Source organism: Phocoena phocoena, chromosome 19 (genome assembly GCF_963924675.1).
Source record: "Phocoena phocoena chromosome 19, mPhoPho1.1, whole genome shotgun sequence".
Lineage (NCBI taxonomy): Eukaryota > Metazoa > Chordata > Mammalia > Artiodactyla > Phocoenidae > Phocoena > Phocoena phocoena.
Window position 1 is genome coordinate 24,746,488 of NC_089237.1, and position 60,948 is coordinate 24,807,435.

At 51.5% G+C, this 60,948-nt stretch overlaps 2 protein-coding genes across 3 annotated transcripts; one reads left to right on the forward strand and one right to left on the reverse strand.

Annotated features, from left to right (window-relative positions):
* Positions 1-33,921: 33,921 nt before the first annotated feature.
* On the forward strand, positions 33,922-38,183 carry WFIKKN2 (WAP, follistatin/kazal, immunoglobulin, kunitz and netrin domain containing 2). The gene is made up of 2 exons (XM_065897584.1): positions 33,922-34,083; positions 36,663-38,183. Exons 1-2 carry the CDS (start codon positions 33,925-33,927, stop codon positions 38,181-38,183), a joined length of 1,680 nt encoding a protein of 559 aa, XP_065753656.1. The 5' UTR covers positions 33,922-33,924.
* A 17,424-nt stretch (positions 38,184-55,607) lies between these two features.
* On the reverse strand, positions 55,608-59,712 carry TOB1 (transducer of ERBB2, 1). 2 transcript variants are annotated; one of them, XM_065896870.1, is made up of 2 exons: positions 59,599-59,712; positions 55,608-57,547 (listed from the first exon to the last, which is right to left on the reverse strand). In XM_065896870.1, the coding sequence occupies exon 2, from the start codon at positions 57,402-57,404 to the stop codon at positions 56,367-56,369; it is 1,038 nt and encodes a 345-aa protein (XP_065752942.1). In that variant the 5' UTR covers positions 57,405-57,547; positions 59,599-59,712; the 3' UTR covers positions 55,608-56,366. The 2 variants fall into 2 exon arrangements, with proteins under 2 accessions (XP_065752942.1, XP_065752941.1); XM_065896869.1 differs by having other exon boundaries at positions 59,400-59,712.
* Positions 59,713-60,948: the final 1,236 nt, after the last annotated feature.

Below are 60,948 nucleotides of genomic sequence, written 5' to 3' on the forward strand. Positions count from 1 at the left end.
TGTGGGGAAACAGGTTCGGGGCAGGGCAGCTGCAGGCACAGAGGCTCTGGGGCAGGAGGTGCCGGGTAAGCCTGTGGAGCAGCGAGGGGCCCCGGGCCCTGCAACCGGGAGGAAGGCGCTGAGCCTGTGGCGATGACCGGGGTGCCATGGGGCTGTGTGGTCTAATGAGCACCTGGATTCTGCTCCAGGTGTGAAGGGAGCTGTAAGAGGGTGGCGAGCAGAGGGCTGAATTATATTTCCAAAAGGCTGCCCTGCAAGGGAGGTGGGGATCCCCGGGAGGGTGGGGGGGGGCTGTAGCAGTCATCAAGGAGAGAGCTGGTGATAGCGATGGGGCCATGGAGGGGGTCAGGGTCAGATACGCCTTGAAGGTGGTCCCAGCAGGATCTGCTGATGCACTGGAGGAAAGGGAGGTGGGAGTCAAGGAAGGCTGATGCTTTGATCTGAACAAGTGGGAAATGGAGGTGCTGTTTGCTCAGATGGGAAGTTCCAGGTGGGAACTCAGCTTTAGACGTCAAATGTCCTCTGGGAGGAGACGGTCTTTGGAACTTGGACAGAGCGACCGAGGAAGGTGTGGGGTCTAGGGGTCCCCCACCTTCTATTGTGTGGGGGAAGCAAGAGGCCTTAGAGGGTCACTAGCCACTTCATTCATTCGGCAAAAACTTACTGAGCACCAAGGATAAGCCAGACACTTTTCTGGACGCTGGGGAAACAGCAGAGAAGAGAGACAATGTCACCACTCTGATCTGGTACCTTGCTTTCTAGTGGGGGAGACAGGCCATGAATAAGCAAACACGTGTAAAAGATAAGATTGTTTCAGAGAAGGATGCGTGTTACGAGGAAACAGAGCACAGTGGTGGAGGGGGACTGCTGGGGCAGTCACACCTGGGCAGGGTGGTCACCCAGGCAGCCACCCAGCACCAAACTCACACTCCTGAGGAGGACCGCAGCCCCACTTGGCTTCTCTTTGTCCCCCAAAGAGGCTGCCGTGTCATGGAGAGGGGAGAGAAGAGGAGCGATCTTCGGGGGTCTTTGGGAGGGGCTTTGTCCTGGAGGAGGAGGCCCTGTGGAAATGTCCTCATTCCCAAGCTCCGGGTATTAGGAATCTCTGACGGACAGACAGGTAGAAATGGAGAGGCACAGGGACAGAGAACCCGCGAGAGGTGCATGATTGTGTCCCTACAGAACAAAACTACTCAGCCCACAGCAAGATTCTTCTCTGAGAGTTTGGAAAGGGGGCTGCACCCTCTGTACTGGTTTGAGAGTTTCTGCTATGCAAAGAATTTTCTTTGTGCTTCCTGGAGCTTTATCCTGCAAAGTATGGGGAGTGGAGGATGGAGTCTCTGAAGCCTCACAAGCCACAGTTCCCCTCTCAGCCCTGCCATTGCGGAGAAGGCGGACCTCAGGGGACCTGCCTGTGTCCTTTGGGGACAGCAAGAATTTCACACAGGGGAGAAATTTAGGCCGATTAGATTTTGAAGAAGCGGACTCAGACAATTGTCTGCAAGGTTCAGGGGTGGTTGGGGTCCTTGCAACAAGTTAGGAGGCGAATACAAGAGCCGTGGCAGGGTGCAGAGAAGAGGGGGGTACGATTTGGGAGACGTAAGTTCAAATGCACGTGGAGAGTGTGGGTATGGGACTGAGGGACTGGGAAGGTCATGGCCTATCCTGAGGTTTCTAGTTTAAGCACTTGAGTGAATGATGAACTATTTACTGAGTTATGAACCACAGAAGGAGAAACAGATTTGGGGGGGAAAAAAGGATCAAGTTCTGTTTGAGAAGTCTGGCACGTTGCTAGAAATATGAATCTGAAGTTTAGGAAAGAAGGTGGACGGAGAAGAAGAAATGCTGAGTCTGAGGTTACCAGGGCCTGGAGGGTGTTTGTGGCAGAGGAAGGCTGGATGATAACTCTGCCTCTTTCCCTTGCTTTCTGGGGCCACACTGAGAACACACTTTCAGCCTCCCTTACAGTTGTGTGGCCGTGTCCATGTGGCTGGGTTCTGGCCAGTGGAGTGAAGGCTGATGCCACTCGCAGACCTGGCCCATCCCATCCATTCTGGTCGCCAGTCCCCTGCCATAGGGGTCAGCAGCCTTTTCCTGTAAAGGGCCAGACAGTAACTATTTTAGGCCTTGTGAGCCACACAGCCTCCTCTGTGATGGTCCAGAAGGGCCTCCTCTGTCCTTGTAGCATGAAAACAGCTGTGGCAACATGTAGATGATGGTCTGACTGTGTTCCAATAAAACTGCGTGTACAAAAACAGGCCAACCTCTGCTCTGCTCTCTTCTAATTTGCTGCCTGGGTTCTGGTGTCTGGGTCTCCCTCAGAAGCCGTGTATTGAGAATGGCACACCTTTAATCTGTCTATGTCACTGAATGACTGCAAGGAACAGAGGTCCCTGGTCATTTGCTCCCTAGCTTGCCTTTTAACACGAGTGGAAAATAAATTTATAGTGTGTTTAGCAAATGAAACTTGGTGGGGGCGGTTATCTCTTGTATGAATTAGTGTTACTTTAGGACAGAAATTGGTCCCAGGAGTGGGGTTAAAACCCGTAGTTAAAAACCGTAGTGAAAATCTGAAATGTACGGCCCTGGTTTGTGTCGGTGGGGGAGGTGGCGAGGAGACCGCCGCGGGTCCGGGAAGGTGGAGACCCGTGCTTTGCGGCGGCAAAACCTTTGGTAGGACGGTTGCTAGAGATGAGCAAGCCCCTGTCCTCATTCTCGGGGAAGCAGGCAGGTTGTAGAGCAGATTGTCACAGAGAGCCTTGGTTGTCACAGACAGTATTTAGCAGGGTATTAGAGGAATAAGATGAGCCCAGGCAAAAACTGGCTGGTTTGCAAGCAAGACTAAAGTGAAACAGAAAGATTCCAGAAATCTGGGGCCTTGGTTGGGAAAGTTGACTGCTTCTAGACGCAGACAGAAAGAAGTCATATTCAACAGCCCTTTGAGCAGCGAGGGCCCATTAAGCCTCAGCCCTGAGCCAGGTCAGAGTAAGGAGGGGGTCCTTCCTCCCGGCCTGAGAGCCTCCGGTGTCCTTTAGTACATTCAGGGGGATGGCCTGAGGGCAGGAAGCCAAAAACCAGTCTGGAGAACCATGTTCAAAATGAGTTTCGCATGTGGTCACTGGCACCTGAGACTGACTGGAAGCAGGGAGATGAGGAGACTTGCAGGTTTTTTTTTTTTTTTTGCGGTACGCGGGCCTCTCACTGTTGTGGCCCCTCCCGTTGCGGAGCACAGGCTCAGCGGCCATGGCTCACGGGCCCAGCCGCTCCGTGGCATGTGGGATCTTCCTGGACCGGGGCACGAACCCGCGTCCCCTGCATCGGCAGGTGGACTCTCAACCACTGCGCCACCAGGGAAGCCCGACTTTCAGATTTTGAGGGATCCGTCCTGTCAAATAAGCCAGAAGCCTGAACTAAAAAAAAAAAAATCTCTGATCCTTTGGACCTTAAAACCACCTTCAGGCCTCAGAACTTTTACCAGTGGGAGCTGCAGGCTGAAGGAGAGAAGCAGTGACCAAGGAAGGCACTTCCTTAAAACCCACACCAAACAGGCTGCTGGAGCAGAGTGGCAGGAAGAGGCCTTGGAGGGGGAACAGGGACTGCAGAGGACACTGGACAGGGCAGAGTCTCCTGGCAGCCGCTTTCCCAGCGCCTGTCTGGCTGGATTTCACAGTTGCTGTGATCACGGTCTGCTCTTCACCTTCCATTCTTCTCCTGACTGCGGTGTGTGTTGTGGATATCCTGCCACTGGATGGTGTGTGTGTGTGTGTGTGTGTTGGGGCAGGGGGAGGGAAGGACACAGATAACTTGTTCTTTTAGTTTGTTGGTTTCCAGATCACAAGGAACCACACTGGACCTGGAGAGAGAACTGTGCATCTCCTGGCGGTACCAGGGTGTGGCCAAGGTCCCAGGAAGAAGTGAGGGCACAGGAGTGAGAGCGTGTTCTATGTGGGAGAGAAAGAGAGAAATGGCGCTTCAGTGACCAGAGGGGCAGCCTGGGCAGGGACTAGTCTGTGGCTCGCCCCTCCTAACCCCCCTGCTTCCAGGTGCACCCCTAGACCACATCTCCCTCCTTCTTTGTGGTTAGCTGTGGCCATGGGCGGTGCTATGGACTGGATGTTTGGGTCCCCCCCCCAAATTCATATGTGGAGATCCTACCCCCAGTGTGATGGTTTCAGGAGGTGGGGTCTTTGGGAGGTGATTGGGTCATGAGAGTAGAGTCCTCATGGATAGAATTAGGACCCTTATAAAAGAGGCCACAGAGGTCTCCTGCCCCTTCCCCCATGTGAGGACACAGCAGGACGAGCTGGCTGTGAACCAGGAAGTGGGCTCTCACCAGACACCCAATCTGCCGGAGACTTGATCTCGGACTTCCCAGCCTCCAGACCTGTGAGAAGCCCGAGTAGACTAAGACAGATGGTGTTTTGGCCAAAGGAAGGTGGGTGGGAGTGACATCTGCAGCTGTCACTTCCCAAGAAAATAAAAACCAAAGAAACCTTCCTTCCACACTGTTCTCCATGTCCTCTTAGGCCCCTGGCTGGATGTAGATGCCCAAGGTCACCATGGAAACCACGTGGTAAATAAGGGGGGGGGCTGATCCCTTGGTGACTTTGTGGAACCCAGTGCCAGCTGGATCTTATATGCAGAAACACCTCTCTATTGCATTAAGCCACCGAAACCTTGGGTATGCGTGTCAGTGTGGCTGGTGTCACCTTCACTAACGCCGAGTGGAAGCTGTGGGGTCAGAGGAGCCAGTGCAAGGGGAGGGGTGGCAGGAGGGCGTATTTTGGGGGACACTGCTGCTTGCTGCTCGAAAGGCAGGTGAAGGGGGAGGATGAGGGTAGTAGGGCTTCCGGATGAAAAAGACTGTGGTAGGTGGAGAAGGAACCTGTTAAGACCCTGTTTTGCAAACAACCCCAGGGTCAGGCGCAGGGTACAAGCATGGCCCAGCGTGAGTCCTGGTATGGGAGATGGGTCACCACAATGCTACACGGTAAATGCAGCTCAGAGCGAGATGCAAGGCAGTGGGAGCCCAGGAAGGATGCTCAGCCCAAAGTGGGGAGAATGGGGGGCTCTGGGTGAGGGACTTCTTGGGCTCATGGGGCCCTCTGAGGACCAGACAAAAGCTAAGGCCCTTCTCCTAGAGCGATGCGGACAGCAGGCATATACCATGTGGCCCCAGCCTCAGCACTTCCTTAGACCTCCAGAGGTGGCCCAGGAGCCTGGGGGAAGAACCCCTGCCAACCTCGATTAACTGCCTCCCATGGCCCTGCAGGGATCTGTACTTTGAAAGGAGGCAACAGAGATGCTGGGTGGAACTGGCTCAGAGTCACACAGCTGGAAGAGGTGGCAGCTGAATTGAGGGCAGGCTGGTCTGATCTCCTCCTGTTCTCTTTGCACGACACCCAGGGCCTCTTCAGCTGTCCGGAGGCATTGCCACAGCAGAAGATGCCTGGAGCGACCCCAGGAGAGAAACCTGAGGCCTGGAAACGGACCAGGCCTTGCTCAGGAGGGGCACAGACGCTGGAGCTCAGGCCCGGCTGCATCCAAAGCCCACATGGAGGGGGGGTGGGCGACCCCGAGGAGACAGCAGATCACTGGTGTGGGTGGCTGGAGTGGAGCCAGCCCTGGCATCTGGGGGTGGCAGGACCAGGTGCGAGAAGATGCTACACCTGGTGTGCCCACTGCCAGCTCTCTCCTCTCCCTGAGTGAGGAGGGGTTGGGGGCCTGGGCTCTGCTGGCCTCTCTTCAGCCCAGCAAATCCATCACTCAGCCTTTGCTTCTCCTGGCCTCACAAGAAGAACTACTGGGGACGGGAAGGAATGTGACACAGTTCCAAAGATCACTGTAGGGAATCGGACATTTTCAGCGCTCCTGAAGGACGTGGGTGAGAAGCTTTCTTTGGTCACTGGTTGTTGGGTGGTGAGTGGTTGACGGGCAACAGTGCTTGTTCAACCTGGGATCGGAACTGCGACTTTGGGTGGCTGGGTCATTTGTGGAGAGAGTGTCAGTGGCTGGGGTCGGTAGGGTCAAGGGTCCAGGAAGAGAATGAAGGATGCCATCCAGGAGGGGTCCACTGCTCTCAGAGCGGCAGTAGGGCCATGAGGCAGCAAGTCCAGGTGGGGGGTCATCTGGAAATCTTTGCCATGGTAGCCGGAGGGCTCTCAGTCTTGGGTCAGGATCAAGGGTCCCAAGTGCTAGACCGGGTCCTACGTGAAGGGTGGGGAACAGAATCTGGGAGGGTAATTTTGTGCTCACCCCTGATGAGTGAGCACTGAGCAGGCAGCCTTCCCCAGCTGGTGGAATTGGGGAGCCACCCCCATGGAGGCTGCAAGGTGGCTCTGGAACTGCAGAGCACAGACGCCACGCACAGGTGGCCTCACGTCCACGACCACCACGAGGATGCTAACTGCTCTCTAAATGGCTGTCCTCTTCGTCCGGGCACAGAGCCAGACTACACTCCCAGCTTCCCTTGCAGTTAGACGAGGCCCTGTGACTGAGTTCTAGCCCATGAAATGTGATCACTTCTCTAGGCCTGCCATAACTATAAAAAACGTTCTCATCGCATGGTCCTTTATGACCTCTCCCCTTCCGTTACGGTGACCTTGGAAGCCAGGTGTTGAAGTTGACAGAGCCCAGGGATTTGAAGAATTTTCCCCTGGAGAGCTCTATCCCCAGCCACCAGAACTGGACCCGCCTGGGACTCCTCATTTGAATGAGAAATAAACTCAACTGTGTTTATGCCATTACCATCCGGGCTTGTTTACTGCAGCGTTAACTTACCCTGATAATAAGATAACCGTAAACTTTCAGGCCACAGGCTCCCTTAGCTTCCATCTCCAGCTATTCTGACACCTGTTCAGAAGTCTGGGCTCCCAGCCTGTATCAGACGTGGAACTTGAACTTCTTGGAGAACAGTGCCCATCTCACTCGTCACAAGCCAAGTCACTTGCCTTGGATGATTGGGCTGTTGGTGGTCTGAAGTACCACCCTGGGGAGCCAGGCTCCTGGAAAGTGGTTTGTCCACCCTTGAAGGTGGTCTTAATTGCTTCTGTCTGGGATGTTGACCTCAGCTAGGACCAGATTTCACCAAAGAGGCGGTATACCTGTGTTTGGATCCTATGGTAAACCTGTGGCCCCACCGGTGCAAAGAAGGCAGCACGCTAGGTGAAGCTGGCTCAGAGAAGCCCGAGGAGACAGGCTGAAGGGGTTTCTCGGCTTCTGGAGGCCCGGTTCTGCCCCTTGAGGCTGGACATTTCTCCTTGTTGAGGGGCTGGCTGTAGTGGTGAGAAAACAGTGATGGAGTTTCTCTGGTCTCTGGTGAACACTAGGAATGTTGGGTATCTTTGACAGAAAGTCTACTCAAACTAGTTAAAACGAAACCACGAGCCTCTGTTGGAAGGGCACTGAGGAAAGCCCTAGAGAGTGGCATCAACCGGGGTGTCTCTGAGACCTCAGAAGCTGAGTCAGGGTGTCCACCCTCCAGCAGCTGCATCCACGTCTTCCAGCCCCATCACATGAGAGGGGGAAGCCTCAGCAGAGAAGCCCCAGGAAGTGTTCTAACGGGTCTGTCTTGGCAAGCATGTAGCCAGGAGGATAGGGTTTGGCCTGAGTCACGGATGGGCAGCTTGGGGCAGGATCTCGGTGGAAGAAATAAAGCTTAGCTTCATTAAAATTCAGAAACCAACATGTGCAGAGAAGAATAGCAGACAATTACTTTCCTGCTCAACTTTCTTAGTATAGTTGACCCTTGAACAATGGGGCGGGGGGGTGGGGTGGGTAGGGGCGCCAGACCTCAGAGGAGTTAAAACTCTTTTAGTCGGCCCTTCACATCCACGGTTCCGCATCTGTGGATCCAACCAACTGCAGATCATGTAGTACTGTAGCATTTACTATTAAAAAATCAGGGTGTAAGTGGACCAGCACAGTTCAAACCCGTGTGGTTCAAGAGTCAGCTGTATGTGAAACAAAGGAACCTAGTCTAGTGGAAAACTACAGTAGGAAAAGAATCTAGTGGGTTCACTGTTTATGTCTGAAGTGATCAACAATAGGCATAATTCATGAACCGTCATTGCATCCTGTACTATTTATGCTTTATGATTTCACTCGATTATCTAACATGGATTTTACAACTTTGATATTTATAATGATGATGGTGATGTGATAATGACAAATGTGTTTTATTGCTGCTAAGTTCCAGGCACAATTCTTTTTATTTTTTTAAATTTATTTTTATTTTTTAAATTACCATTTCTTATTTATTTATTTATTTTTGGCTGAGTTGGGTCTTCATTGCCGTGCACGGGCTTTCTCTAGTTGTGGCGAGAGGGGGCTACTCTTCGTTGCAGTGCACGGGCTTCTCATTGTGGTGGCTTCTTTTGTTGCGGAGCATGGGCTCTAGGCGCACCGACTTCAGGAGTTGTGGCACGTAGGCTCAGTAGCTGTGGCTCGTGGGCTCTAGAGCACAGGCTCAGTAGTTGTGGCACATGAGTTTATTTGTTCCATGGCATGTGGGATCTTCCCAGACCAGGGATCGAACCCAAGTCTCCTGCATTGGCAGGCGGATTCTTAACCACTGTGCCACCAGGGAAGTCCCCCAGGCACAATTCTTAAGTGATTTGTAGTGTTTTTTTTTATTTTAATTAACTAATTTATTTATTTCTTTTTAGCTGCGTTGAGTCTTCGTTGCTGTGCACGGGCTTTCTCTAGTTGTGGCAAGCAGGGGCTACTCTTTGTTGTGGTGCACAGGTTTTCCTTGCAGTGGCTTCTCTTTGTTGAGGAGCTCAGGCTCTAGGTACACGGGCTTCAGCAGTTGGAGCACGTGGACTCAGTAGTTGTGGCTCGCAGGGTCTGAAGCGCAGGCTCAGCAGTTGTGGCGCACGGGCTTAGTTGCTCCGCGGCATGTGGGATCTTCCTAGACCAGGGCTCAAACCCGTGTCCCCTGCATTGGTGGGGGGATTCTTAACCACTGCGCCACCAGGGAAGTCTGATTTGTAGTTTTTAAATCCTCGAAATATGCCTATGGAGAAAGTATTATTATCCCATTTTACAGATGAGGAAACTGAGGTACAGAGATATTAAGGGTTGTAGTTTATATGGAAAAGACAGACTGTGTAGAAAAGAAATGATGAGAACTGCTCATCTTTTTATATGCAGTGGTCAGACCATACTCAGAGAAAATCTCTTCTGACAGAGGCCAGAGAAGAGTCTACTTTAATTGTACTTGGGACCTTTGCCTAATGAGTCAGATAACAGGGCTCTGTGGAATGCATGAGTTCATTAATATTCTTCAGCTTTTCCCATTAGCACAAAGTAAGCACACTATTCTAATAATCAACAATACTTCTCGGGCTTCCCTGGTGGCGCAGTGGTTGAGAGTCCGCCTGCCGATGCAGGGGGCACGGGTTCGTGCCCCGGTCCGGGAGGATCCCACATGCCGCGGAGCGGCTGGGCCCGTGAGCCATGGCCGCTGAGCCTGCGCGTCCGGAGCCTGTGCTCCGCAACGGGAGAGGCCACAACAGGGAGAGGTCCGCGTACCGCAAAAAAAACCAAAAAACAAAAAAACAATACTTCTTTTGGGGCAAGAAAATAGCTTGGTCCGTTGTTCCCTTTTAAAGAAGAACAAACAAAAGAGATTTCTATAATCGTCATCTCCAAAGGGCAGGCTTAACACTTCCTGATTTCACAATTTCTTATGAGCAGGAGGTGAAGAGGGTTGCTGATCAGACAAAGACAAATGCACCTGGCAGGGAATACAGCTTGGGAGTTTCAATACCCAGTTGAACGCGGGAGAAACCCCAGCCAAACACAGCAGAGCCCCGGAGGCCTGCATTGGGGAAACACGGGATTGAGGATGGGCTGGCTCAGAGGTGATGTTGCCTGGGCCCCATTGGGCAGCACCCAGGGATGTTCCCCAGGTGGATGGAGGTCCCTTGCTGGATCCCATTTGCTACCCATTAAATGACACGGGGAGTGGCAGGGGCATCTCACAGCTAAGGGTCAATTACCAGGTGCCAAGCCATCCAAGGAGTAACTGGAAAACCTTGCATTCTTGACAAGGCTCTGCATGCCCCTGATGTCCCATTTTATGAAGATCTGAGGTCCACGCAGCTCATCCCAGAAGTTCCACGTTCACCGACACACCTAGGACCCCACGGAGTCACTACCCTGAGGTGGTGGTAGTCTGGGCCAAGTGGAGCCCCTCGTTTTCTCCACTTCAGAGAGCACTAGGCCTTGTGGTGGCAGAGGGCTGATGATGCCACAGTCGGACTCTTTGCGTTGAAAGCAACAGAAATCCGATATGAAGTAACTTGGGCAGAAAGAGGAATTTACGGGAATCAACCCACAAACTGCAGGAAAGACCTGCTGTCCAGCACAGCGACGCCGGGCCTCCCCTTTCTCAGCTCTGCTGCTTTCTCCCCACGTTGTCCCCTCTCTCCCCGCTGCAGACCCGGTTCCTCTGCTCGTGGAAAATGCCAGGAGCTGTGGAGCCTGTATCAGGTAGGACGCTAAGATGGCGTGGCAGCAGCACTGGGGCCATTGGGCTGGAAGAAGGGGAGCCGCAGTCCTGAGAGAAGGCAACCGGCAGTGGACGTGCACCAACTAAGGACCCTGGTTTGCCAGGGCCACACTCTCTCCCTTGTTGGATTAAGGCCCTGCTTGTTTTGGCACCGAAGCTCACGGACCTACCTACAGGCAGCCCTACTGCCCCAATCAGGGCTGAGGGATGCAGGGTCTGGAGGGGCTCTGGGGCTCCAGCCAGGAACAGCCCAAAGTAGAAAACAACCCGGATGTCCATCGGCTGAAGAATGGATAAACAAAATGTAGTACACACAAACAATAGAATATTGTCCAGCCATAAAAAGGGATGAGTACCAACACGGGCTACGACATGGATGAATCTTGAAGACATTATGGTAAGTGAATGAAACCAGACACAAAAGGCCAACATTGTATGATTCCTTCTATAGAAAGTACCCAGAATAGACAAATCCATTGAGACACAAAGCAGATCAGTGGTTGCCAGGCACTGGGGGAGGGAGGAGCAGGGAGCGACTGGAACTAGGTAATGATGATGGTTGTACAACACCGTGAATGTACTCGATGCCTCTGATTTATACATTTTAATTTTTTATTGTATTTTATTCTTTTTTTATAAATTTATTTATTTCTCATTTATGTTTTGGCTGCATTGGGTCTTTGTTGCTGCACGGGACCCTCTCTAGTTGCGGCCAGCTGGGGCTACTCTTCATTGCGGTGCGCGGGCTTCTCATTGCGGTGGCTTCTCTTGCTGTGGAGCACGGGCTCTAGGCGCGCGGGCTTCAGTAGTTGTGGCACACGGGCTCAGTAGTTGTGGCGCACGGGCTTAGTTGCTCTGCGGCATGTGGGATCTTCCCGGACCAGGGCTCAAACCCGTTTCCCCCGCACTGACAGGCGGATTCTTAACCACTGCGCCACCAGGGAAGCCCTGTACGTTTTTAAATGGCTAAAATGCTAAGTTTTATGTTATGTGTAATTCGGTACAGTAAGAATAGTAAGAATAGATAGGCCTCCTTCAGACAAATCCCTGAAGCATCAAGCCTCAGGTGACGATGTGAGTAGGACTCCAAAACGATTCCCTGCCTGGGGAGGTCGAGGCCCACAATACACCAGCGCTGGGACCTGTCTCAGGTGAGCATGGGGTGGGGTTGCTGGAGTGCCATTTGGCTTGGCCCTTGTATCTCCAGAAGACCTCACATGGAGAGCCTGGCCGTTCCCTCTAGGCCAGGTTGTTTGTGCAGAAGCAAAGAGGCACGTGCAGGACTGGAAGGTTCTCACACAGCCTTAAATTGATGCCATGTCCCTGGACCACAGCACTTGTGTGAGTTAACTGTGTTCACAGGTCCTAGAATTATCTGTGCATAGCACTTTTCAGTGTAGGATATTTTTTTCTTTTTTCCCCCTCAATATATTATTATAATAATTTTCAAACATACAGAAATGTTGAGTGAATATCCATCTAGTGTAGGATATTTTTTGTTGTTGTTTGCTGTTGTTTTTTTTTTTTGCGGTACGCGGGCCTCTCACAGTTGTGGCCTCTCCCGTTGTGGAGCACAGACTCCGGACGCGCAGACTCAGTGGCCATGGCTCGCGGGCCCAGCCGCTCCACGGCATGTGGGATCTTCCCGGACTGGGGCACGAACCCGTGTCCCCTGCATCGGCAGGCGGACTCTCAACCACTGCGCCACCAGGGAAGCCCTAGTGTAGGATATTTTTAAAAGATTTAAGTCTACATGTTATCAGTGTTTGGTGGGCTGAATAACGGTCCCCAAAGAAATCAGGTCCTAATCCCTGGAATCTGTAAATATCGCCTTAGATGGCACAAGATGTGTTTATGCTAAGGATTTGGAGGTGAGGAGATTATCCTGGATTATCTGCGTGGGCCCTAAATGCCACCACAGGTATTTCTATAAGAGGGAAACTTCAGGAGATGTTCCCACAGAAGAAGAAAAGAGATCACAGCGATGCCGCCAGGGAGCTAGAAGCCAAGAGAACCTGGTAGAGGCGAGGGATGGATTCTCCCAGTAAAAACTGATTTCACACCTCTGGCCTCCAGAGTGTGTGAGAGAATAAATCTCTGTTGTTTTGTGGTAATTTGTTACAGCAGCCGCAGGAAACCAGCACACAGTGACACAGGGTTATCATTAAACTGTAATCAGTAGAACATTCTGTCTTACTCAAAATGCAAAATTAATTTTTTACTGCAAAGGTCCTGATATTTTATATCACTCAAAACTACATCAGTCTGTTTACTTTTGGGGGCAGAGAAATAAAATATTTCATTGCTTGTGTGTGTGCATCAAAAGCACTGATTTAATGAATGCAACATTTAAAATATGTCACAGTCTTAGAAACCCTACTGTGGTATTTCTTTCGTTTCAATTTTAAAAAAATTGAAGTATAACTGGTTTACAGTGTTGGGCCAATCTCTGCTGTACAGTTAAGTGACTCAGTTATACACATTACTGTGGTATTTCTTAAGTTAAAAAAAATAACAAAAACCATACTGGGAGCCTCAGAGAAGGGACATGGTCTTGGCCCCTCTCCCATCCATTTGACACTGGTGTCCTGTGCCCCACAGGGCCTGGCCGGGCTCCTCCTGTCACGTCTACAGCACCTGCCTAGTGAGTACCATCCCCGGCCTCTTTCCAACCACAGAAGTCACCCACCCTCTTGTCCTCTCTGTCTCGCTGCCCTGGCCCACCACATACCCTTGCCTACCATACACTCTCACCCACCACACACCCTCACCTACCACACGTCTGCCTGTCCAGCTCCAGCTCTGTCAGACCCCCGGGTGGGGCTGGGGGCCTAGAAAGGTGCAGGGGAAACTCTTACACACTAAGGGTGAGAACCTCTGCCTTGGGTGTTAGAGATGCCTAAACTCTGTGGCCTCCAGCGGATTCTCACACCCAGAGAGGCTGTCCAGGGGCACGACAGCCTGTGGACCGGCCAGAAGGGGTCATTCCTGGCTGGGGGCACCCACTGCTGTCTCCCCTTTCCTCAGCCAAGTGACCTTGGTAGTTTCCAAGAGGGGTCAAAAATCCACATGTGAGGGTGAGGTAAGCATGGCCGGAGTGACACACTCCTGGGCTCGTGCCTCTGCAGTAGCCAGAAGCACCTGGAGCCAGAGCTACAGTCTGAATTGTGAGGGAAGAGGGAGGATCAGAGGTTCCAGTGAAACACGGCCGAGGGTCAGTTTCTAGTAGGAATTTAGAAACCTGAAATGTGAGTCAAGGCTGGTAGTTGGGATGGAAAACGACAACGCCAGGCTCTCCAGAGCGCTGTCTATAAGCCGTGTTTGCTGTGAGGCTTCCCAGTTCCCCAGGCGTGGTGGGTGGGATGGAGGATGCTGCATTTCTGAGGAACACCCCAGGTGGCTCTTGTGTACATGAGCTGTGAGTGTCTATTTTTGTATACGTGCATGTGTGTATGTACATGGGTATTGGGTATTGAAGCACACACATGTACATGTGTTTGTGCTTAAGTGTGTGTGTGTGTGTGTGTGTGTGTGTGTTTTCCTAGGTGGACTCGCAGGGAGCTGGTGACTGACTGGAAGGTGGAGGGAGGGAGAGTGTGGTCAGGGATAGCTGACGATTTTCTCCTGGGGACTCGGTGCCAGCGATTCTAGGAGAGTGACTGACACGCACTCCCATGATGCTGCACAGCTAAGAGGAGCACACTGAGGTGGTCACACAACTCCAGGTGACCAGGAGGGCAGTTTGGGGCTTGCCTCCAAACCCTTCCAAAGAAGGGACCGCGGCGGCCCAGCGAAGGAGTGCGAGCGCAGTGCCGCATCCAGTCCTGGCCTTTGGGCCCCTCTTTGACCTCGGCGGTCGTGGTCCTGGGTTACTCACAGACCCTCCCCTCTATCCCCGGCTGGTCACACTAGGTGCAGAGCAGACTCTCAGCCTCCCGGCATCCCTTTCTTACAATCCCGAGTCCACGTCTGTGGAGCCCTAGCCCTGCACTTCTGAAGCTCTGGGATCGCCCCTCCTCACCCATCAGGGTGGGCTCAGCCTCCAGGCCCTGTCGTGTGTGGCTTCCAGTGACCTGGGGGCGGGGAGTCTCTGTGCACCACTTCCAGCCACAGGAGGGCTGTGTGGACCACCCTGGCTTTGGGCAGGAGGAGAACAACTTTCCAGTTGAGTGAGGATTAAAAAGGCCTCCCCAGTGTGCTGGTAGCCATCAACTCCAAGTTAATCCCCTTCCCACCCCCACAGCAGCAGCCGAGCTTAACCGTTTCACGCCCGTGTATACACCTGGTGACTCTTGTGCGGAGCGTCACTGTGGCTACCCCCCGCGCCCCACCTTGGAGTCAAAGGACAGAGGGGCGACTGTGACGCCAGAAACCAGCGTGGAGTGGGCTCCTTTAAACCGGTAGCTGCTGCAAGGATGCCAAGAGGCCACGGGTGGGGGGCGTCGAGCAAAAAGGAGCAGAAACCACCAACGGCACTTGGGTCAGGGAAGGCCTTGCACGGGAGGGTATGCAGAGAGGGGAGCCTGGCGGGAGGGCGGGTCCGGGACTGGTAAGTTCGCTGGACGCCCACCCCAGGGACACAGGTTGGTGGCTTGTCTCCTCTGTCCACCCCTTTGCCTGGCTCTCCTGGACTCCCAAGACAGACTCTGTAGGTCCAGGCATCAGACCATCAGACTCAGAGGCAGAATGATGCAACTTCTTTATCTCTGCTTCCTTTTACAAATGAAACCCCCCCCTCAAGCCAACTTGCCATGTTTCACTGGCTGGAATTGCTTCGCCCGTCCAGCGAGCCTAACCAGTCTCTTGGCAAGAGACCCGAGCCGCCAGGATTGTTTTGGAGCAATTAAAATTCATGCCCCCGGGGCTTGACGGGCCCAGCCTTCCTGAAGATCACGGCTGCTTCCTGGAAGAGCAGAGGGTGAACCAAACTGGGCTTCAGCCAGCAGGAGGACGTGGGGGATGGAGGCGTCGGTCAGGCAACGGCATCTACCATGGAGAGAAAAAGGAGGCCCGGGTTTTAGGAACAGCATAGCAGCTCCAAAGAAGGCTGGCACTTGAAATTGAGGCAGAATCTCTCATTCACTCAGCGTTGCTTTGACCACACACCAGCTGACTGTGGGCTAATGCGACAGGGCCATGTTGCCAGTCCTGTCCTGGGTGATTCTACTGACCGTGGACCACTTACGCCCTCGCAGAGTGCTGCCTCTGGACATGGTTATGAGTGAGCTTCGTGGAAGCACGGCCATGACCTTTGTAAGACAGGAGGCCAAGGTGTGTTGTGGACCCTGAGGTGGCTGGAGTTTGTGGTAAATTAGAGTGTGGTAGTGAGGACGCTGAGGGAGGGTGGAAGGGAGGCAGCCAAGGGAGGGGTGCGTCTCAGGGCTGTGGGTTCCAGGGATTGGAGGAGCAGCTGGAAAGTTTGAAGACCCTTGAGCATCTCTGCCACCCACCTCAAAGGAGCCCCAGGTGCCTCCAGAGCAGGAGTGGAGGGAGAGGACCGAGTCTCCCGGTGAGAAGAGAAGAACTTAAGCACAGTTCTAGAGACCCCTGGAGAAAGCACCTTGAAGCTGGGTACCTGAGTGTGGTTCACAGAATAACACCCCTCCTCCCCACTCACCCCCTGAGATGTTCGTGTCCTGATTCCTGATCCTGTAACTTTATATGGAAAAGAGGACTTTGCAGATGAGCTCAAGTTAAGGATCTTCAGATGGGGACAGTGTCCCGGATTAACGGGTGGGCCCCACGTAACCACAAGCATCCTTATTAGAGGGAGGCAGAGGTGAGACAGGAGAGAAGATGTCGCGCTGCTGGCTTTGAGGATAGAGGAGGGGGACGTGAGCCAAGGAATGCAGGCGGCCTCTAGACCCTGGAAGGAAAGGAGCAGGTTCTCACTGCATTAGTTTCCTGTGGCTGCTGGAACAAATAACCTCAAATCTGGTAGCTTAAACAAGAGAGATTTATTCTCTTACAGTTCTGGAGGCCAGAAGTCGTGTTGAATTCAAGCCCCCTCTCTGGAGGCTCAAGGGGAGAATCTGTTCCCTCCTGTTTCCAGCTTCTGGTGGCTGTTGACTTTCTCTGATTTATGGCTGCATCATCCCAATGTCTGCCTTCTCCACTCTCTCCGTCTTCTCATCTGCGTCTCTCTTATAAGGATACACATGACTGCATGACGGCCCACCCAGAAAATCCAAGAGAAGCTCCTCCTCTCAAGATCCTTAACTTAATAACTTTTGCCGTATGAGGTACTACTCGCAGGTTCCAGGGATTAGGTGGATGGTCTCATAAGCCAGATTCGGAACAAGGAGGACACAGAGGACTGAATAGGCAACAGCTATCTTAGGAGTAACTAGGCGGTCACTTGGACAGAGAGGATGAAGAAGAGAGGACTCGGGTTTTCCTCCTCACCACGGACCACGCAGCTCTGTCTGCCATGGCTCTGGTCCATCTCCTTGGAAACATCTTTCCCCTTCAACCTCCTTGGTCTCTAAAATCCAGTCAGTTGTGTTCATCTTCTGGTTTCTCAGAGGCTCCTCTGCCCTCTACCCTCAGCCTGTCAGGCCCTCTGCCTGGAACACTCTTTCCTCACCCGTCGACCCACCTCTCGGCCTGCTCGCACTGTGGTCCGTGGGCTGCCCAGTTCTGGCTCCCTCTCCACCCTGCGTTTCCTCTGCTCTCTCCTCCCTGCTGGGTCCAGCCTCACTGCTCCGCAAGTGCCACAGGGCACTTAGCACAGCATCTGGCCCCAGCAGGTGCTTCATAGACACCTGTGGAATGGTTAAATGAGACCCGTGGTGTAAGCGACAGGGAGGCCCTTGGTGGCCTGTGAAGAGCCTTGAGTGGGAGAGGTGAGGAAGCGGAGACTGGGGGTGTAGAGACACTTTGGGGGTGTCCCTACTCCTTCCAAAGGTGCAGCCACCACTTTTCTTTCTCTAGGACTTTGTCCCCCATTCTTGCCATAGAGCTCCTGAAACCGTTGTAATTTCCTGACTGATAGAAGCAGATTTTGTTATAATATTTGGTCCTAGTCCCCAGTTCCTTGGACTCTCCAGTGATGAGCGTCTTCTGTTGGCTAAGGAGATGATGGGATGGAGGGGTCGGGGTGGGGGTGGGGGGTTGGGGGAGTGGGAATAGCTTTAGGATAGCATCAGGGGAGGGATGACTTCCAGCTTGCTTCAGGATAGGGGCTGGGGGCCAGGAAGTCCAAGGCATGACTAGAAGGTGGGGCTTTCAGCCCCAGCCCAACCTCCTAGGAGGGGAGAGGGAGTGATCTGAACAATCACGCCTGCATAAAGAAATCTCCATAAAAACTATGGCGGGGGGCGGGGGAGGGGGGTGGTGTGTCTGAGAGCCTCCAGTTCATCAAAGCGCTGGGAGGGATATGCAAGCCCCTCACACCTTGCTCTATGCATCTTTTCTGTTTGTTCCTGAGTTGCATCCTTTACCATAAACTGGCAATAGTAAGTAAACTGTTTCCCTGTGTTCTGTGAGCTATTCTAGCAAATTATCGAACCTGAGGAGAGGGTTGTGGGAACCCCTTAAGTTTGTAGCTGGTTGATCAAAAGTCCTGGTGGTCCGAGACCTGTGACTGGCGTCTGAAGTGGGGGCAATCTTGTGGGACTGAGCCTGTCTGTGTGGTGCTAACCCCAGGTACTTAGCGTCAGAACTGAGTTAAGTTGTAGGACACTCAGCTGGTGTTGGAAAATCCGTTGGGGTGGGGTGGGGCGGGACTCACCTCTGAGTCAGAAGTGTCCTGTGGGTAGACACAGATCATAGTCAAGGGTGACAGGGAAGCACAGTGGTGCTTCTTGCTTCTGAGGGCTCTGGCGGCTGGTCTGGTTGGGAGAACCAGATTGCTCCCTGGGCTCAACTCCCATGCCTTTGAGCCCCACATATGCCATCACTCAAATCACCCAGATCACTCACTCTCCCCCAGGGGGCTTGTGAGGGGGGCTGCCAGATTGGTAAGCGCCGTCTGCAGCATCGCTTCTGTGCCCACTTGGGGCTTCCCCACCCCAGCAAAGGGCGCTGGGACAAGTCTTGCCCCAGAAGGTTGTCTCCTACCTGGGTTACTTGTGAATCTCCTTGCTTCAGTGTTTTGTTTTTGTTTTTGTTTGCGGTACGCGGGCCTCTCACTGCCGTGGCCTCTCCCGTTGCGGAGCACAGGCTCCGGACGCACAGGCTCGGCGGCCATGGCTCACGGGCCCAGCCGCTCCGCGGCATGTGGGATCTTCCCGGAACGGGGCACGAACCCGTGTCCCCTGCATCGGCAGGCGGACTCTCAACCACTGCGCCACCAGGGAAGCCCTGCTTCAGTGTTTTTTTCCCTCAGTTTTCTTTCCAGATATTTGAGTGACGGAAACTTTGCCTTTGGGGAGTGCCAGACTGTCCCCCAGTTCTGGTCTGCAGCCAGTGGTAGTGTGTGAAAAGACAGGTTCCTTATCCCAGTGAGATCAGGACAGGTTTCACCAGCCCTCCAAGTGACTCTCATGTGTGCCAGGCTTGGCATTCTCTCCAAGACCCTCCTTCAAGTTTATGCCCGGAGGAGGAGCCTATAGTATCTGCAGCCAGTACAAGTCTGCCTTCCAGTGATAGCTTCTAGGCTGAGAGCTCATGTCTCCTCCTTGTGAATCTATTCAGGAAAACCAACCAGAGTGGCGGCTTATTCCGTAAAATTTTATCCATTCATTCAGTAAAACGATTACCCTAGGCTAGGCACCATGGTAGGCATGGATGATGCAGTGGTGACTAACGCATGGTCCCTCCCCTCAAAGGCCTTGGAGTCTGGTTGGAGAGACATCTAGTGACATTCCAGTGTGATGAGTGACACTGGCAGGAGGGGCAGGACTGTTTTCCAGGGCATCAGGAAGCAGAAAGCAGTGACTTTTTTTTTCCTTGTGAGAGACAGAGAAGCAGAGGATGGAACCAACGCATCACGATTCAGTCACAGGCGCTTTAGCATTCTAGAATTTTTTCGTTCGTGATTCAAGAGATAAAAATAATAAACCTGCTTCTGGATGTGCTACTAAGGTCTTCCGTAGGCCAGAAGGGAAACGTCTTCCCTCGTTAGTTCATTATGGAAATGTGAATGCAGATTATATATAGACAAAAGGAAGAACCGTATGACTTTAGCATGACAATAAGCGTGTTAGACTCCGGCACGGCTTCTGCAAAAGCTGAGAGGAATCAATTTCCCCTATGCGATGATGACTGGCTAGTCGCCTTTTTTGGGGAAGCAAAGGTATTTCTGGATGTCTCAGAGCCTGCAGATAGGGCTTTGAAGGCTACTGGTACCCAGATGGACACAGCGACCTCTTTCACGCCCAGGGCAATGACTTGAAACCCTGGCTGCCCTTTCAGAATCACTTGGGAGCTTTTAAAGCTACCACATCTGGCCCCACTCCAGTGACTCTGCTTTAATTAGGGGCACTCAGGTGCTGGTAGCTTTTAAAAGCTCCCCAGGTGACTCTAATGTCCAGCCAGTGCTGGAAAGCCCTGGCTATAGGGGGAGGGGCCAAGGAGGCAGCCTGGACACATCCCGCTGAACAAAGTCTGGGGAGGAGCTACCAGGGAAGTGGGTGGAAAGCAGGAGGGGTCCTAGCATAGGAGCAGTGGTCAACAGGCCACATGCTGCAGAGACAGAAAGAAGCGGGTCTGCGTGTGCCATGTAGGGCTGTGCCCGCCGCTGGTGGCTTCAGCTGCAGGTGTGTTGGCAGAGTCGTGAGTGGGAAGCTGGATCAGAGTGTGCAGAAGAGTGAGAGGTGAGTCAGGACTCAGAAGGTGAGAAAATGGACACAGAGAATGTAGACTGACTTTGGAGATGAGTGTTGTCTATGGAGGGGGGTATGTGTGTTGCAGGAAGGGGGAATCCCTCCCAGGGCCCGAGAGTGGGCTCTTGTCTAATACTCAGAAGTGAATTGTCCGAGGAGACACAGGAGCTGACAAAGCAAGAGACTTTATTGGGAAGAGGTGCCGGGGCGGAGAGCAGCAGGGTAGGGGAACCCAAGAGAGGCTCTGCCACGTGGCTCACAGCCTCAGGTTTTATGGTGGTGAGGTTAGTTTCCAGGTTGTCTCTGGCCAGTCATCTTGCTTGGCCCATACCTGGTCTGATTCAGGGTCCTCCCTGGTGGCGCGTGCATCTCTCAGCCAAGATGGATTCCGGCGTGAGGATTTCTGGGAGGTTGGCAGGACATATCATCTCCTCCCTCCTCTTTTGGCCCCTCCCGCATTCTCCTGGTGGGCAGCACCACATTCTTTATTGGAACCTCCTGTTGCAAAACAACTCAGGCAAGCGGTTACCATCGTGCCGGCCCAGGCGGGCAGTTTTGGTCAATGGTTCCCTAACATGTGTGGGTGGAGGGAATGATTTCGTTATTTGTTGAGGATGGGAGAGCCTTGAGTGTGTCCAGATGCTAATAGAAATGACCCAGTTAAGAGGAGGTGGTGGATGTTTGGAAGAGAGAAGACATAATTGATGGTAGGAAGTTCCTGAGAAGGTGGAAGGGGAGAGAAGGGGGCAACCCGACACACCGGTGTGGTTGTAATAGGATGGAAGACAGAGAGGATGGGGGTGAGAGGAGGGGGCTCATCTCACTGGGTGCTTCCAAGAACATGTATTCACCAGTAGTTTACCACGTGGATGGGGCTACTTTCAAAAGCCTTGACATGCACCCTCTGTCCACGCCATCTCTCCCATGAAAGCCGTCTGCTTCTTTCCCTTTCTTCTCTCTTCTCCTCATGGCAGCCAGACCTGGAGCCACTGTCCCAGTGATGGGTGAGCTGGTAGAGCCCCGGCTGTCTTCTCTTCCTGGTGCACCTTCTCCACGTGTGACTGGGTGTTTGGTCAGTCAGCCAGCTTTGACCCCAAAGCCTGAACCCTGGGGAGGGAAGCTGGGAGGTGAAGCCCCGAGGCCCTTGACCCGAGCCCCCTTCTCAGTCAGGGCCTGTCTTACTGGAGAGTCTCTGCAGCGGCTCAGACACTAAGCGCTTAAGACTGAGGTTGTTGAATGTGCCGGTCCCGTTGGCACTTGTCTTTTGTGTGTGCCCATTCCCTCTTTGGGAAACCTTCAGGGGAGTGGATTAGTCACAGGGTTCAGGCATCGAGCCCTCATCCCAACACACTAATGCTCTCTGCCCTCAGTGGCAGGGTCTTTGCCTCTCCTGATCCTTGCTACCTGAGGCTACACTGGGCAGCAGGCAGGCTTAAGGTCACTGCCTGTGGGTTGAAACCTGAAGGTGTGGAGGGCTGGCCCCCCTGAATAGGTGTCTCCTGCCCCCTCTCCATCTTCCTGCTCACTCCCACTTCCCTGTGCTGTCCTGGAGTCGGAAACAGCACCTTCTGCCCTCAGCCATGATGCTTGCCGGCCGGGCTCAACGTTGGAGAGGCACCCGCCCCTGGACCCCTCGCTGGCAGGAAGTCCTTCTCACAGTTCCTGACGGGTGGGCCTGGCCCATTTTCTGCCCCTGCTCTGTGTCCAGCTGTGTCCCCAACCATTCTGCCATGAAGTGGGTAGTAGCTTCCCCCCACCTACCTCTTTCATGCTCCTAGGAGATTTCCAAATATGTAGTATGTTTTCCATCTGCTGCAAGCAGTGCCTTGCCAACGGCTCTCCTGCGGTCTACTCTTCACTTAGCACAGACTGGATTTGTTTCGTATGTTTGTTTTCTCAAATTCCCCACCCAACACCTGCCCCAAACAGAATCCAAAGTGCAAAGGAAACATGTTTTAAATGGAAGGTAAAATCGGGGCCTCCTTCCTGGTTGTGGTATTGGCATGGGCCACAGATTCTCCCCTCTGAGTCAAGTCCCTCTCGGACTTGTGTCGCCTCGCTCCTCTCCAGCCACCCTGGCTGTCTTCCAGCTCCTCACATGTTCTGCATAGCCTTTGCATGTGCTGGTCCCTCCTTGCCCGGCTACGTGAGATTCATCCTTCAGGGCTCAGCCTCAGCATCACTTCCTCTGGAAGTCCTTCCCCGACCCCTGCCTACATTGGAAACAGGGTTCCTGCCCCTACTTTTCTCCCCTGGAATCTGCCAGGCCAGGTGTTCAGAGCCTCCTCCAGCTGACTTCTCACCCTTCACAGGTGGAGTCCATGGACCAGTGAGGGAGAGCGGCCGGGCCCTGTCACCCACTGTCAGCCACCTGCGTATTTCCTTTAAGCGCCCTCCATCATCTGTCACTGATATTCATCTGTGTAGTTGTCTCGTTTCTGTAACTTACACCAAAATTTAATACAGCACAGGACACGCAACACTCCTTAAAAATGTTTGCTGAGGGCTTCCCTGGTGGTGCAGTGGTTGGGAATCTGCCTACCAGTGCAGGGAACACGGGTTCGAGCCCTGGTCTGGGAAGATCCCACATGCCACGGAGCAACTAAGCCCGTGCACCACCACGACTGAGCCTGCTCTCTAGAGCCCGTGAGCCACAACTACTGAGCTCACGCGCCGCAACTACCGAAGCCTGCGCGCCTGGAGCCCGTGCTCTGCAACGAGAAGCCACCGCAACGAGAAGCCCTCACACCGCGGTGAAGAGTAGCCCCCACTCGAAGCAACTAGAGAAAGCCCGCGCGCAGCAACGAAGACCCAACACGGCCAAAAATAATAAACAAATAAAATAAATACATAAATAAATAAATAAAACTTAAAAAAATAAAATAAAATTGGGCTTGGTTCAGCTCAGCCCCTTCTGTAGCACCTGCCTCCTGTTGTTCAATGCCACCAGCCCTCTCGCCCTGTGGAGTAGAGCAAGGCTTCTGCTATTGGGTTCAGTTCTCAATTGCTCTAGTGGCCCAAAGCCTGTTGGGTGTCTTTACTCTGAGACCATCCTGACCGTCAGTTTCTGTAAAAGAGTAAAACAACAAAGAGAACACACTCCAGGGAAGCAAGTAACGGAGTAGTTTAGGAGGAACTAAAAGGATCAGGTCGTGGCAGCCGTGCTAATGAGGCATTGACCTCTGGCCTTCTGGATCTGGTAGAATGAGTTCACAGGTTTGTACAGAGTTGACTAAAACAAGTCCCACTGTTCACTGGGCACGAAAGTCTTCAGTGAGGTCCGGTAGGTGTCTGGCATCTGAGTCACTCAAAACCTGTGGCCCTTTACCAGCCTCAGCTGACTGAAGAGAGCTGTGATGAAGCTCAACAGTTGTTTATATTCTCCCAGGCAAGTTTCCTGTGTGGAAAATCTCTCTTCTTCACTTTCTGGGCCAGCACCTATTCCTCCTCCCCGTCTCCCTTCCCCCTCTGTTCCTTCCTACATAACTTTTAGTAACTGAAAGAAGGCAGAGGGCAGCCCCTGGCCTGTCAGTCAAAGCTTCCATGGAGCCGGTTCTCTGCCAGCCAGCGGTTACTTCCAGGAGCCAGGCACAGCCTGCGTGTCCTCAGTTCTTCGTTACCCTCTCCAGCCTTGGCCCGCAAGCAGAGTCTGCCTTCCTCCATCCTGTGTGACAGTCACCCGGGGCCCACATGGGAAGTATGGGCTTCTCACCCTCCTGCCCGTCGCCTCTTTTCCACATCTGACACTCGCCACCTTTCAGAGTCCCCGTGGCATAGTCCAGCCTTAAAATTAAGTCCAAACCCCTCACCACGGTTTATAAGCCCGTTAGGGTCTAACCCCTGCCTTCCTTTGCAGCCTGGGCCATCAGCTACTTCTCTCTCTTTCTGGGCTCCAGCCACACCAGAATTGCCATTGACCTGCCTAAGGCTCTCCTCACTTCAGTTAGACCCTGTTTCTTCTGACTGACCCACTCCTCCCCTCCTTGGATGCTCCCCGGCCTCCTGGACTCCTTCCTAGCAGGAATCAGCTGTAATTGGATTCTTGACTATATAGTGAGCTGTTCCACACCTTTCTCTCTCCCTAGACTATGGCTCCTGAGGTCAAAGACGATTCCTGGTTTGTATCTCCACTGCCTCATACAATGCCTGGTACACAGCAGGCATAAAATCAATTTGAACTGAAGAATGATTATTGAATGACAACTCCCTTTCCCTGGGACTGGCCCAGCACCCCCCAACATCATCTCAATATTTGGTATGTTGTGAATTGTACAACAATTCACCCTCCCACCTAAACCACCTTCCCACCACTTGCATCAGTGTCTGGGTTCAGTCTTGGTCCAGACTTGGGGCAGTCGACTTGAACTCATCTTCAAAGTTCTGGCATCACCTGACACCAGCCTCCCTTCCTTCCTTAGGACAGGGCTCAGTTTGTGAGATGTTCACTGTCAAGGTAGGTGAGTTAAATATCCCTTCCCCAGCTCACCCCTTTGCCCAGCTTCTCCCTGGGGATTGCAGTCATCAGCAAGCCCTACATGACAAAACTAATCACACTCACCACTGTGCAGAGCACCCTGCCAGCTTCTAGAGGCTTGTGGGGCCGTCCAGCTGTATCATAGCTCACTGATATCCCACAGAACTGCAGGAGTCTCAGAATCCTCACCCATCTTTACCTAACATCACATTGTCCCGCATGTCAATTGACTCCAAGTCTAGAAGCAGGAACTAGTTTACAGTACAGACAAGACCAAGAGCTGCAAAAATGAGACACCTCGGGACTTCCCTGGTGGCGCAGTGGTTGAGAATCCGCCTGCCAATGCAGGGGACGTGGGTTCGAGCCCTGGTCCAGGAAGATCCCACATGCTGCAGAGCAGCTAAGCCCGCGAGCCACAACTACTGAACCCACGAGACACAGCTATTGGAGCCTGCACACCTAGAGCCCGAGCTCTGCAACAAGAGAAGCCACTGCAATGAGAAGCCTGTGCACCACAACAAAGACCCAACGCAGCCAAAAGAAAAGATGAGACATTTAACCAGCCATTGGGTCCTAGGAATGGTCCCTGTGGCAGATGTTGTGGATTGCCGCCCCCAGAAGCCAATCACAACTCCTTTCTCCCTTGTTGCAAAGCTAGAACCATCACCTTTCCAGACTCCCTTGTAGCTAGAGTCATGTGACACGGTCCTGGCCAAAGTGCTGTGTCCTGAGGCTCCTAGGAAGTCTTCCCTCCCTGCATAAACAGACACAGTTCCAAGGGTTTTGGCCCTTCCCCCTAATCTGGGTCCAGAATGAGGAAGTATCTAGGGGAGCAGCCATCATCGGATATTAAGGCCAAAAGTCACGTGCTGAGGGTGACAGAAAAGATAAGAACCAGGACCTTGAGGACTCAGCCAAGCTGCCTGGAACTTCTTGTCCTGTGAGAAAATTAAACTCCTAATAATTTAAGCCACAGCTGCTCAGGGTTTGTTAAATGCTGCCAAAAGCAGTCCTAGTTGACAGTTACTTTGACCGCGTGTCTGTAACCCTCAGGACCACTGGACTCCTCCTGCCAAAAAGCCTTGCCTGTGCCCCGCCTTACCCAGCATCCATGCAGTGACTCCCTTCCACAGCCATCTCCTCTGGACCGTTGCCTCATTTCACCCGCACCCATGCCAACTGTGACGTTTCCCATGCGGCTAGAGCCACACCAGGGCTGCCAACCCCTCCTGGGCCTTTGTCACCCTCACTGCTGCTGGTGCCTGAGGCTCTGTCGCCAGCTGACTCTGGGTCCCTGGCAAGGTAAATGTTGTCTTCACGGTTCACTGTGTGGTCTAGGTTTGGGCTCCCCAAGGTATAGATGGTCCACCTCTCACCTCTGGCCTGCCCCCGTTGGCAGTTGTTTTGGTCTTGTCCTGAAGTAGAGTTTCTTGAACAATTTAAGCAGAGGGAACGGCCTCAACTAAGATATAGACAGCATGGAAAAAACAGGAACAACCCTTCTAGTTTGCCCAAGACTAAGGAGTTTCCTGGGATGCAGAAGTTTCAGTGCTAAAACCAGGCCAGCCCCAGGCAAACCAGGAGGGCTGGTCACCCTGGTGGGATACTTGGAGACCATCAGTAATTCTGTACAGCTGGAACGTGCAGGGTGAGCAATGAGGCTGGAGAGCTGGCAGGGGCAGATCTCTGAGGGCTCCCCGAGCCATTGAATCCTGACCAGGAGGGGCCGTGGAAGAGTTTGAGGCAGGTGTATAAGTTTCCTAGGGCTGCCATAACAAATTATCACAAACTTGGTGGCTTAAAACAACAGAAATTTATTCTCTCAGTTCTGGAGGCCAGAAACCCTAAATCAAGGTGTCAGTGGAGCTGCATTCCCTCCAAAGGCTCCAGGGGAGAATCCCTTTTGCGTCTATTCTAGCTTCTGATGGCTCAGGCATCCCTGGGCTCATGGCTGCATCACTCCAGTCTCTGCTTCCGTCTTTAATGGCCTTCCCCTCTTCTGTGTCTCAGCCTTCCTCTGCTTTTCTAAGAACACCTGTCACTGGATTCAGGACCCTCTTGGATAATCCAGGATGGTCTCATTTCAAGATCCTTAGCTTAATCCTACTTGCAAAGACCTTTTTCCTAAATAAGATCACATTCATAGGTTCCAGGCATTAGGACTTGGACCTATCTTTTGGGGGGCACACCATTGAACCCACTACATCAGGGAAGCAACATTTTCAAGTTTGGAATTTTAAAAGATCACTCTGGAAGCAGAGAAAACATGGTTGAATAGGGGCTCTTCAGCTGTTAAATAAACATCGTGGAGGCCTGGGGAGAAGCCAAGGGGTGCATACGTGAAGAGCAGTGTGAGAGCTGTGGTGGGTCCCACTGGGCACCTTCCTTCTATCCCTAAGGCTGTCCACGTGTTGCCCAAGCTTTCTCCAACCCCTCCGTCCAGGTCTGCCCCTCGCAGACTTCAGGCTCGTTTTTGCCCAGAGTTGGCTGATGGGCCCAGGGATGGGTGTATCCTCCCTTGCCTGACTAAAGCTGGTCTCTGGAGTCCTGGTTTCCTGTCCTAGGACTAACTAGTCTCTCTCAGGTGTGACAGACACCAGGAATGCTCATCCCTGCCCTGCAAGCACACTGTCGGCTTGATGGGACCATCCATTCATTCCTCCAATGTACATTGGTTCAGTGTGTGCTCTCTGCTGGAACCATGGACCAGACACAGCCCCTGCTTGCCAGGAGCTCACAGGCCAGTCTGGGTAATAGATGAGGAGAAAGTAATTTCAATACCACATAAGCTATGCCCGGGTGTATCACAGGCAATCCCAGGAGGGCCATTGGGCCAGGCTGTACTCGCAAAGGGCCTCAAATGTGGATATATTTTTCATTAATTTTTATTCGAGTATAGTTGCTGTTCGATGTTGTGTTAGTTTCTTGCTGTACAGCAAAGTGAATCAGCTATACGTATACATATGTCCCCTCTTTTTTAGATTTCCTTCCCATTTAGGTCACCACAGAGCACTGAGTAGAGTTCCATGTGCTCTACAGTAGGTTCTCATTAGTTATCTGTTTTATACATAGTAGTGTATATACTGTCAGTCCTAATCTCCCAATTCATCCCACCCACCCGCTTCCCGCCTTGGTAACCGTAAGTTTGTTCTCTACATCTGTGACTGTATTTCTGCTTTGCAAATAAGTTCATCTGTACCATTTTTCTAGATTCCACATGTAAGCGATATTGTACGATATTTGTTTTTCTCTTTCTGACTTATTTCACTCTGTATGACAATATCTAGGTCCACCCATATCTCTGCAAATGGCACTATTTCGTTCCTTTTTATGGCTGAGTAATATTCCATTGTATGGATTTTTTTTTTTTAAAAAATTGGAGTATAGTTGATTCACAGCATTGTGTTAGTTTCAGGGGTACAGCAAAGTGACTCATTATACATATATATATTCTTTTTTTGGACTCTTTTCCATTATAGGTTATTACAAGATATTGAATGTAGTTCCCTGTGCTCTACAGTAAATCCTTGTTGTCTAACCATTTTCCATATGGTAATGTGTATCTGTTAATCCCATACTCCTAATTTATCCCTCCCCCCATCAAATGTGGATTTTTGACATTACCATCCAAACCAGCTTACCATTTACACAGGCACAGACACACGTCCTGACCAGGTCGAGTATTTAGACATTGCCACAGGTTTTGTATCCCAGTTTTTGTTTTACTTTTTCATTTTAAAATCTATACCAGGAACCCCTAAGGTGACTCGGGCCTCCCTCAGCCTCTGAGGTCAGGAAGGCCTGCTGGAAGGTGCAGCTTCTAAGACGGGTTGGGAAGCAGTTGACCAGGGGAAGACGGAACCAGCCAGGGGAAGGGAAGGCGTCCATGGCGAGGACTAAAGGGAAAGCCTGTGTGAAGATTTTAAAGATGGAAAGAGCAACGTGACAGCTTCCAGAATTTGAGAGAAAGGGGAGCAGCGATAAGACTGGAGAAGACACTGAAGTGGAAGTTCGTGGTGGTCCGGGCTAAACGCTTGGCCTGCATCATGAACGTGGGGAAGCCATCTTTAAGCCAGAGGTCTCGCAATAGCGGTCAGGAAGAGGCCTGTTTCTTGGTCGCTGCACATTTTGTGCTGTTGGAATGGGTGCTAGGGCTGCACTTGACTCTGGAGAACACGCCCCCTTGTCTCAGCAGCGTGTGGGTGAGCAGGGAGACCCACGTCTGGGACCTCCTCACTCCTCTCTCATCCAAAAGGAGGAAACAGTGAGGCAGAGAGCTTGGGAGTGAGGAGAGCTGAGTAACCAGAGGAAGCTTCTACGGTAGAGGAGGCCTGAGTGGGAGGGGGGCCAAGCCCCATTTTAGTCTTCCTGCTGGAACCCCAGGCCCTCGCTCTCCCCAGCAGAGTGGAGAGGTGGAGCCCCGCGGCCTTCCGTCTTCTTCCCTCCGTGTTTGTCTTGGCTGAGAGCTGCCGGAGGATCCTTGAAGCCAGTTCTGTCAAGGCAGAGCTGGAGGAGTCTCGGCACATGGGATCACAGAGGAGGGAGTGGGAGGGGGTCTCAGGTGGGGTGATGAGGGGGGTCCTCTGACTCCTTGAGCGCTGCACAGCCTCAGCACCGTGGAGCCTCCTGGTGAGGTGGCTGAAATCCCCGAGTTCCTTGATGCCCACCTGCTCCAGGAAGGCACTCAAAGACTCACAGGTGCCAGAAGATGTGTCTCCTGCACTTGCGGCATGACACACAGATCCGTTTAGACGCTGGCACTCAAGCTTCCAGGGACTTGGTCCCACCAGCAGGCCCCCTGGCCTGGGCAGGGCTGTAAAGGAGGCCTGGCTGGCCCAGAGCACTGGCTAGGCCCTGCCACGGCCAACTCCATCATTCTCAGACCTTGATTCAGTGCTGCCTCCCCCGAGGCCTAGCGTGGACCCTCCCATGTCCTGCTCTGCACAGATGCTGACAGGTCACGTGTCCCACAGCTGAAGGTCTCCCCCATCCGCCTCCACCATCTGCTGAGGCCCCATAATTATTCCAAGGCCAGTGCGGTCTCACTCCGAGGGGAGAGTTCACACAGCCCTGTAATGTAACCCAGGCCCTGGGCTGCTCGGGCAGGGGGTCCCCAGCTGGGTAATGAGCCGCCGGCTTTATTGAACTCCCCGGCTTGACTGACTAATCACCGCCTAGCCAAGGCTGCCCGGCCTTCTGAGAACCCATCTAAGCACCGTCGCCAAGGACTTCCTTCTCCCCAACACCCCAATTCCTGCTCCTCAAATCTTTCCTCCTCCCCAGTTATGTTTAGATAACCAGGATCAGGGCAGGGAGGTTCCCAGGGGGTTGGCCTCCCCCATCCATCTGGGTGAAAGTGTGGCTGCCTCAGGTCTGGGGGCCCAAGCAGGATGGACCAGAATGGGCTGCTCTTTGACTACGCTAGGGCCACTCCAAGCGGAAGCCAGACCTGCAGCTCCCACCCCCACCCTGTCTCCTAAACCCATGTACTTCCCTCTCACCTCTGTTTCTGGAGGCCTGCACTCCAGGAGGGAGGGCCTTGGCTGAGGTGGCGTGCTCTGGGCCAGGCCTGTCCCCGGAGAAGTGTAGGAAACAGGGTCCTGCTCAGGCCTCAAGACCCAGCCCACGTCCCATGTGCACAACAGCCACCCCAGGCCTCTCCCTCCTCTCTGCTCCCCAGCACTTGTAAGGACCCCTAAGACAGCGAATACTACTCTTACGCTTTTGTGTGTTGGTTTTCTGGCCAAGACTGTGTCCTCTCTGTGGATGAGGACTGCCATCTATCCCTATGTACCCACAACTTAGCACATAGTAGGTGCTTTAAAAAACATCAAGAAGGGAGAGGGAGGAGACGCTTCAAGAGGTAAGAGGTTTTGTCTGTGCATGAGGGACATGGCATCTGAGATGCTGTCCCTGTGGAACTCCAGGTGTCTCCACCACATTTATGGCTGAAGTGTCTGGAGGGGAGAGACCTGGCCCATTTAGGAAGCAGTGTCAGTGTGTTGCCAATACTCTAGCGGTCCGCGAGTTGTTCGGCTAATGGTGAACCTGAGGTCAAAGGTCACCTGGAGTTCACTGTCCTGGGTGACTTCCTACTGGCTGCACCTAGAGTAGGCCTTGAACCCATCCTGGAGGGTGTGAAGGGTCCATGGGCCCTCTGCCCTCCCACAGTGGTGGGGCTCTTCTGAGACGAGGTCAGGACCCAGCCCTCTTCCTGACGGAGCTGTGCCTGATGTCCTTGGGGAGGGTGAAAAGCAGGGGAAACCCCCAAGTTCAGGCCCCTGCTCAGGCTGACCCAGCCCATCACCATTCCCCAGAGGCCTGCGTAGGTGGGAACGGACAGCTGACCCCTCCTTTGGTCCCGGGGAGTTGGTGAGCGTGGGTTCCATGCCACCCTCCAGAGAAGAGAGTGAGGGAGACAGAGTCAGAGGGAGCCAGATCCAGGGACCGTGGGAGGGAGGGCCCAGGAGGAGAAGACTTCAAAGCACTCCCAGAACAGCTTATAAACAAGCTGGGCTGGTGGGGCAGCCAGCGGGGGCCTTTCTGGAGGGGCCGGAAGCTTGCACGGGGTTGTGTGAAGAGCACAGGACAGGGGTCAGAGAGGGGAGGCGTGAGCCTCGGGGGCCCCAGGCAGCCCCACCTAACCTCTCTGTGACTCGGTTTCCTCTCTCTCCCTCCGGAGCTGGCGTGAGGGTCAGTGCGACGATGTAGGTGAAAGCGCTGTGTAGGCGCCAAGCCCTGATCAGATGTTATTTATTATTCTGAGCTGTGTTTTGGTGGGAGACTTGGAAGGGCTGAGAGGGAGAGCTGAGTGTTCTAGGGCCCCTTCTTCCCCAGTGCTGTTTTGAGAGTTCTCAGAGCAGAATGGCCAGGAGTGGGGCCCGGGCAGGGAGAGGCCCATGGCTCTCGACAGGATCAAACTGGGCGGAGGATCGGGTAGGATGGACAAGGTTCCCTGCTTTTCCGACCCCCCCCCCCACCACCTCTGGTCTCTACCCCTCCCTGCTCACCCGCTTCCTAATGGTCTCAAGTGACTCCCCAGAAATCAGCCTCCTCTCCCCGGATACCTGTCTCATGTAATGGTGCTATGACAATTTTTCTAAGTCCTGCTCAGAAATGTGTCACTGTCCATTTCCCTTTGTGATATCCAAGGAGGCTGCACAAACCACGTTCATCAAGTGCTGTGCAGAGGCCCGACTCTGGGCAGCTGGAACACGGGTTTATGAAATTACAGGGAATTCAAAGCAGCCGGCGCCGCCCGCTGTCTGGCTTCATTACTGGGACCGGCCTCGGAGGGAAGTTTATTCCAATAATTTAGGGGATTAGGATCTGACACCCTTCATTAACTCTTTGACATAAGCAGAAAAGACAGATCTTGCAGAATGACCCACACGACGGGAAGGAATTGGCTCAGGCAGGGAGGAGGCAACACGCCGCCCACGAGGAAGAAGCAAAGTCTGCAGGGTGGCAAGAGGGTCGCTGCCCTTTCACAGGCCAACTGGAGGGTGAGGTCTAGCCGGAGGGGGAGAGTAGGTCAGGGCTCGGCACTCAGTTTCCCCATCTGTGAAATAACTGGGGCCCCACCCCATCGACTGCCCCTGGGACATAGCAGCTCGGTTCCTGCTCCCCACATCCTTTGCAGTTGGTCTTGAAAAGGTATCTCTCTCTTCCCCATTCCATGGCAGGCTCTGGCTCTTTTCCTGTCCCCTCCACAGATATAGCCCTTGATGTTTCACAAACTTCTTGTCCAGCCTGTAAAGACCAGAGTTGGGGCCGCACATTGACAGCAGTTTTGCCAGCTGGGTGGGGAGGGGTGCTCTCCAAAGGCCCCGCAAGCTGGTGTCCCTGCATTAATGGTGGGGTCGCGTAGCTGTGTGACACGGGGCAAGTGGCTTACCCTCTCTGTGTGTCTTTTCCTCAAATCTAAAATGGAGGTACAGTTTGTTGTGAGGATTAAATGAGACAATACACACAGCCTGGCACACATTAAGGCCCCAGTAAATATCAACAATTAGTGGTCCTACCGCTGCTCACCGGGCGTGACCTTCTCCTTCGTAAAGTAAATCAGGGGGACGAGAGCTGACTGGCACTCCCTGAGTGCAGACTTCATGGTCGTTGGCGAGGCGGCTGGGCTGCCCAGCGCTGTCCCAAGACACTGTGACCACATAGGTTCTCTTGGAGCCGCGAGTGTGTCGTCGAGCAGTAGGAATGTGATTCGTCCCCGAGCCGGGGGAGCCGGAGCATATCTGGTATGTGTCTCTGGAATGATTTGGGGAAAATTCCCCGAAGTTGGAACTTGAGATGCAAACTGCCGGGACAGAGAGATAGGGAGCTGTCCGCGCGCCCCCCACCCTGGGACCTGGTGCTGGGGTGGGAGTCAGCTTACACAGCACACAGGCTGCTCAGGCCCGCCCTGGAATGGCCGTGAACTTGTTGTTTTTCCACGTCATTTGCTCTCAGATGCACTATCGGGCCGGCGATGCTAACCCTGCGGCTGCAGGTCCCTCCTTGTAACAAGCGAGTGTGTGTTCTTCGGAGGTGGCCAAGGGGAGGAGGGGGCCCGGCCGAGAGGTGGGGGGAAGGGAAGCAAGCCTCTTCATGCAGTACAGTGAGCTTGCGTGTCCCGGAGCCAGCTCCCCCAAAGCACATGCCATTTCTGGCCCCTGAAGGGGTTAAAGGCCTCCTGGAGTCAAAAACAAGCAGGTGTCCCACCGTGCCAGATACGCCGCCTAAACTGCTTCCAGCTTTTTTTTCCTCTTCTGCAACAAGTCTGTGATCAGCCCCAGGACAGAGGAGCCGGCAGCCTGCCTGTGACAGGCGTCAGGTTAGCTTGCTCCCAGTCGGGTGGCGCGCCCAGGACATAAATCCAGGCTCTGGCCCCTGTGCAGCTCCTCTCCCTCCACACTCCGGAGAGGGAGCCCCCTTCATCTGAGGCTGCACAGCCCGGCGGGCTCCACGGACCTGGTGGAGGCAGCCTCGGCAGCTGCAGCCCTAGCAGCGGCGAGGAGGCCCGCTGGGGTGGGCAGGGCAGGTGTCTGCAGCCCCCCGAAGAGCACAAGGCCCTGGGGGCCCCAGCCCTGGCGCCGTCTCAGGGGAGGTCTCTGGGCGCCGCAGACCCCACCATGCGGGCCCCGGGGTGCTGCTGTTCCCGGTCCTGCTGGGGACAGATGGCAGCGCTGCTGCTGCTGCTGCTGGGGGCGCCCCCGCGAGGCCTGGCACTGCCGCCCATCCGATACTCTCATGCTGGCATCTGCCCCAACGACATGAACCCCAACCTCTGGGTGGATGCCCAGAGCACCTGCAAGCGGGAGTGTGAGACGGACCAGGTGAGTGTGAATCCGGAAGCCTGAGACAGGCCACGTGGTCTTGTTAGTGAGGGAGAGTGGGAGCTGGGTGGTGGGAACGACTTGGAACGTGAAGGAGCCCAGTCCCGGGCCACATGGAGATAAACAGGGTGTGATGTCTGTCTAACTTCGAGGCCTGGAAGAAGAGGTGGGCGTGATGTCAGAGTTTCTCAGGGGCTGGGAATCTTCGGATTCCTGGTCTCATGTCTGCTGAGGGCTGCTCTGAGCCAGCACTATGCCAGGCACATCAGAGAGACTGGCGTGACCCACCCGCGGCCTGTCGACAGGTGAGAGTGGAACTCAGGACCCTGCAATAGGCAGAGCAAGACTCCATGGCCAGGGAGGGGAGGGTGGGCCTGCACCCCGCAGCCATCTGACCACAGAGCTGAGGCTTCATCCGGCCTCTGGGCCACGTCCCCGGGGGTTTGGACCCTGACCCTGAGATCAGAGCAGGCTGATGGGGAGGGTGGGCAGGAGTGGATCTGAACAGACTCTCTGGGTGTCCGTAGGGGGGCACGTAGACTAGGTTTCAACTTGCCAAATCCCTCGCGCCTCCCAGCACTCAGGGCAGGCCTGGTTCTAGGGCAATTCCCCCCCAGCTCCTGAGCCCAAGGGCTGTTCCTGTCACTTCCCCATGGGGTGAAGCGCCTGTTGGTACCTGACACCTGCCTGGGCAGAGGTACGTCCTGCCAGTCTGGCAGCTCCTGGGGCTCGGGCTGGGTTGGTCATCACCAGGGACCATGGGAGACCATGAGGCTCCCTCTGCCGAATGCATGTAACCTACGAGAGCATAGGCTGGCCCTGGGGAGAGCGGCCTGTCCCTCACAGTGCCCACGGGACGATCCAGGCCTCTCACTGGCAGGAGCAGTGGCGGAGGCGAGGGAAAGGAAGGTAAGGACTAGGGAGGGGTGGCAGAGCGTCCCCATCCGGCTGAGGTCGTGCTGTTTGTTGGCCACATTTGCGGGCAAGGCTGTTTCACTGGCACAGGCTGGCCTGATAAATCAGGTGTGGCTCGGAGACGGTGAGACTCTGGCTGATTCTGTGTGTCTTGGGGAGAAGGCACCTCCATGGGGCTGGGGATATGGACAGCCTATGGGTATGTTCTGAGCCCTTAAGCAAAAACTGTTCTAAAAATTCCCTCCAGGTTTTCTGTGCCCAGAAATACCTTCCCCTGGTCCCCAGGGACCCAGGCTTTCCTGGACCTCTGAGTCCTGAAGGAGCTTCCGGGGCCAGAGTCTTTAAGGAATTGAAGGGCCCTCCGGCAAGGAGCAGGTTCTCTGCTACTCAGCCCCCTCTTCCTCTCACCCTCTCACTGGGTCCCTCTCCTGCAGACCCCAGCTCTGAGATCTGTCCATCCCTGTCCCAGAGCCTCCCTGGTGTGGCCTAGAAGCCTATGCCAAGCAAGGGCTGCAAAACAAAGTCCCCATTCTGAGCCGAGAGGGGAAAACAGTAAACAAGTCGGGCAGGCAGGCTCCACGTAGCCCTTAGTTGATGTGGAATGTCGCAGGGGCTGAAGGGAAAGTTGGAGCCGCACGAGGCCAGCCCCGGTGGTGAGCAGCTCCCAGAGCCACGAGCAGGGCTCAGGATTAGGGGCATTGCCCACATCCCAGCGAAAACACCACGTGAAATCCTTGTTTGTGTCGGCCCCAGAGCGTGTTGCTAATTTTGAGGAATTAAACTAATGCCGTATGTGGATCCACAGAGAATCAGAGGGAATTACACAGCCTGGCAAGTCCTCACTGATGGCCTTGCTGACCTTTGCCACACAAAGGGACTTTTTTTCCCCGTGGATTTCCCCGTGCGATGTCCCACAGGTTGGAACTGGCACAGCCCACAGTGGCCAGACCTGGTGTCCTGGGGCTGTCCTGCCTGCCCTTCCTCTAGGCTTTGGATGAACATGGGCCAGCATCAGAGCTGCCGTTCCTAATCTGTATGTGGACAGCCTTGAATAGCTGTCCCAGTGGTGTCCGACTTTTCCTTCTTAGCATTTGGCCAGGGCATCCCCATTGGAAGAGACAAAAAAAGGCAGGCTCGTTTGTTCCAGTCGACACCTCGTGGCGGTAACGATATGATGTAGAAGAAAAATACCTCATCAGAGTCCCATCCACCTGGAGCTTGAAGCCCTTTCCCACCACTTCCCAGCTCTGTGGACTTGAGCGGCTCCTCTCTTAGTTTCTGTATCCTCATCTCATCTCATGGTAGTAGGAAGACTTTCCCTCTTACAGTATGTGACCTTCCTCTTCCCACACTGCTAGCTGTGTGACCTTGGGCAAGTTACCTAGTCTCTCTGTGCCTCAGTGATCATTACCTGTGAAGTGAGAATGATGGCTGTACCCATTGTGATGAGCATTAGATAAGCTGACAGATATAAATGTTCTTAGAAGAAGGCTGGGCAAATAGTGGGTGAATACATTAGCTATTAGTATTATCGAAATGGTTTTCTCATGGTAGGTGAGCACCTATTAGTTCCCTTCCCTGGAGACCATGGGGGAGGGTGGGGGGAAGCCTGTGTTCTCTTCCTTCTCCTCCTTGCTCAGACCTCTCCATCTGGCTCTCCCCAGGAGTGTGAGACCTATGAGAAGTGCTGCCCCAACGTGTGTGGGACCAAGAGCTGTGTGGCGGCCCGCTACATGGACGTGAAGGGGAAGAAGGGCCCCGTGGGCATGCCCAAGGAGGCCACGTGCGACCATTTCATGTGTCTGCAGCAGGGCTCCGAATGTGACATCTGGGACGGCCAGCCCGTGTGCAAGTGCAGAGACCGCTGTGAGAAGGAGCCCAGTTTCACCTGTGCCTCCGACGGCCTCACCTACTATAACCGCTGCTACATGGACGCCGAGGCCTGCTCCAAGGGCATCACACTGGCTGTCGTCACCTGCCGCTATCACTTCACCTGGCCCAACACCAGCCCCCCACCACCCGAAACCACCGTGCACCCCACCACGGCCCCCCCAGAGACCCCTGGGCTGGACACAGCGGCCCCAGCTCTGCTCAACTACCCCGCGCACCAGTCGGTCACTGTGGGTGAGACAGTGAGCTTCCTTTGTGATGTGGTGGGCCGGCCCCGGCCCGAGATCACCTGGGAGAAGCAGCTGGAGGATCGGGAGAACGTGGTCATGAGGCCCAACCACGTGCGCGGCAACGTGGCGGTCACCAACATCGCCCAGCTGGTCATCTACAGCGCCCAGCCCCAGGACGCCGGCATCTACACCTGCACGGCCCGCAACGCCGCCGGCGTCCTGCGTGCTGACTTCCCGCTGTCGGTGGTCCGGGGGGGTCGGCCTTCGGCCACCGAGGAGAGCAGCCCGAACGGCACCGCCTTCCCCGCAGCCGAGTGCCTGAAGCCCCCCGACAGTGAGGACTGCGGCGAGGAGCAGACCCGCTGGTACTTCGACGCCCAGGCCAACAGCTGCCTGACCTTCACCTTCGGCCACTGCCACCGCAACCGCAACCACTTTGAGACCTACGAGGCCTGCGTGCTGGCCTGCGTGAGCGGGCCGCTGGCCGTGTGCAGCCTCCCCCCCCTGCAGGGGCCCTGCAAGTCCTACGAGCCCCGCTGGGCCTACAACAGCCAGACGGGCCAGTGCCAGTCCTTTGTCTATGGCGGCTGCGAGGGCAACGGCAACAACTTTGAGAGCCGCGAGGCCTGCGAGGAGTCCTGCCCCTTCCCTCGGGGGAACCAGCGCTGCCGGGCCTGCAAGCCAAGGCAGAAGCTCGTCACCAGCTTCTGTCGGAGCGACTTTGTCATCTTGGGCCGAATCTCTGAGCTGACAGAGGAGCCCGACTCAGGTCGCGCCCTGGTGACTGTGGACGAGGTCCTAAAGGATGAGAAGATGGGCCTCAAGTTCCTGGGCCGGGAGCCGCTGGAGGTCACTCTGCTCCATGTGGACTGGACCTGCCCCTGCCCCAACGTGACGGTGGGCGAGATGCCGCTCATCATCATGGGTGAGGTGGACGGCGGCATGGCCATGCTGCGGCCCGACAGCTTCGTGGGGGCCTCGAGCACCCGGCGGGTTCGGAAGCTGCGCGAGGTCATGCACAAGAAAACTTGTGACGTCCTCAAGGAGTTCCCAGGCTTGCAGTGAGGCCCTCCGCCCCTCCCCAGCCCTGTCCCTGACCTTCCTCCATTGACCCATCCCCAGCACCCCTCAGTCAGCAAACTGGGCAAGGTCAGATTAGATGGTCTTAGGCCAGCAGGGGAATATCAATCAACGCATCCGAAAAAAGCCGCCGCATGGACGTATACACACTACCAAGTGTAAAACAGACAGCTAGTGGGAAGCAGCCGCATAGCACAGAGAGATCAGCTCTGTGCTTTGTGTCCACCTTAGAGGGGTGGGATAGGGAGGGTGGGAGGGACACGCAAGAGGGAGGAGATACGGGGATATATGTATAGCTGACTCACTTTGTTACACAGCAGAAACTAACACACCATTGTAAAGCAATTATACTCCAATAAAGATGTTAAAAAAAAGAAAAGAAAAAAGCCACCCGAGGGTCTTAGACCAACTTCTATTCTTTGAATTCAATAAAGAGGGGGTGTCTTTTTAGCTGTGGGGGACAAAAGGAGAAGTCAACAGACACCTGCAGGTTATTCCTAACGACCAGTCTGCTCTGGCCTTCTTAGCTTCTCTTGGCTGGCCACTCCCTCCCCTGGCTCTCCCAGCCTCCCTGCCCCTAGCCAACCTCCCAGCCAGGATTCTAGAGATGGAGGCTGCACGATGGTCACAGGAATAGTAGAATGAATTGGTTTGCAAAAGAAGTAGGTGGGGATGGAAAGGAGGGCCCGGGAACTGATGGGACAAATTTCCCACAGCCCCCCAGAGCGCTATGAGCAGAAACCACTTCATGGGGGGATTGTGGGAAGTGAGAATCGGGAGGCTTGCCCTGAGTGGAGGCTGCCGGGCGGGTGCCTTTGGGTGGTGGTCAGCCTGTGCTTCGGTGAAGTTGGCCTGGCAGTCTCTGAGGCCACCACAGCACATGTGGTGAAGAACACATGTTTCTCATGTTTCTTCTCCCTTGGCTTTATTGATTGGTTTATTGATTGTTGATTTATTGATTCAGTTCTGTTCAATCCAACTCAGTGGACATTTTCCGGATACTTACTGGGTGCCAGGTGCTAGGACCGCAGAGAGATGTTAGTCACTGCCCAGCTCATAGCAAATGAACACAAATGTCCAGACCCCAGGGCTCCCCCAGAAGCAGACCAATGGCTGGCTCTCCCCGCTGTCAAAAATCCCATTTTTAACAGACAGCGTGCTTTCAGCTGCCTCTGGCTTCCTTGGACATAAAGCAGATAGAAGCCCCAGGATCTGTTTTGGTGGGAAGAGAAATAAAGGAAGAGGAAAAGCAGGCAGGGGAGGGGGTTGGTGAAGGAATAAGAGAGGAGGGAAGAGGGGAGGCAGGCCTGGGAAGGAAAAGGAATGTTGCTCGATACTCCCATCTGGTGGTGGCCTTGGGAGCCGCAGGGACCCGGAGAGAGGCTCTAGGTGTGGCCTGGGAGGGCTGGTTGGGTGTGCGGCAGCTTGTCGGTGACTTCTGTTTCTGGACTTCCTGTGCAGGTCTGCCACCACACCACTAGGAAGTTTTGGGGAAACCCACCGTCAGCTCTTCCTCTACCCCCATTCCCTCCTCAGCCCTTCATTCTGCCCATGCCCTTCCATAGCTGAAGAAGGTCTTTGTGGGGCATTTTTGTTTCTTCCTCAAAGGTAGGGGGAAAGAAACCAATTAAAAGCTCCGAGTATCAACAGCCCTTCTTGTGTGGTTCGTTTGGGCTAATGTGGGCGGGACGGGGGGGTGGGTAGTGTTGTTTCTTTGGTGACCTGGTGGTTGGCGGGTTGAGGGGGGAGCTGGGGGGTGGGGGGGTTAGTCTGTCCACCTGGATCCTGTTTAGGTGATAAAGGGACTTCTTACTGTGGCGCCAACCCCAGCTCTGTACATTAGACGCAGGAGAGCCGAGGCCAGAGAGGCCAGGTAACTCACCCAGGAACACGGGCAGGAAGGCACAGGGTGTAGGCCCAGGTGTTCTGCCTCGTATCTCGGTCCCCTGCCCCATCACAACAGCACGGTGGGCCAGGGCAGACTCCAGACCCCAGCACTGATGGTCAGTTCAGGGGCATGAAGGTGGAAGAGACAGGAGTGGGCAGGGGGCCATGCTGCTGTCCTGCTGTTACTCCCTAGGGGGCCTCTGGGTGAGGCTTGGTCCCAAAGCCCTGGGTGCTCAGAGCGCGTGGCTGGGTTCCCAGGCTGAGGCAGCAGCACCTTTGGTGCCAGGGGCTCCTGGCCGCTCCCCTCCCCGGAGATGTGTTCAGCCAGGGCATGCTCCCAGCTTGTCTGTTCCCTAGGCTGGGAGCCAGCTAAGCACGAGGGACACCTGACCCCTGTCCACTTCCCTGGTCTTCCCGGGCCATAGCCCCAAGGAGGAATCCAGGCCCAGCTCCCTCCTTAGAGATAATTCCCTGCAATAAGGAGGGGCCAGGTTGGAGAAGACAAGCTCCTCCCTGAGAGAGAAGAGAGGCCAGAGGAGTGGGAGCTTCTCGAGTCACCACCGGGAAAATGCTGAACACAGAACTTAAACAAGAAGGTGTGAGCAACCAGCCACAGGCCCTGCCCCTCCCAGGTCCAGGAACCAGGGAGTGATTCCTTACCTTTCCTCAGAGTGGGGACACACTGTTGCACCTGCTTCTAGGCTGAGGTGCCCCAGTAAGTAGCACATCACCTGAGAGCCCACATGCCAGCACCTGTCACCTCCCCTCTTCCCTCCACTTGCATAGATGCGAGGCTGAGCCCTGTGGCTACTCGGCGGAGGTGTGAGGCTCAGGGGATCTGATCTCAGGCCCTGGCCACACACAGCTGCAGACTTGGGGTCCCTGTCACACTCCATCCCCAGCTCGGCAGGGTGGGAAGGCCCAGCCTGTGGAGTCAGACACACCTAGGGCTGGATTTGGGCTCTGACACATATCTGCCATCTCTCTGAGCCTCAGTTTCCTCATCTGTAAGACAGAGCACTTCATGGAGACTTGGGGTGCTCGACCCTATTAACTGTGTCAAACTGAAAAGCCTAGGAAACAGAACCTGGCACAGATGGCTGCCCCCGGGCCCCCTCTGCGCCCTCAGCAGCTCCCTGGCTGAGAGCAGTCCCCCAGGACTGCTCTCCTCCCCTCGCCCTTCCGTCCAGACCTCAGGTTTCATAGGCTCAGTGACCACGCAGCTTCAAATGTTGTATTCTGCTGCTCGGAATACATCCCAAACTGACCACCCCGCATAGGTTGATTTGGGATTTGGAAAATATGGGTACTTGGGGAAAGGGTGATATAGTATCAATGATCGTTGTGGGCCTGCCCCATGGCGTTTATTTTCTGTCCTTGAAACCAAGTCTGTGGCTCTCTCTGTCACCCAGGCCTTACGTAGTAACTGGCTTCTGGGAGGTGCTGAGTGCAGGCTGAACTGAATTCCCAGGGCCTGGTTGCCAGGTGACCTAGGGAGGCCCAGCCTACCCAGTCTGGGAGATTTGGCCCCAGGATACAGGGGGATTGAGCCCTCCTTCCGGTCGAGGTCAGACTCACCTGCTTTCCTGGCTCGCTCCTCCCCTGCTCGTGTCTGTTATCTCCCTCTCTCCACCTCTACCCCAGCTCTCTGTCTGCCTTCATAGGCTCGTTCTGGCACCGACTGTCTCCAGACCAGCTCTGAGGCCTCCGCTTGGAGGAGGACAAGACAGGGGCAGGACGGCTTGGCTTTTTCCACCCTCTGAGTCCCCCAGCCCCTCCAGCCTCCAACGACACACTGCCCCATACTCTGATGTCACCCCTGGACAGTGCGGCCAGAGAGCGGGGACCGGGGGCGGAACCTCATGAGTGAAGGGGGCGGATAAATACAGCTACATGGCGATTTCCTGAGGACTCCGCCCTGTGTCCCACCATCCTGCTATAGCATCAACGTTGAGTGGGCGCCTACTGCAGGGCAGATGTCAGCTCTTGTCATCTCCGTCACGCCTGTGGGAGACAGAATGCTCTTTTGTAGGTGGGAAAACTGAGGCTAGAGGAGATGAGAAGCTTGTCCAAGATCACCCAGCCGCTAAGTGGCAGAGCCGAGATTTGAACCTAAGCAGTCTGACTTCTAGGGTCTTAATGCTCACGCTATGCTATTTCTCCCAGCATGCCACACACACACACACACACACACACACACACGCACACGCACACACACGCGCGCGCGCGCGGCTCTGGGCTGGGCAGTGTGGAATCCCATCAGGACCCCAAATGTCTCCAAAGAGCCTGTCTCCCGTCAGCCACACGCACGCCGCCCCATGCCTATGAGGTGACGTGTCACACGGTATTTCTAGCACACACGTGAGCCGTCATGGCCTAGACGCCTGAGCCTGCTCATCCGTCAAGACTCAGCTCCTTGGGGAGCCTCCGCTGTGCCCAGGCCACACACTCTTCTCCAAGTCTCCATCTCCCTCTGCACTTGCACTGATACCCGGCCAGAGCCACTGCTTAGGGCTCTGGGAGGCCTGTGGGCCCAGCTTGCAGAGATCCAGGGGGATTCGCTGGATGAACAAATGGTCCCGGGACCAAGGGTCGCGCGTTGCACTGGAGACCACAGGGCTGTGAAGGGCTCCTTTGGGGTCTTCCTTCCTTTTGCCCAGCTCCACTTCCTGATACTCTCTCCTTCTCCTTCCACCTCCCCAAGGAGTCTGAAGTCTCCCTCCTGCTCTGGGAGTGTGTGATTAATATAGGCAGGATGGAGGATAGGGTTCCTGGGTCCTATTCTTGGCTGTGGCCTCATTCTGGAATGTGCCCTGAGGTCAAGTGACACTCAAGCTGTCAGGAGGAAGGAAGCCTAACCCCCTAGCTAGCACTGCCCTGAGGGAGCGGGTAGGGCAGGCAGGTGGGCAGTCCACCACCCTCTCCTTCCCGCCTCTCTGGCTCCTATTTCGGGGTTGGGCTGGAGTCTCTGTGTCCCACCCCAGCTTACCCCAGGACGTGAAACTCTGACATCCAGGTCTCCAGCAACACCCTGGACACCCAGACAAGGGGAGAATAGGCTGCATCTCCAGTGCTTCCTGGACTGGACCCTCCCAGAGGTAGGGCCTCTTTCCAGCACGTCTGTTGGGGTGAGGTGAGGTACTTGGGTGTGTCTCTTGTCCTTTTCAAGTCTTCGGGATACGGCTAGAGACCTGGCAGGATGAAGATATACCCACCCTGATCATTTGTTTTCTGTCTTGGTGTGAGGGACACACCCAGTTCTAGCAGAGGATGGTGACAGTTTTGTCTCCTTCCTGTGTGAACAGCCAGGAAGTAGAGACAGGGCCTGGGGAAGTGGTGAGGAACCCCAGCAGGGGAGGAGCCCAGTGCCAGAAGAGAGCGGATGGGCATTTCAGGGTGAACAACTCTTTTTTTTTTTTAAGTTTCCAGGTTCTGCTAATGCTGCTCTCCTGGGACCACATTTGTTTTGGCCGCACCGTGGGGCTTGTGGGATCTCAGTTCCCTGACCAGGGATCAAAAGCCAGGCTCCTGGCCGTGAAAGCGCTGAGTCCTAACCACTGGACTGCCAGGGAATTCCCGAGTGTGAACAACTCTGATCAGGCACTTTACAGAATGTTGCCCAGTTTAATCCTCACAACCTTCTCTCAGCTACATCTTTTACCATTTCACCGTGTGACAGACCCCACCCCAGGCAGCAATGTTCAAGAGGGCCTTGTTCACAGCACAAGACATGACCATAGAGGGTTTCAACGGATGTTTGTGGAATGAACGAATGACTGAATGAAGCAAGCCCTACAGGCCTTAGGGAGGAAGAGATGACCTCAGAGGTATTGTTGTCCCTGTTTTACAGATGCTCAATCTGAATCTAAATGTTTAAAGGAAACTTGCCCAAGGTCATGAGGCTAATAGATGGAAGAGCCAGGATTCAAACCTAGGACTGACTATAGTGGCCATATTCTTTCCAGGGTAACATATGTATTTTAACCATTTCAGCTAAAGCCTGAGGGCCCCAAATGGCCGTTCCCCGCCTGAACATCCACAAGCACCCTTTCTAACTGGTCCCTGACCTCCAGGAGTGCCAAGGCTGTACAGAAAGTCACAAAGCTGCACCATCCAATAGTTAGTATTGAATTCATGTAAGTAAATTCATAGGAAATCAAGTGTTTAAATTCAGTTCCTCAGCCCCCCTAGCTGTAGTCCAAGTGTCACATTTCATGTAACTTAGTGGCTGCCATATTGAACAACACAGACATAGAATATTTCCATCATCACAGAAAATTCTGTTGGATAGCCCTGTCACAAAGGATTAAACCGTTCATTCTTGTTTTCTCCGGTAGAGATCTTGTGTAAGGGTGCGGGCCCTGACTCTACGCTCCTGCCCTGCCAAGGACTCCAGGAATTCCTGTTCCTGGTTTTGGTCTCATGGATCCTACTGCCACAAGGGCTTTTGGAATTGCCCTACTGTCTCTAGACTCTAATCTCAGCCTCAGAAAAATCCCCTCATCTTTTCTCCCAGAAGGCTTCTGTTAAGCCTTCTTGCAGATAAAGTTCTTGATGGCCTTTCTCAATAGCCCAGATTTCCTAAAGAGGTACACAAATGAGTACACACACACCAAGACCCAACAGTTGTGGCACTCAGGGGAAGATGAGTTTACCAAACTTTTAGCTAAGTATGACAGACAGGCTGCTGATGGGAGGGAGACAGTAGGGGCTACAGGTCAAATCCTCTCATGGCATGGCACAGCGCCCACAACAATTGTGAAAGTGCTGTCACTAGTGGGCCAGGTGATCCACAGCTCTTCAGAGACGTCTGTGGAAGTGCTGAATAAAGGGCTAAGAATTAATTTGTTTGTTATGGTCATTGCCGAAGACTTTACAGAGAGGCACCAGATGTTTTAGGCCTTAAGGCCCCCAAATTTCCCTGGTATACAGGGTGAGTGGCCGTGAGGAAAGGCCAGAGTCATGGCAGAGCATGGGCTCTTGAGTCAAACTACCTGGGCTCAAATACTGGCTCTGTGACTTTGGGTAAGTTAACCTCTCGTGCCTCAGCATCTTCATCTATAAAACGGAATAATAATGGTTTTCATAGTGCCTCTCCAGTAGTAGTCGGCCCTGGGCCTGATTGCTCCAGCTGGTTGGGAATAATTGCTGTTGCATATTCCCACCTGTAGCTGGAAAGAACCAGATGAGAACAGGTTCCTCTCCCCAAAGCTGCTCTTGGACAGCAAAGTAAGAACAGATGCAGTCTCCTTTGCTGACAAAGGAAGAGTCCAGGATAAGGGTAGCCAGAAAGGAGAGAAGCGAGAGGAAGGGAAAGAGAGGCACACACTCTGGGTTGGGTGGTTGGACGCAAGCGGAGACAAGTGTAGTAATGAGGTAGAGATGGTTCATACCTCCACGTGTAGAGCTGAGTTCTTTCTTTAAAATTTTATTTTATTATATTTTTATTTTTGGCTGTGTTGGGTCTTCGTTGCTGCATGCAGGCTTTCTCTAGTCGCGGCGAGCGGGCACTGCTCTTCATTGCCGTGCGTGGGCTTATTGCGGTGGCTTCTCTTGTTGTGGAGCATGGGCTCTAGGTGCGCAGGCTTCAGTAGTTGTGGCGCACAGGCTTAGTTGCTCCGCGGCATGTGGGATCTTCCTAGACAAGGGCTCAAACCCATGTCCCCTGCGTTGGCAACTGCGCCACCAGGGAAGTCCCTGGAGCTGAGTTCTTACCCTTTATTTCAAGCACCACTCCCCATCTCAATGCACCAAAAAGGCCAACAGAATAAAAGGGGAAACAGCCTCAGAGTTTTGGTGTGACCAGTAACTCAGACTCAAAGTAATCCTCTCAGTCATCACAACCAACAATTTCACCCTGTGACCCTAATAAGAGGAAAAGCTGGTGTTCATGGATGAGCGGGATGCAGCTTCAGTGAGACTTACACAGATGGCAACCCATCCCCATCTCCAGCCTCATGGAAGATACCCGTTCTTTACCACCTAGACGCCCTGATGGCAGGGCTAATAATTTTCATTACTAATAGCCGGCAGCACCTAATATGCGCTCGACATACACTATCTCATTGAATATTTACACACCTGTGGTGTGTATGTCATTCACCTCCATTTAATATTCTCTCCATTTCAGAGATGATGAAACTGAGGCTCAGAGAGATTGAATAATCTGCCGAAGGCCCCTGGCCAAGCAGGAATCCAAGCTTAGGTTGGTCCATGTGACTCCAAATCCCATGTATTTAACCACATGTATAAGATATTCCACCACAGATTCAAGAACAGTGAAGTACAGTTTTCTCTTCTGCTTCCTCCTTTCTCCCTGCTAATCCACCAGGAAGTTTCACTGCGTAGAATTCTCATGAAAAGGCATGTTTAAGGCCAGCTGACCTCCCCTAAATATGCTGGTCACATGCCCTTAAGGCTAAGCCACAGGCCGAGAGACAGAACGAGATGGGGATGCAAGCCCCTCTCACAGAAGAGTCGAGAGAGGTCAGGTTATCCCCTGTGGGGAAGAGGATTACGCTCAGTGCTTCATGTCCCTTACACGGTCCTCACACTAAATGTAACAAGCGGGCTTTCTCAGATAAGAAATCTGAGGCTGAATAAGTTCAACGGGGCACAGCTACACGAGGGTGAGTTTGGGATTCAATTCGAAGTCTGACCCCAAGGCCCATACTCTTTTCCTGTACAGCGTTACCAGGAGTAATTTTACTTGGAGGCTTAATGAAACCCCTACACTGCTATAGAACATTCTTGCTTCTATAGCAAGGAGTCTGGAGACAAATCTGTGGTGCCTAGACCTCTATCCCTACTGGTGAAGTTGGGGTGAGACAGGGATCAGACACTGATGTTTTCTGTTCCAATGCAAGATCCACGTCTCATAAAGAACAGTGATGCTCTCTGAACAGTCCCAGGTCACGAGAAGGGGCTTGGCCAGCGTGTGGCAGTATTTTCAGTAGATGACAGAGTGCTCAGCCGCAAGGGAAACTTAGAGGAGACTCTAGAAAAGCATTGCTCAGGGAAAGTGACCCAGGGGAAAAGGTATTTGTGGCTGTCAATTTCTTGCTTAGACGTTACAAAGCTTCCCTGCCAAAGTCCTTTTTTTGATTTATGCTCAAACTGGAAGATATTATAAGCATCGAAAAAGCCAAACTGGAAAGCTGAACAGCTGAGCTCTGAAAAGATAGTAACCTTGGCCAGAAGTAGAATGTGGTGATGGGTACCGCAAGTGGGAGTGAGCTGTGGGTGTCTGAATTTCTGCAGTGAACACACACACACAGATTCCACCGACACCAACTTCTGGAAGGGTACCATCTGCTGTGAACCCTGATAATTACAAAAACAGAAAGAGGTTTTGTCTCTAAAGGTAGGAAAACAAATGAGATGACCCCTAGAGGGAGCTTCTAGCCTGAGGAGGTCTTTAAGATAAGCATTTAAACTGAAACTGGGATAGGAACTGGAGCTGCCCCTCCTGTACTTCCCCTCCCTCACTACCACTACTTCTTCCTTGGAATTCTTCCCTGACCTCCTCATCCCACCCCTGGGTCTCATGAATAAAGAAATTCTAAACCACCTCTCTTTCACAATATTTCTGTTCAGCGCTTGGAGCAATGAAAAAAAAATTACAATGTCCAAAGTCAAAGGCAGCTTTTCCTCGGAGTGATGGACTGGAAGCAGGGACAGATTTCCTCTGCTTTTTTTTTTTTTCCTAAGAGTTATAGCACTAAGTCTCCCGCTGTGGACACGTCAGACGAAGAAAAAGAACCAGGACCAAGTTTTTCCTCCATGGCAGCTGGGAATTTGAGAGAGCCCATGCTTCCCCAGGTGACCCATTCTTCATAACTTGATTACTCCTCCCCAGTCTAGAACCCCTCATGTGGACATGATCTCTCCCTTTCTTTGTTCATACCTCCATATTCTCCTGTGTATGATTATTTCGGTGTGTGTTATCGTTTGCTAGAGTGTAAGCCATTGGAAAGGTCCTAAAGGTTTATATACGTCATCATCAGCTCCTAACCTAGTAGATGGTCAATAAATGTGTTAAGGGGGTGAACACAGGGGCTGTTGTAAATGCTACCTCACTTTGTTTGATACAATTTAGGGACTTGAATGGAATCTGACCCTCGAGTCAACCTGACCATTTTGCTATCTATCATAAGGACTAGTAAAGCTCAGGACCAAAGACTTCAGGTGCGTGAAATGTCTCGAGTTACTTCTCAGAGAATCTGAGCACCCAGACAGCGGTAGGAAGTGGGTACATAAAACTAGCCCATGAACTGCAAACTCTTATAACCCGCTCCCCATTGTGTTTCTGCAGCATGTTTCCCTTTCCTAACTGTGCCGGGCAAAGGCTGATATTAACATCATTTTGGAGTTGCTGAGCAAACGACCACTTACAGGGCCAGGCTAGGTGTGTGGGGAGGGAAATGACACAAAGTGCCGTTTATAGATACTGTCTCCTATGTAATCAGGTGTGGCTCTTTCATAAAGCCTTCCTACGGAGGTCAAAGGAGCAGTGTAATGGTTAAGGAGCATGGACTTTGGAAACAGAATCCCACAATTCAAATCCTGACTCTACTGGGGGTAACTATGTCACAAACTCTGCTTCCCTCTGTAAATGAGGGAAATAGCATAAGCTTCCGAGGCTTCTTATGAAGTCCAAACTTCTGCAAGGCATCCATCGGGGAAACGATCTCCAGGATGAGTTCCACGGCTCACACACACAGGCTCCCTCCTCTACCCTTCTTTCACCTTTCCCACACGTGAAGGAAGGGCAGATAGAGGAGACATACCCTAATCTCCTTTCTACCTGCTACCAGACTCTTCTCCTCTGGTAGAGGCTCTTGGGGAGATAAGGTCTTACCTTTGTCTCTCTGTTCCTTTTATACAGAACCCGAAAAGTTCTTTGAACTTTTGTGGCTCGGATAATAAACAAGAGTCTCCTTCCAAAAAACATTTCTTCCTAAATTACAAAAAAAAAAAAAAAAAGTTTCCTGCCTTTCTTCCAATCTATTTTCCAACCTATTGTAAGATTCAAAAAGATGAAATTTCTCCAGGCAAAACCCTTTATAGCCTTGTGAAAACCGGGTTGTTCTCGAAGTCTTTAGTTAAAGGGCCTCTGGTGACATCTTAGTTTCTAGAAAGGCTGCCCAGGGATTGCAACTATCTTAAGTATTGGATTGAAATGGTTTAGGGATCCCCATCATGTTTCCTGAAAATAGAAAGGAGTTAGCAGAAAGAAGTCTAGAGCTTTAAAACGAATTGGGACTTCCCTGGCAGTCCTGTGGTTAAGACTCCACGCTTCCACTGCAGGGGGTGCGGGATCGATCCCTGATTCAGCGGTGTGGCCAAAAAAAAAAAAAAAAAAAAAAGAATGACAGGTAGTTTACAAAACAAGGAGTGTTCTTTTTTAAGAAAAGAGTTCTGAGGTCAGTAGGCAGATCTGGATTCTCAGTGAACAGATATGATCATTACAAAACAAATCAAAACCCAACCTTCATCCTTACTAGAAATGAATCCATGGATGGTGGAAGGGCGGCCAGGAAAAGCCATCTGAAAGGAGTACCTGCATTTAGTTCAAAACAGAAAAAGGAACTGTGCCTAGAACTACTGAACCCGTGTCACAGGGCATCTGGGCTCTGAATTAAAAGAGACAATTTTAGGGTCCTATGATTCCACTTCTTAAACCACACTCATAGAAGGAGTATCCAGTGTTCATGTCTATCAGCACCCAGTAGTCATCAGTTTATACCCATCTGCTTGAAACCAAGCTAGGTGGATACCGTGTCTACGCTTGTCCTATTTCTTTCTAGCCTAAAGGAAGTACAAAATTGTTTTGAATTAGAATGTAGTTTGGGGAAATATCACAACCTAGCTTTCACGCTCCAAAGGAGGCTATGGTGCCATATTCTCCCAGCTCTCTCAACAGCACTAAGGAAGGAAGAGAAAAGGAGACTCAGGAGCTGTCAAAGGGCATGTGGAGAGCCAGTTTTTAAAAATAGCTGCAACCTGGTGGTTGGGAAAGAAGTTTATGTTTGACTTTCACATTTAGTACAAAAAAACCCCCATAAAAGCAATGTCTAGCTTATTTTGTAAATGTGGCTTTTCCACAATTATTTTTGAAACACTTGAGTGTATAGACAGAAGGGATGCGACCCACAGTATATGCCAAGGTTTGTCTAAAAATATTTTACACCTGTTCTCTGTTCTGCACGCTGGTCATATTTTATCAGTGAAGTAAAGTGCTCATAATGCCAGACGAGGAATGTGTTTTTCCTTCCAAGTCCTCAATGTTTTTCCCTCCTGTAAAGCAAACCTCCTTTTCTACCTGCACTAAAATAAAGCTAGAACCATTACCCACATGACACATCTACCACCAGAGCTACATTTCAACTCCTATTCCTGAGCAGTACTGTTTAGGAACAACCATTTCAATACTTTTCACAGCAGCGTGGACACTTTAGCAAACATTTTTGGCTGCCCCCAAAAGGAACGCCAACTTGTATACTGGGTTTAAATCAACTTGCTGATCGTATAAAAAAGAATGCTGAAACACTGGTTTCCCTATCAGCGACTTAGAACTAGAAAACAAACTCAGTGGTATTGATTACTGAAACATGAATAGAATAGCTTTTACGATATTACTGTAAAATTTTTATTTAATTCTCTGTTGATGCAAATAATAGACTGGACAACAAAATGTTGACTATAATAAAGACAGTTATGGTCTTCATTTACTTTTTTGATTTCAAAGGGCGACACAACAAATATGGACCTCGTGGCTTCTAGATACTGTAAGCCCCTAAGAACACATTACAATTCTTCGTAGCAAGGTGACGGCTTCCTCAAAACTCTGTCAGGAAGTGTACTGATATCACTGTACTTACTTTGCAGATGAAGAAACGGAGCCATCTGAGTCAAATTACATAATACACTTAAGGAAGGAATTAGACCCATAATTTCCAGTAGCCTCCAGACACGAGCTGCTTCCCAATGTTCTTTTCCCAAGGTTTTGCCTAATTGTAAGATGATCTCAAAGCTCCACTTACAGACTATATGTATGAAGCACGTGTTCGAAAATAGAAATCTTAAAACTCAAATATTGAGAAATGGTTAGTAGAGGTTTACTATTCACAAGTCAAATACCATTACTGACAAGACTTTTAGCCTAATCTAAACCTCCAAAAGCCCATCTAGTGGTTCAGCAATATTTGGTCCAATCAAATTCTAACTAACCCCAAATCAAAATAGTAGGCACTTAGTATAACAAGATTTAATCCATATAGAAACTACAGAAATTCTTCTGAGCTTTTTTTTTTTAATTAATTGATTATTTTTAAATTTATTTTATTTTTGGCTGTGTTGGGTCTTCGTTGCTGTGCGGGCTTTCTCTAGTTGTGGTGAGCGGGGGCTACTCTTCGGTGAGGCGCACGGGCTTCTCATTGCGGTGGCTTCTCTTGTTGCAGAGCACAGGCTCTAGGCGCGCGGGCTTCAGTAGTTGTGCTCGCAGGCTCTAGAGCACAGGCTCAGTAGTTGTGGCACACGGGCTTAGTTGCTCCGCGGCATGTGGGATCTTTCCGGACCGGGGATCGAACCCATGTCCCCTGGCGTTGGCAGGCGGATCCTTAACCACTGCTCCACCAGGGAAGTCCCTTCTGAGCTATTTTTAAACTGAGTTTTGTTTATTGTGCAGTTTAAACATGTTCAAAACTAATAGCAACAATAAAGGGAATATAAGTTCATTCATAATAGCACATGCTTCTAAAATGTGACCACTTCTTATTTTAAACCAAAATATATTGATCTTTTTTAAGAAAGTCTTTCAGAATCAGTTTGAAATAAGAGGTCATTTGGTTTCCTTAAGGTTTAAAAATAAAAGCAAAAAGACTAGTTATCACAACATCTATACATATAGAAATCGTGAATTACAAAGGTGTGCCTTAAGATCGTTTTTCAAAGATCGTAACTTAAATCATACGAACTGGAAACACATTGTTGAAGACTGTTTTGATAGTTTACTTGGCCTTTCCTTACATCGTCTATCAACAGCACAGGAAAGGAATGTGTGTGAAAATAGCTCCAGGAGGTCAATGTTTACAATTTTACTTAGAAGTAATAGGGCCACTGAATCTACAGCTCTTACTCAATCTGAAGGAACCATCCAGTGGTTCCAATATAAGAGAAGTAATCAACACAGCTGAATTAAGGAAATCAACAACAATTAGAGCATTCGTATGACTTCATGATTTCTAAAAACATTTCCAGATAGCCTGTAACTATAGTTTGTGGCCACTGGAAATACAAAGCATCTCTCTCAAAACATCATGACTGGAGAATGGCTAAGAGCCTCCCACTAGACCCTTCTCGTTAACACGCTTGTAGAGAGATTCTACAAGTCATGTGGCTAATACATCAAAAATGGTCTTATTCCCCTGACTTCAAATTAGAGGAGCGACCAGTTGGAGGGAACAAAGCATAGAACTTAAGACCAAGAACTCTGGAACCAGAGTTCCCAACTCTATCACTTACTGGCCATGAAATATCAAGCCGTGTCTCGGCCCTTCTTCTGTAAACTGGGTTAGAACTGTGCATGGCAGATAGTAAATGATATATAAGTATTTAACTGAATGATTTAAAACATTAAAAAAGTACAAGGGTTGTACTCATTTTCCAACTGTATGCACACAGATATTGGTCCTAGGTCCTTTATTCCCTAGGTCCGCCAGGGAATTCCCGGTCCTAGGTCCTTTAAACATGAAGATACATTCCTGTGGGAGTTCCCTAGTGGTCTAGTGGTTAGGATTTGGAAGCCGTGGCCCAGGTTCAGTCCCTGGTCGGGGAACTGAGAGCCCACAAGCCGTGTGGCACAGTCAAAAAAATATATAATTAAAAAAATAAAACAATAAAACATAATTAAGAAAAAAACCCAACGATATCTTCCTCATATAACAAAAAAACGGGAAAACTCTGATCTAAAGTGACCTCCTGGGCCAAATGGATTAAAGCATCAGCTGACTGACACGCTATAATGGGTTTTATTAAGCAACGGCAATTTTACAACCTTGTCTTCTAATAAGGTTTTTCCCCTCTGATCTTGTACTAGAGTACTGTTATCCTGCTTCTGACACATGCATGTATTCTAGGCAAGGAAATATATTGGATGTGCCATACCTATGCTATTTTCTGTTTGTGTAGGAAGGTCTCCAACCAGCATTTTACTTCATTAGTTTAAGTTATGTGCAAAAAGAGGTACAGTTGACCCTTGAACTGTGTGGGTCCACTTATATGTGGATTTTTTTCAGTAGCACGTACTATAATACTACATGATCTGCGGTTGGTGGAATCCTCAATGCACAACCGCAGGTATGGAGGGCTGACTATAAGTTACACATGGATTTTCGGCTGAGTGGAGGGTGGGTGCCCCTCCTAACCCCCGTGCTGTTCAAGGCTCAACTGTACTTTATTTTCTCTGTATGTTACACTGACTTATTTTAAAATAACTTAAGTCTTGAAGATTTGTTAGATTAAATCTCTCAGTTAAAATGTGGGTACATACGAGAATGATATTAACACCAATACACATTAGAAAAACACTTTAAATTCAGGGCAACTTTAGTTTCACCTTCAAAAACTAAGAAGTTAATCACAGTAAACAGTGTTATCTTTAAGGAGGCATTTTGACTCAAGGTCTACATTTGCCATCTAATATAGGTTAAAGTTATTAAAAGGAGGTTTAACAATACACCTGATGTTAGAAGATGGGAAACGAAGGGACACCAGGATAGGGCCATTCAGAGGCTGCCACAGTACCTATAGGTATAGAAGACAAAAAAATGGAAAAACACCTTTAAGATAACTAACTTATCAAAATTGTAAACTAAAAGTCTCCACACAAGAGGGTCAAAAGTGTGACGGCAGTGGGGGAAAAAAGACTAGGGACTAAGGTGTAAACTTTTCTAAGGTTTTCTAAGGGGTGCCAGGAAACCAATCAAGATAAAATTGAGTTAACTTTTTCAGCACCAAACCAACATATGTACCAATATTTAACTTCCCTAAGATTTTTTTTGCCAGTACACACATCCCCAAGATCTGATATTCACACTTACATTAAGCTCAATTATTTAAAATCTGAATATATGTATTAGTGTTCCAGATAGTTACAAATTCTATTGTGTATCTATTGGCCAGTTGCCTTTTGATTTTTAGAAAAAGTTAACTTGAGCCTTTCTTCATTTATAAAAAGGCAGTTTTCTTCCAGTTAAGTCTATGATAACTTCACCCAAAAGTTTCTAGTAGAAACTAGTGCTTAAAACCATTACTCTGTTCTTAGATCTATTCAAACTTTGTGATCACAAAAGCACATAATTGATAGCATAGGCAGACCAGTCTCTGCTAGTTCCAGTCACTACCCCAATGCTTCTTCATAACCTCATTCTGTCCACTAAAGGACAAAGGCCTCACCATGGAGCTGACAGAACAGCTTAGCTCTGTTATTTCCAGTGCTTGTTTCCTTAAAACTTTTTATTGTTCTAAACCGAGAGGGTAACAGACAAAAGGCTTTTGTAGACTGGTGTCCAAAAAATTCATTTGAGACCAGATTTATTTCACAAGTAACCCAGACAGTGCTGGTTTCTTACTAAAAAAGCAGAGAAAGTTATTCTTCCAATTCAAGACGATTTTCCCCCCAATACGATGTCAACGCTGTATCAATGGACATCTAAACAGTGAAATGACTCATTATTTTAGCTTAAAGATAGTCTCACCCTTCCACCTCATCACTTACAAAAAAAAAAAAAAAAAAAAAAACTCCATCCTTAACGAGCCACCACAATTTGACAGATTATGACTAATCTTTGATGTCCCAAGCCAGCAGGTTGGCTATGTGCTTGCAAAAACAAAACCAACCCAAAAACTGTGCGTCAACTTTTTTGCTAGGAAAATGCACACAAATACTAATATAAATACCTGTCCAATCTTGAATAGATTTTAATCATCAATTCTCCAGCTAACTACGATGACTAAACTCAGTGCTAAGGATTAGTAAAAACAGACCTAAATCTTCTTTTTAAATAGTTAGGTCAGCTGCTTCGTCAAGCAAGTTTTCTGAGCTATTCATCTCCCATGCAGAAATAGAAAACTGATCCAATGGTTTCTTTCTCCATATACATTTCAAATAAATCCTCTCAGTTTACATGAGTGAATTTCATTTTATCACCTGACTCTGTCTTAGATGTCAGCATGACACATTTTAATAGGGTTGACTCGCCTTAGCATACCACCCCTATAGTGGGGAGACAAGATGTGGATGAACAGTTAGCTGCTAAACACAATAAAGCCGTCCCAAGCAGGCTTTAGGACAACTTTTTACGTGGCAAACTACTATCTGTGCACTAGGGGAGCAACAGCTTTCCATTATTCCCTTGTGATTCAACGAGTCAGGTCCTTCTGCCTTATTGGCATTTACAACATCATAATTCCAGAATTAGATCTTTGGCAAAGGCTTAAAAACAAAGACCACGATGAACATTTTTAATTTTAAAGAATTTTAATACAAACTTAATATAAACTATTTCAGTCCCTCTTAACATGTAAGACACTGACTCAAAATACTTTTATACCGTTTTTTTCAAGTATTGCACAATATAGGTACAAAATTAATATTTACGATTACATTTTCTTCCATAATATATAGCAAAAATCTTTAAACCTTTAACAGAAAATACATTTTTTTGAAAAAGCAAATATTCGTACATTTTCATTCCACCACTAAAGGAATATCCTGTACACAATTTAGAAGAGGTGATGTCTTTAAGATGGATAATTTACAATTTCAGTAAAAAAAATACCACATGAAGCTGCTGCTGTCACAGGTCACTGTAGTAAAAAGATATAAATGCAATACCATGTCGTAGAAACAATATATATATCCTCTGGTATTTTACAAACTTTGTACTAAATTAAATTATACAATTAGAAAAGACCAATAAACCCACTTATTAGTGCCAATTTTTTATATATAAAAAAAAAATCAGCCATGTCCTTGCTATATCTTAAATACTGTAAGAGGCCATATCTGAGAGTATACTTTAAAATATACAGTCAGTATAAAATAACTTTGTGCTTGGTTGGCAATGAAAAATGATGCATGTTTTATTTTTGTAACCAAGCTTGAATGTATCCTTACTATAAGCTTAAAAAAAAAAAAATCTCAAGGAGGTTATAAAAAAAAAAAACATCCCCCTTGGGTCCGAGCATTTTAACTTGTACAATACATCTTTTCTTTTTTTAGTTAGCCATAACAGGCTGGAATTGCTGGTTAGAATACTGCATGTTATTCAAGCTAAAATTCAAGCCATCTACAAAAGACTTCTCGTTGAGGCCTCCGCAGGCCGCAAACACATCAAAGGCATTACTGTACTGGAGAGGACTGAGGTTAAGGGGGCTGTCACCTGGGAACATTCCACTGGTACTACTACCTTGACCCTGCATATTAGGAAAAATAAATTCCTTGGCGTTAGGAGAAAGAGCGGAGGTTTTCTGCTGTTGCTGCTGCTGCTGCGGTGGTGGTGACGGCGGTGGCTGGGGTGGCTGCTGCTGTGGCCGTGGCTTCTGCTGGCTACCCAGGCCAAGCCCATACAGAGAGTGCACTGAGGAGGAGATGGCTTTCTGCTTCAAGAGGTCATTCACATTCAAGCCGAGGTTGATAGGAGAAGTACGTGCAACCTTGTTGCTTCGGCCACTATTCTTCATTTTGGTAGAGCCGAACTTGGTGGCAGCAAAAGTGGCAGTGGTAAAGGTTAAAGGCTGAGTGGACCGGGGCATGAAGGTAGGGCTTACAGCAGCAGAGTGACCAAAGGGAGGAGATGGAGAGCTGGACACCGATGAGGCTGGGTCACTTATGGGCATAAAAACCTGGGCCTCTGGGTTAAAGCTGTTTTTGATCTCCTTATCCAACTCACATCCATTCTCATTATTATCATCCACATAAAGCACCTTCACTGGTCCCTTTTCACCAATTTGGTAGGAAACCTCAAATGGGTCGATCCAAACACTAAGGTCCTGCGGCAGATTGCCGCGAACATCATCAATGTCCAAACCACTCTCTTTGGAGGCTTGTTCAATCACTGGGTCCACCTTCTCCCCTACGTGTATACATCTAAACCCTGATCCTTTGTATGGCTTTTCAGGATACCAGTGCCCTTCATATTTCTTCTTAAGAAGTCTTTCGAGCTCTTCACCAAAAATGTTGACACGTCTCCTGGGAAGCTTATTGTACAGATATGAAATAATAAAATTTAGTGCTACTTGGATTTCAAGCTGCATAGCTGCTATGCCACAAAATTAGGTTTGTGTTTCAACTCCCCCCCCAAGACACACACAAAAGTGTTCAGTTTGTGGCAGAGAAACGAATTTTCATTCAAAGTGCTGGTATTGGTAGATATCCTTCACCTTGAGTGGTCTTGTTCCTTAAAACAAACAAAACAAAAGGAGACATGTCCACATAAGATAAATGTTAAGTCTCACACCCTTTTTTTTACCCCCAGAGTAATTTCACTTTTGAAAAAGTCTAATAGGCTAGAAAGTCTGAAAAATATAATCAGCACAACATATAGGAAATTACGATCGAAAATTATTTACTGAAGATCCAAATCTCAAGGGAAAACAGGATTTTCAGTTAAAACACCATTAAAAAAAAAAACCCTATTATTTACTTTCTGTTTCTGAATAGAGTTCTAAGAGGAAAAATATTCCCAGAATATACAGCATATTTCTTCTTTTTCTTCCTGCAGTTCGCAAAAGAATATTTATTGGAAACTAAACTCAGCATACCTATCTATATACATACACACATATAATATATACATATATATATATGCTAGTTTTAGAAGTTGGTCATACTCCTATTCATCAACTTAGAAGTGAATTCTGTATTTCAGTTCATTCTGGATATATACTGCTTAAATCTTCTTCATCATTAAACATCTCAAAATTTGAGAAGTTAGGAAAATTATTTTAATTTCCAAAGCACGATAGTAAAGTTAAAGGAATTAAATACAAAATGAATTGCCATCCTAGTGAACAACAATTATGAACCAAATTATCCTACACAGTTGCTGTTTTAAATATACTAAGGGCACATAATGTAATACTCGAGCTTCTCTATGCTTTTCTTTTCAATGTGTATTTTTCTAAATCTGAAAATACCTCTTGGGTATCAAGTATAACATAAGAAACAATTAATTTCAAACTTTATTGATTATTCTGTTTAAAGGGCAGGGTTTCTGAGTTTTATTCTGATTTTCAAAGCCACCTCCCTCCCTCATGGTAAGAGAACAGCCGGAGAGGCATGTACGATAAGGTCGACCTTTAAACGTTTGCTGGATCAGCACTGGGTGGGGATAAGAAAAGACCAAGGGCAAACAAGATATTTGCAGATCTATTTGTACACTGAGGGTGACTTAAAAGGACATTAAAAAAAATCAAGTTGGTATTAATCCATCTGTCTCATTTTCCATATTCGTGGTGACAAAGGGAAAAGAATCCCCGGCTTCCCTCAAACTACACTTTCCAAGCCGAAAGCCCGAGTGCTGGCAAAGGCAGCTGATTAAGCCAAAATGCTTGAAGGTGCAGTCGAGCGAAATTCAGATTCGGCGTAAGGTAGTTTCAAAGCAACGCCTTAAAGACAGGAGCGTGAAGAATTACATAAACAGCCAGTTGGGTCTCATTAGATTTCTGCTCACAGCCCTCGGAGCCTAAGCAAGTCTCCTCCCCCAAGGAGGAGGTGGAGGAAGGCCACGAGAAATGGAAAAGCAACCACTCGGGGCCCGGGGGCCGGACACCGGGCGGGTCGCGCCGCCGGCCGCACCGGGTCAGCCGCTCCCCTCCCCCCGCCGTAACCCGACCTGCCGCTCCCTGCACCCCCCGCGCCCCGAGGCTCCTGGGACCCAGCCAGAGCCCGGGGAGCACCGGATCCCCGGCACCATTTTCGGGCCCGGCAGCCACCGGCCCCGAGGACCCCAGCGTTCCCCTCGAGCTAGCCGCTGCTCCCGGGCGCCCCAATCCCCGATTCCCGTCAACTCGACCCCGGCCGCCCTTCCCCGGTCACCCGGCCCGGCTGAGCCCGACGCGCCGGCCGACCCCACCTGCGGCCCCCGGGCGCGCCGGGGCCCCTCGGAGCCGCCTCAGGCCGGGTGTCGGGAGCGGCTCCCCTCCGCGCCCGGGCCTTGACGCCTCCGTCCCGAGCCCAGAAGGCCCGGGGCTCTACGCCGCTGCAGCCCCTCCTCCTCCTGACCCCGCCCGCCGCCCATCGATACTTACGGGTTGCTAACACCACAGACCCGGCCGCTGGGCGGACAAGGGGCGGCAGGGCGGGGGCACGGGAGGGTAGGCGGCTGCAAGCTGGCCGGGCCGAGGGCACGCCGACGCCGCCGGGCGGAGGTTGCGGAGGACGAGGGCCTCAGGAGCTCGCCCCTTCTGGCTCGGAGTGGCGAGGACGGGATCAGGCAAGCGCGCTCACTTCTCCACACAGCCCGGTGCCCGGCCCAGCGTCCCCGTAGAGCGCGTAGTCCGCGCCGGGCCAGAGCTTCGCTCCTTCTGCTGCGGCGCGCGCCCCGCCTCTCATTTTATATTCTCCTCCCCGCCCCCATCCCCTCCCGTAGGGATGCGCGCGCCCGCCCCGCGTCCCACAGCTCCGGGCGGTGTCACCATTCCCCGCCCTCACACCCTGCAACGGAGACCCTGGCCGGCTGGCTCCGCCCCTGCCCTGCCCCCGGACGCCATTGGCCAGGTCCCGCCGGCCCATGTCCTGACGGGCGGCGGAGGGCCGGGTGGACAAGGCCACACCTCTCGGGCTGCAGGGTGGCCAATGAGCCGATGATCTGGAGTCACTGTGGGCGGGATCAAGAGAAGGTTTGGAAAGGGATTGGGGGAGAGACTTGCCAGTGAGGGCTACAGAGTGGGTTGGGACGGCTGACTCAGTCTAGGCAGAGAGCGCCGGGGAGAAGGGGGGAGGGGAGTGAAGCTGGGGGCGAAGCGGCTGGGGAAAAAGGGGAGGAGAGCGCAAGACCCCGAGAGGGAGGGGGGAATTTACAAAGAATGTCTCACCCGAGTGGGACTGTGGCTGGGGAAAATCCCACTCGTGGACGAGTTACCAAATCGGCCTCCAGTGCACCCAGGAGAGCCTAGAAAAAGGGCGAACTGTGACGGGGACTCGTGTACCCGATTAATTGAATATTAATCACCTCAAGGGCCTAGGCCAACTGCCATCCAGAGCGGCGGGGGCGGGGGGGGCAACCGCAGAACCCAGAGCTGCCGTGCCAGGCTGGGGGTGGGGAAGAGACCACCTGGCCACACCTCCCGCCCAGGTGAACTGCCTCCGCTTCCCACATCAGACCTCCCCGTGCGACCCGGCAGCAACTCGGACGTGGGGGTGGCTTGAGACTAAGAAAAATCACATTTTATTCCGAATGTCCCAATCCAGGCCTCCATGCCAAATTGCGTACGTATCTAAGTATATATATGTAAGCATGCGTGTATTTCAAGAGCCTACTTTAACATAAACACACATAATAAACACGGTGCCTTCCTGTATTGTACATTTAAGATAATTTTCAGTTGAAATATGGGCGCGGGGAAAGAGAGGGACTCAAAGGGGGCGGGCAAGCGCTCTTTTCCACAACCTGCAGCACAGAAATACACGAAGTTACACTGGGAGCGGAACCAAGCTTCCCTCGCGGCTAAAAATATTACTCACAGGTAGCAACGACGCCTGATTGGCCACGCTTCTCCCTTAGCAACCAGGCGATTGGCTGTCTGGTATCCAGGAGACCGACGTCAAACTCTCTCGGGGAAAAGGGAGAGAAAGTCT

Excerpts from the sequence above, each read along its gene's own strand:
- WFIKKN2 (XM_065897584.1), top strand. The coding sequence starts at position 33,925 with ATGGCAGCGCTGCTGCTGCTGCTGCTGGGGGCGCCCCCGCGAGGCCTG. Across the intron at positions 34,084-36,662 it reads GGGAGTGTGAGACGGACCAG|GAGTGTGAGACCTATGAGAA; the intron begins GTGAGTGTGAAT and ends GGCTCTCCCCAG.
- TOB1 (XM_065896870.1), bottom strand. The coding sequence starts at position 57,404 with ATGCAGCTTGAAATCCAAGTAGCACTAAATTTTATTATTTCATATCTG.